The sequence below is a fragment of the Gossypium hirsutum genome, chromosome D02 (genome assembly GCF_007990345.1).
Source record: "Gossypium hirsutum isolate 1008001.06 chromosome D02, Gossypium_hirsutum_v2.1, whole genome shotgun sequence".
Classification (NCBI taxonomy): Eukaryota; Viridiplantae; Streptophyta; class Magnoliopsida; order Malvales; family Malvaceae; genus Gossypium; species Gossypium hirsutum.
In genome coordinates, this window is record NC_053438.1 from 8,421,895 (window position 1) to 8,493,983 (window position 72,089).

The following is a 72,089-nucleotide window of genomic DNA, read 5'->3' on the forward strand; positions in this document are numbered from 1 at the left end:
CATGTACATGTATGCTCATACAAGCATGTAAACGGGAAGTTGTTCCAAGCCATATAACGGGAAGCTCATGTGAGTTGTATAACGGGAAGCTCTTGCCAGCTGAGTATCGGGAAGCTCATACGAGTTGTATAACAGGAAGCTTAAGAGAGCCATTAATCGGGAAGCTCATGAGAGCCAATTATCGGGAAGCTCATGCGAGCCAAATATCGAGATGCTCATAAGAGCTAAATAACGGGAAGCTCGTGAGAGCTGTGGTGTGTCCGCAACACATGCATGACCATTACCAATCGGGAACCCTTAATGACAATGTCATTTGTATCCATCGAATTTCTTAGGTTCAAACAAGACTTAATACTTGTCAGATACATTCAGATATGTGATCAATACTTATACATGATAATTATAAATTTCACAAACATAACATTCAATTTAAACATATAAACATACAATTTAGTTACACAAACTTACCTATTGCAGAAATACCAAAATTTATGGGCGTTTTGGTAATTTTCTATTTTCCTCGATTTTCTACCCGATCTTGATCTAAATTAATAATTTCATTCAATATATATTAAGTTAGATGATAAAACAAATCATTTCATGCAATTTGGTCATTTTTGACATTTTTACAAAATTTCCCTTAAAGTTTTACTTTTAGTCAATTTTGTCCCTGAACCCAAAATATGGAAATTAACCATTTTTAATACAAATCCAAGCTAGCAAAATATTCATGGAATTTAGTGAAACCCATTTTTTCTATAATTTCACAAAAAATCCTTGTATTTTTACTAATTTAACAATTTAATCATTAATCGAAAAATTCATCAAAATCACTTTACAAAATACTTTTAATTAACAACTAATATCTCAAATTCATCATTTAAAATAAAAAATCATATAGATTCATCAATGGAAACATCCAAAATCTTTAACAAAATCAAAAACAAAAGTAAGGTTTAATTGGACGTAATTGTAACAATCACAAAAACATAAAAATTATAAGAAATAGATAAGAATTGAACTCACATGAACTAAAAATTGAAAACCCAGCTTAAGGACTCTCCCAAGTCTATTTTGAACCGAAACTTGGAGAAGAAAATGTCTAGAAAGCTTTAAATTAAATTTGTTTCATTTTAATTTCCATTTAATTACAATTTTGCCATTGTTTCTTTTTATTTTATTATTTTCCTTTCTTATGCCGCCTCACCTTTAGATTTAGGTTTATTTATTTCTTAAGTCCTCCCTCATTTATTAATCAAACCATTTAATCATTTAATTTCTATAATTAGTAAGTTTTGCATCTTTTTCAATTTAGTCCTTTTTAATTAATTAACTATTGAAACGTTAAAATTTTTTAACGAAACTTTAATACCACCTTATTGACACTCCGTAAATATTTATAAAAATATTTATGACTCTGTTTATTAAAATGAGGTCCCGATACCTCATTTTCTAAAACCACTTGACTTAAGGTTTTATCACTTGAACTTAATAATTCATTATAAGACATAAATTACCAATTCAAAAATCTTTTTAAAACCATATTTGACTCGTAAATATTAAATAATAATATTTACGAGCTTACTCATCGAATTTGGTTTCCTCAAACCACTATTTTCAACACCACTAAAATACAAGCTGTTATAGAGTCATACGCTCCGATGCCCAAGACAATGCATCTTCCTAATTGGACTTGATAGACGATATATTAGTCTTTCAATTGGTTTGGTCAGTTCCGATTAGAATAAAGACATGTTTAGGTTCGTCTACTAATACAAGTTGTCTTTCCGTACTACGATCCGAGCAGATAATACTGCTCAGTATTAGTTAAACATTTAGACAACCAATAAGCAACATTTGCTTTTATTTGCTTTGTGTCCAAAAACCATGTAAGGACAATTATACAAATTATATTAATGTAACTAATTTATATTGATGAAAATACTACACTTAGGGCACTAAAAGTTATTAGTAAGGTGTATTGGTCCATATGGGATGGTCGTTCAGTGAATTTTTGGAACGATGTATTGGTTCCGCAAATCAATTCTCTAAAAACTTTTTATATTGGACGGGGACAACCAAATGAAACCCTTCGTATTTGGGATATGATCAATCATATGATTGGTTGAAGTGGAACTTGACAAAGCAAGGTGGTTTTGATAGAAAATATATTGATTGAGAGGCTCTTTTTTCTATTTTATGATGGCTTTTATGGAAGACCCGTAACAATTTTATCTTTGCTAGAACACATAGTTCTATACAAGAAGTTGTTGATACAGGAGTTTTATGGGCAAGGAGTTGTACAAGTTCAAATCCTGCTCAGATTATGGTCGCTTCTAAAGTTACGTCTACACATTGGTGTCCACTTGAGATAGGATGGGTCAAACTCAACACAGATGAGGTGAGTTCGATACGTGGTTCAAATGCTTCGATTGGGGGAGTCTTTAGAGATTCACCCGCGAGTGGGTTATATGGTTTCTCTATGAGAACTGATAAGAAATCAGTTTTCAAAATTGAGTCAAGAGCCATTTAAGAGGGACTTTCTATAGCAGGGGAGTCAGGTTTTAGGTAGCTGGATTTAGAATGTGATAACGCAATTTTGGTGGAGACTCTCCTAGCTGGAGGTACGGCTAGTAACAGATTGCAAGAATTAAGGCTAATTCATCAACTCCTATGTCGTAATTGGAAGGTGCAGATTCGTCATATCTCTCGGTCCCCAAATAAAGTTGTCGATCATATGGCAAAGATTGCAAATGACTATAGCAATAATGTGAAAATATTTGAGGATCCTCCGAGTTCGATTCTGGGGTTGCTGTTTGATGAACAAAATAATGATGTCGCTGTTATGCTTTAATATTTTCATTTTTCTGTAATCGCAATATGATGTTTCTTTCTACTAAAAAAACAAACCCAATTTCAACATATACAAAACTCAGATCAAAAGCATCAAGAGATTGAATTGACTAAAATTATGGTGAGGAAAGCTTTAACTTAAGCCCAAATTAATTATGCTCCAAACTACATTTTTTTAAATAATGTTATTTTACATTAATTACTAAAAATTATATTTTATGTTGAATATATTAAAATATTTTAATTATTATTTGAAAAAATTATTATAATATTTGAATTGATAAATTAATATATTTTTATTACATTTAATAATTCAAACAAGACATATTAGGTTATGTTAATTATTGCAATTAAAAACACAAAATCTAAAAAGCTAATTAAATATTAAACGCGAAAAATACATTTGAAATTAGAAGCTAATTTTATAGGGGGACAAGATGTTGAATAAGACTTAACTCGCATGGATTTGGGATAACTGAAAATACCATTATATGTGACGTTCTTCATGAAATTACGGTTTTCAAAATTGGATAGGTGAACAGGTTAGGCCACCAATTTGTCGGTCCAATCAATCCAAATGATTCTACTAAATAAATTATTAAAAAATTATAAAAAAATAAAAATATTACAAACGGTTCAATCGGTCTGTATCACGGACTGTAATACCCCCTACCCGTATTCGTCACCGAAATAGGGTATGAGGCATTACCAGATTTTACCGAATAAATTTTTTTTTGAATTCAATATAACCCCTTTACCAGTATCTAATCTTCCTTGCAATTTTAAACCGAGACCAATCCATCACAACCAATTCATTTCAACATATTTTCAAGACAGATTTAACATATTCATAAGATCACTTCATCACGTACCAAAACCAAAATTTGTTAGCCATACCAATGGCTAACTACACATTCATTTCACATTAACATTTACTTTACTAGCTTATACATGCCATTGATTTCCAAAATAAAGATTTTGAGGTTGATAGTGTGATGTGTCTCCGACCAAATCCGACCTCCGAGCTCTTAACACTACAAAACAGGGGAAAAAGAAACAGGGTAAGCACTTTGTGCTTAGTAAGCTCATGTAACAGGAATTATACTTACCTAATATTTTCAATACAATGCGATAAACATTCATACATCCATTCAACACATTATTCCCCTATCATGCACAAACTCAACATTCAAGTTAGTTCAATAATTTCTATGTATCAATAATATATACCATGATTGATGAGCTCATCAATTCCGTAATTTCCATTCCCTTGTTATTTTTCCATATTTATCCCGTTGAACTACTTGGAATTTCGATGGATTTTCAGTGGTACACCTAAGTGTACAAATCCAGGTCCGTCAATTCATATTCATGTGCGCACATTTCCATTTCAGAGAGCACACTCCCGCGAACCTCATCCTTACAGCGGGATTACCAGTCCAGGCTAAATCCCCTGTAATATAAACTCATAGAGTATTGTCGGGATTACCAGTCCAGGCTAAATCCCCTGCAACGACAATTACTCTAATGAGCTTGGATCTGAATTACCAGTCCAGGATAAATTCAGACCCTAATTCGGATTACCCGTCTGGGCTAAATCCATTTTCCACATATTCTTCGGGAGGGCTATATCAGAATAGGATCACCCGTCCGGGCTAGATCCTTTTTACCGTCAATTCATTTTCAGAGATCCATCGAATTTTCCTTCCATTCAACCGAGATTTATTTTCTCTTTTCATCAAATATATCAATGCTTCATCAATTTTCATACAATGAACATTCAAATCATATTCACATCAATAACAAACATTTCAAGCATTTAATAATATAATTCAAGTTACACGAACTTACCTCGACACTTGTTCATAAACAAAAATCTACTAATCCTGAACTTTTTCTTTTCCTCGATCTAGCTTCGTATTTGAACTTTCTAGATCTAAATAAATAAATTTAATCATTAATCTAATACATTTCATGTTCATATGTAACATTCTCTATAATTCCATTATTATTTATAGTGCATTCAAAGCCGTTTCACTGAGTCACAGTCACTAAATTGTTTATATCTTAAGCTACGGAAATCCAAATTAAGATCCGTTAATTTTCCTTGAAACTAGACTCACATATATTCTTACCATAAAATTTTCAGAATTTTTGGTTTACCAAACAAGTACAATTTATTCTTTAAAGTTTCCTCTGTTTCACTGTTTGACTGTTCCGACCCATCTTCACTAAAAAATAATTATCTCATTGTACAGAATTCGGATGATGTTTCCGTTTGTTTCTTTTGAAAATAGACGTATTAAATATTTTAACCATATAAATTATAACTCATAATAATTTTTGTACAATTTTTAATAATTTTATAAATTCAGAACAGGGGAACCCGAATTCATTCTGACCTTGTCTCATGATTTACAATTCCATTGATTAAACCGTTTCTTTTATGAGAAACTAGACTCAATAAACTTTAATTTAATATTTTATTCATCCTCTAATTCAATCTCTAAAATTTTTGGTGATTTTTCAAAGTTAGACTACTGCTGCTGTCCAAAACTGTTTTAGTGTATGATGTTAATTACCATTTTTCCCTAAACTTTCAGTAAATGATAATTTCATCCCTGCTCAATTAACCTCTCAATTGAGCTGATTTTTCTCAATTAACACTTTATCCCATCACTTTAAACTACTTTATAAGCTTTGGAAATCAGAATTTTAGTACTAGACTTTAATTCCAAACTTTTTCACAATTAGGTCCTACAAATCAATTTCTATTGAAATTACCTAATAAAATCATCTCATAAACATATTAAAGCTTCAATTTCACCCTATTTCATCATAAAATTCCAGCACATATTTATAGAAACTTTCAAATTCATTCATAAAATCAAAAAATAATGAATTTAGTAATAGGACCTAGTTGTAAAAGTCTTAGAAACACAAAAATTTCAAGAAAAAGATAAGAATTAACTCACTTGGTGCAAAAATTATGAAAAACCAGCTTGAAGAAACCCTTAGGACGTTTTTGGCTGATGAGAATGCAGAAAATATGAAGAGAATTCTAGATATTCCACTTTAGTCCTAACTTTTAAAGCAAATTTTGCAATATTCCAATTTTACCCTTAATTCTTCAATTCTCCTAATTTTTCTCAGCTTATGCAGCCCAAAATATCTTCTTTTGGGGTTATCTTCAATTTATGCCCCTCCTCATTTAACAATTGAGCTATTTAATCCTTCTAGTAACTTTTACACCTTTTTCAATTTAGTCTTTTTCACTTAGTTGACTATCCAAACATTAAAATTTTCTAACGAAATTTTAATACCATATTACTAACACTTAATAAATATTTATAAAAATATTTTTGACTCGGTTTTACGAGATCGAGGTCTCGATACCTTATTTTTACTCAATTTCTTCAATAATTTCTTTTTCTAACTAACCACTAAATCGGTAAAATTTTTCTATAGATATTTTTATACGATTTTCCTATCATATTAATATTCATGCAAAAATATTAAAATAAATTTATCTTTAAATCGGATTTGTGGTTACGAAACCACTATTTCGATAGCCTTGAATTTGGGCCATTACACGGACAACTTGTCTAAAGCCTTTCTTCAAATCAATACCCTAATTGATTCCTGATTCAACTAATCAATACAGTCTGTTTAGATAACTATGGAATCAAATTCCCTAAATAAGGCTAAAATATCATGAAAATAAAAAAAAAAGAGAAAAAAGAAAAGCATCAAACGGATTGACAGATATGAGCCACAATTGTAAATGGTGCATTGACAGGTGATACCATAGAGATGTACAAAAATTGTAATAAAAAAAAAGAAAGAAAATAAAAAACCTATACATTTCAAGTGGTTAATGAGATTGATTATATGCGAGATTCACTAACATTAAGATTTCTATGAAGAAATATCTATTTATATTCAAACATCTAGTGTTCCCGCCGAGCCATTTGTTAGTGTTGTTTAAACTTTGGATTGGCATAGAAGATAACTTGGTGGAAGGAAGATGCATATCCATGTTTCTATGGGGCACTGCAAACTAACCATTTCATTAATTCCTTCAAAACTGCAAAATAAGTGAATCCTTGGTGGAAGATGAAGGCGCATTCGTCTGAAAGCTCATTCAATGCTCGAAAATGGATGCTTCAACTTCGTCCCTTAGCTTAAACCTTTTTTATCGGCAAAAAGTCTGTTGGCATTGATTCCCAAGTTAGTTGTTGCTGTTGCCAAAAGTTGATCGCATACGCACCACCTATTGAGGACACCAGCTGCTAGCCACTTCTTTAGGGATCATTTCAGTGGCAGTGCCATCAGTAACTGGAGAATATGGTTTAGTAGCCTTCTTCAGTAGCTCCTGAATCAAGAAAAGAGTCTTAAATCTTTACACTGACAATCCCAGGTCATGCTGTACTTAAATGCAAACCATCATCTATGCTTACATGTGAACAAACCAACGATGAACATATATGATCCAGAAACTAACCTTTGAAAGGTTTCTTCCATATGTGATCATTGCTCGTTCAACTGAAGAGTAAACTTCAAGGGTCTGATGAGTACCTCGGTTGCATTTTATGACACGAACTTGCTCTTTTGTTTCTGTTGGTTTAGCCTTTAGATGGAGTACTAGCCGCGAAGGTGGAGCTTTATGTAGGTCTTTCTTTCCCCGAGTCAACTCCATTGTTTTCAGATCATCCCACGGAACATCCCACAATACTGAACATGGATCCCTCATAGGATTGAATTTCCTCTGAGTGATAAGAGAAGTTTGCTGAAGAAGGAAAAAAAAAATGCAATGTTTGACCTTCATGTTCAGAAAAAACACAAAAAATGAAAAAAAAGAGAAAAGAAAAGGGAATGGTCAGCCATAAAATATTTCCACTTTCCAGCAAAGTTGATTGACCTACTTGCAATAATATTATTCTCCGATGGGTAACCATGATAATTTTTCCCTTTGGTAGCATGAAATGATCTTCATATGCATCTGATAGTGCAAACTTTCCACGTACTTTGAATATATCAACAAAGAAAGAACCTGACTGCGCCAATTGCAATATGACCTTCAAGATGAAAAGAAAGCCAGTAGGCTAAAGAGTTGTGCTCAAACCACAAGCAGGTGATCACCAAATCAAATTTCAAAAAGAAATAAAATAAAACAGACAAGTTGAAAACAGCAAGAGCAAATGGATGACCAAAATTATAATGAAAAAGGGTCTCTTCCAGTTGTCCTACTAATGTATTTAAAGCCAACTACACCAGAGTAGTGAGAAGAGGGAATAAAAAATAGAAGTACCTGTCCTCGTGCTTTGTACTCATCATACGGCCGAAGCAAACTATCACCAGTAACTGCACGAGGCAGCCTCCTCCGGAGGATCTGTTCATCTGAAGCTATAGCTGATGCTATCTTCAATCTCATAGCATTTGCTCCTTCAGTAGTTTTTGACAAAAGATCCAGAACCCCACTCACAGGCTGTGCGGCTGCTCCTATTATGCCTTTTCCAACACCCTGAACAAAGCCCTCGACACCAGAGCTTTTTGCGCCTTCAAGAGGCTTTGTTAATATGCCTGTAACTCCTCTGAACAAGCCTTTTGCTAGTGCTCCACCCCCTTCTCTAATAACATCACCTAAGTCCTCTACACTCTTGCTCCCCTGCCAGAAAAAGATCAAATTGGAAAGAAAATGTGAAAGTTCCGAGATGGTTAACTGCATAGCATCGAGTAAGAATTACCAAAGCAGAGGCCTATTGGATGTCTATTGGCTTTACTATATAGTATCCTAGTAACAACAGAATGAGCAGGAGAAAAAGCAAAATAAATGGTTGACACTCAATTAACTGCACTATCATATTGTTGAGGTAGGGAGAAAAAAGAAAAGAGACGTTAGAAACTGAAAAGAAAAATTCTGAATTCAGTCTAGTGTGTTTGATGAGAAAAATACGTAGATATATTTATTAGAGATGAAAAAGAACCCAATGGGCTCTGACCCTACTCGATCAGTTAGAGTCAGATTTTTTTTAAAAAAATTGGGTTCGGGGCGGGTAGGGTCGGGTGAAATTATAAAAATAGTTTGTCGGGTTTGAGTTTGAAGTAAAATCCGTTTCGCTCCATCACAGAATCTTTACTAAAATGCCCTTAATATATATACATATATTAAATTTTTTCTTTCAATAAATAAATATATAAATTAAAATAAATAAATTAATATTTAAGTCTAAATTCAAAAATATAATTCTTATTTGCTTCAAAATAAAAGTTAAAATAATTAAAAATAATAATCTTATTTGCTTCAAAATAAAAATAAAAAATTAGATTGAATTCAAATTTAATTGGGACAAAGCTAGGTCTTCCATTAAATTTTGAGATTAGATCGAATTTATTTTTTTAAGATTAGAGGTCGGAGCGGGGTCAAAAAATTAGTCAAACTTCGGGTCAGGGTGGGCAAAAATCTACCCACCCCGCCTCGATTTCATCCCTAATATTACTAGTACATATCCTAGGCTAATTATGGAAATAAGTAAATACGTAATCAATAAAATATCTACAAAAATTCTGCTCCTAATCTCTCCTAAAATCTGCCCTATATCCAAGCCCTTATTACAAGGAATAAAGCAGTGAATAAATCCCTAAATTAAATCCCTGCATTCAAGGGATTTGTAGTTATAGTTTTCCCGCAATTGCCTTCAAGTTTGTGAATAAATACTCTCCATTCCTAGCTTGAATACAATAGTTTGGAAAATTGAGCTACTAAAGCCTTTGGTAAGTTTTATATATCAATTTACTCTCCAACTTCTCTTCGATGAAGTGTTTGTTAATTTAAATGTGCTTTGTTTGGTCATGTTCTATTGGGTTGTGAGCTATACTGATTGCAGGTTTGCTGTCCCAATAATTTCATAGGACCATCCCACTTAATTTTCAAATATTTTAAGAATGATCTTCAACCAAAGTAGTTCGCACATACCTTGAGCCATTGCTCAAAATTCAGCCTTTTTACTTGACTGAGCTACTACACTTTATTTTTTACTTTTTCATGTCACTAGACTCCCATCAAAGAAGGTGCAAAATCTTGCGATTGATCTTCTATCAACAATTGATCTAGCATAATCAACATCAATGTATTTGTTACAAATTGATTAATTATGCAGCAGCTCGAACACATGATGAATCGCGAAGTGACAAGCTGTGAGATGAACTGTGAAATGACAGTGGCGAAGTGCGAGATGTCTTTGGAAGTGGCGAGATGTAGCTGAAGCCTTGGTGCATGCAGGTTTCATCAAGTTGCATGGCAGACTAGTTTAGTTCATTTGGAACTTAGTTTTGTTATGTTTACAGCTTAGTTAGTTGATGCATTAAGATAGCTTAGTGGGGTTAGTTGAGTATTTGGTGATGTATTCGACTTTAAATGTTTTGTTTTCTTGTTGAATGATAGAGCTAATAGATACAAGCTCCTTCGCTGCACGTTTTTGCTTCTTGTTCTCTGTTTTTCTTTGACAATATCACCAACAATTGGAATCAAAAGTCTCTCATCTTTGAGGGTTACTGTTTTTGTTTGTATTTTCTTGTCAAGAAAGAAAGAACCAACTTTGTTTCTTTGTTGTAGCTGCTAACATGTCTTTAGGGAGTTTTTCACCACCACCACCTCTTGTCTTTGTTGGAGAGAACTATCATATTTGGGTAGTCAAGATGAAGACTTACCTCCTGGCCTTTGACTTGTGGGAGGTAATAGATGTTGATAGGGAGCCACCACCTTTGAAAGCAAATCCAACTATTGCTCAAATGAGGCAATATAGTGAGGAGTGTGCCAAGAAGCATAAAGCAATGTCATGCCTTCAAAATGGTGTATCAGATGTGATCTTTACCAGAATCATGGCCTGTGAAAATCCCAAACAAGCTTGGAATAAGCTGAAGGAGGAGTTCCAAGGCTCAGAAAAGACAAGGCAGCTATAGCTCAACTTGAGAAGGGATTTCGAGAACTTGAAAATGAAGGAGACTGAAACTGTCAAGCAATATTCAGATAGAATTATGACTGTTGTGAACAGCATAAGGTTGCTTGGAGATCAATGTAGTGACAACAGGATTGTGGAGAAGGTTATAACCACTCTCCCTGAGAGATATGAGTCTAAGATTTCCTCTTTGGAAGACTCAAGAGATCTATCAACAATTTCTTTATCTAAGTTGATAAATGCTCTCTATGCTCAAAAGCAAAGAACAACAAGTAGACAAGAGGAGCATTTTGAAGGAGCTTTCCAATCTAGAAGTAAGGAAGGCTCGAGCTCCTCAAGCAAAAAGGGAAAGAAGAGTTGGAGTGAAAGTAAAGAAAAGCAAATGAGAGACAGTGGAAAGGAGAAGTATCCATCTTGTTCTCATTGCAAGAACACTCACTTGAAGAAATATTAATGGTTCTAGCTAGACATCCAATGTAGAGCCTACAAATAGCTTGGTCACATGGAGAGGGTGTGCAAAAACAAAAGGCAATTACAAAAGCATAATGCTCAAGCTTAGGCAGCTGATGGAAACCAAGCTCAGGAGAAGTTGATGTTCATTGCCTCATGTTTTGCAACTAATAGCAACATTAGAAAGCATTGGCTCTTTAAAAGTAGCTGTACTAATCATATAACCTCATATGCAAGCTTTTTCAAGAAGATTGACAAAAGTTTCAACTCCAGAATTAGAGTTGGAAGTGGCTAGTACATTTAGATAGAAGGGAAATAAGATGTTTTAATCAACACTCCATCAAGTACAAAGATTGTTTTAGATGTTCTTTTTGTACCTGAAATTGATTAAAATATGCCAAGTGTTGGTCAATTGCTTGATAGAGGTTATTCAAATGTGTTTAAAGTTAAAGAATGTTTGATTCTTGATCCATGTGGGTGTGAACTTGTATCAGTTGCTATGTTTGATAGAAGTTTTGTTGTGGACTGGAAATTTGCAACTTTTAAAGCATATGCAAACTTAGTAGATGAAACTAAGTTATAAAGTAGGAGAATAGGGCATGTTAATTATAGGTCTCTAAGTCAATTGTCCAGGAATGATTTAGTTGAAAACCTATCAAAATGGTTAAGTATGAGGATGTTTGTAAAGTGTGTCAACTTGGAAAGCAAGCAAGACTTCCATTTCCAGTTAGCAAAGCTTGGAGAGTAATTGATAAACTGCATTTGGTCCATATTGATGTACGTGGACCTATGAAGACATCTTCATTAAGTGGCAACATGTACTTTGTTTTGTTTATTGATGATTGCACAAGCTTTTGTTGGGTATATTTCTTGAAGTTGAAGTCAGAAGTAGCAGAAGTCTTTTGGAAGTTCAAAGTAGCTGTTGAAAATCAAGCTAGCTGCAAATTGAAGATACTCAGATCAGACAATGAAATTGAGTATACATCAAACAGGTTCAAGAGTTTGAGAAACAATATTAGTGTTTGCAGCATGGAGGCTGAGGAGTGTTACAAGTTGGCCAATCATGTAGCAGCTCGAACACATGATGAACAGCGAAGTGGCAAGCTGCGAGATACTATAGCATTCAATGAGCTACTTTTAGATGAAAAGTCTTTAGATTATTCATAAACTAACTAATAACAATCACTTCATATGCTATACTCAATTGTGTCTAAGACAAATGAGTCTTCCAACTAGTCATTGAAACAAATAGTACAAGACTTTATTAAAATTTTTAAAATTTGATTTCTTTTTATTAGGATATCGTGTTTTGATTTATTTTGAATTCTTGTTAATTGAGTATTGTTCTATAAATACTCCAATTTCAATAAATGAAAGTATGTTTCATTCTACCTTATTCACAGTTTCTTTATGGTATCAGAGCTTTCAAAGCTCAAACCAACAAAATTTGATTTTTTCCTTTTCTCTTCGACCTTATTTTTCTTCCTTACTATTGCCTCACATAAAAATGATCGATACTACAATTATTAATGTCGATAACACAACTACTACAAATACCATTATCCAATTCAATCATGCTTCTCATCTACTAATAATATAGTCTATTGTAGCATCTTCTTTTCTTTCACAAGTTGAAGATTAAGATTTATGGGAATAATTGCTAGTTTGCATATTATCCTGTAACATGCTTCTGTTGAGAGATAAAAATTCTTTTCTTAGAATGAGTGACCTCAATCCTAAGAAAATACTTGGAATGTCTTGGTCACAGGATATAATGGTTGCTTTATGCATTTTCTAATTCCCTTCCTACGGGCAATCGGAAGATCTTGGTCATTATGAGATTCAATTTTACCTTTAAATGGACAGTTAGAAATTGTTACCTCATTCAAAGGATTTGAGTTGGACTCTTAGACTTGCATAGGTTCATAAACAACATCTTCCTCCTTGTGAATACATTACCAAATCTTACATTTTAGGCACAGGTTCAAGAATGAGTTCAAGTATAGCAACAGGAGCAAACATGGGTTTAAAGGGACCTTTAGGCACGGGGTTCGAACAAGATGAATAAGAAGCTGCAAAATTGGACGTGCGAATAGATGACAAGTTAAGCAAAAAGTAACACAGACCAATTTTCTTTGATGAAGGGCGGTAACACTTACTCCTTTTGAGTTGAGGGATATCCCACAAAAATATATTTTAGAGCCATTGAATTTAATTTCAATTGTTTTGATTATGAATATAGAAAAATGACAAATAATCGAAAATTTGAAGGGCAAGGATGTTTGTAGTGTTAAAATTTGGAAACTAAAAAATGTTGAGTGGCTGTAAGAATTCTCTACTGAAGTAATAAAATGGCTTCCTTTGTTTTATGGATAAAAACTTCAATTTATAGAAGTAAAGATAGACAATTACATCTAAAACAAAAATAAGATAAAACAATGATAAACAATAATAAAACTTTATTTGAATATTTCAAATATTGAAATTACGTTATTACCCAAAAAGAAGCTTTGAAATAAAAAGGCTCTAATATTTTTGAAGGCTATTTTTCTTCTTTGCTACCCCATTTTCTTGTGGGGGTATTCAAACAAGAAGACCCATGTATTGTTACTTTTGAAAATATGGGGTAATAAATAATTTGATTGAAAGAGTCTCTAGCATCACCAAACCTAAACATTTTGATATCAACCCCAAATTGATTTTTGACCATGGGAGCGCTATATTAACCTTAAACTTAGTTTTAAGTAAAAAAAAATCAAAGTAACATCGGTGCAATCATCAATGGAAGAAAAAAACAGCCATCTTATCCTTGAAACATTAGAAATGGTAGATGGACTAAAAATGTCTTTCTGATCAAGATGGAAAGGAATAAAATTTCTCTAATAACTAGAAAATATGTTTGCTTGCGTTTAGCAAGTTCACACACACCTCACAATGAAAATTTAGAAAGAAAAACAGAGGTGATCATTGCTTCACAAAATACACAGTATTAAGGCCGAAAACAAAGGATAAAAAAGAAAATCCTAAAACTCTAATACCATGTTGCAAACTAAAAATGACTGTAAGTAAGTGCCAAAAATTGAAAAGAGATTTTGAATTATGTGTGATATTTTAATGAGAAAAGTATGTACATATTTATAGTAAACACCCTAGGCTAAATAGGGAAATAACTCAAGAAATAAAATATCTCCAAAAAATCTACTGCTAACCTCTCCCAAAATCTGCCCTAAATCCAAACCCTAATGATAACAAGGAATAAACCAGTGAATTAAATCCCTGCATTCAAGGGATTTGTTAGTTCCATCAATGTTAGACATGATTCAAGGGTGAGGCAAATAAATCAAAAAAGGAACTTACAGATGGCATTCTGGGGCAAAAACGGGTTTTATAATCAATCTTTAACATACACTTTCATTTTCAATCGATCATTAAACCATCTAAGATACAGAATGTTAGTAAAGCCAACTTTACAAGAGGGTAAAAATACTACATTCAAAATTCACAAATTTATTCTCAACCAACAGCCATCACTCAGGGTTTAGGGTTATTATACACACCATTCAGGCACCAGTAAATAAGGCACATCATAGATTTCTGTAGTTATTTTTGCAATAACTAGTGCACCATGGACAAATCAGAGAAACTTTGCAATAAGAGTATGTTTAGTAATCCGAATTTTGGTTTGTGACATACCTGTCTCTGTCGGCTTTGAATGAATTTCTTATCCATTGATAAAGCAGCCACTCCTTTACTCATATGTCCAAGAGCACTACTTGCGTTGCTCAATATATCAAGACCAGAGAGCAACCGAAGTGGTTGACCAAGAAGATCATTTTTGATGTTTGAAATAGCATTATTAATCATCATACTCTGCCTCATGCACAAATTCTCATGAAATCTTTGATTTAGCTTGACCTGTTATTCAACACTTGTATTAGATGTGCATAATAAATGACAATAAGGTCACAAAAGTTGGTTTAGCAAAACTTTGGTATATACATAGCTCAGAGAGTTGCTTGAGGTACTGCATCCATAGAATAGTACTTAATTAACAGAAAATATATAAGTTCATAGAATGTTTTCAGTCTTATGCTGCCAAACTGTTGTAATTCCCAAACAAAATGAATCTATCAACAAATTTACTGCAATTTTCAGATCTGTATTCGGAGGCCGTGAATCTTAGCAGATATTTATGCTACAAAGTTATATAATCTCTCTGCATCTTCTTCTGGCTTACATTTGCTAATATAAGTGGCTTTTCAGATCCAGGTAGATAATTGAAGATCATAATACAGGAAGAACTATAAACAAGGAAACAAAAGGGATTAAACATAACACTTACAGTCATATTCTCTGTGTTCCCTAACGCAGTCATTAAGGATGACCAAAAGCCAAGGACTCCCCTAGGGCGTTGGCTAGGCGACATAGCCATTGATACTTTCAGTCGAACTTCTGAGATGTTGAGAATCCTGTATTTCATGTTACATACAAATCATATGGCTCAAGCAATCAAATTCAGAGCAAAGCTTTGAATATGAAAATAGGAAAGGTTTTCACTTACCCGATATGAATGATAGGATCAAATGACACAGCTGTTGTGTTACTATCAGATAACCTACTGAGATTGACCTGCTGCATCATCTCATGAATGCGCCATATAATAGGTTCATGAATGTTTATTAGAAATGCAGAATTATCAGGCCCCTGGTAATAAGCCAGTCAAAATAAATATGACTATATAAACAACTAAGTCGAAAAAATAAAACTCTGCTCAAGCCTTTAAGAGTTAACATGCTCACATGGAAACCTATATATGGATAGACAGATAGATCCAGTGATCCCTTTGTCTGTAGAGTCACAGAAATTTTCAAAATATAATCAGTTTCCTGCCCAATTTTCTGTGGCCTGAATAAAACTGGTGTTGGGGTTAATGGCAACTGGTTATCCATTTGAATTCCTCTCATTCTTAATTTGAACCTTAAATAAAAACAAGACATAATCAGTAAACAATCACAAACAGTTAGACAAAGAGGAAAGAATTCTGATAACGTGAAACTACTATACTAAACATCTATTCTGTCTGCATAAGAAGTTGACAGTTTATCATGTTCTCTGCAAAATAGCATACCCCAAAGCATAGTTGTGCTAAATCTATGGCCTTCAATTCATAAAGTCAGAGCCCTCCTTGAGGCTAGAAGGGGAAAAAAGTGTACGACCCCCTATTATTTCATGTAATCAAGCAAGTTTAGAGCATCTTAGTGCTTAACTTGCACATGAAATGAATTTATGGATAATAAAAACACATGTAATAGTGTGACTTATACATGATGGTAATTGTGTTATGTGATCCTATGAAGAATGGGTATTGAAAATCCACAATGAATTAGTAGACAGTTTACCACTTGAAACGTAACTGGCAACAAAAGCAGACCACCTGAAACCAGTAATATGTAATGATTTCATGATTCAAGAATAAAACCAAGTTTAGTTTTTTTACTGTAAGGCATGCTATGAATGGTTCAAATAAAAAAGAACTTGTGGACATTTTTTTTGGTAGAAATGGGACAATTCTTCTTAGTACAAGCTAATTTGCATTGTGATCATATAAATCTTGCTTTATTGCAGCAAGATAAAGTTTATTAGAAACAGAGTATACCTGCTAAGCCCAGAGCCCAAGCCACTTGAATATGCCAAATGAACATTTTGCAATGACAAGTGTAATATCTCCTCTGGTGTATGGTCAATAATAGACACTCCAAGCTCAGCAAACTCGACAATAAAATGAAACTCACATTCTGAGGTGGACTGTGGTTGCTGTTGATGAGACTCACTTCTGGAGAGCTCTGATAACGTGGATGGAATCGTTTGGCTAATGATTACAGGAGGCTCATTTTCAGGCATCCAGTCACTGATCTTAACAACATTTACTCTTTCTTCTTTCAGGATGGTAATCCGTAAAGCTTGGGCAGGTCCTGCCACATCAATCGGCAGATGATCGAAAATCTCATCTATATTGTACTTGCCTGACCTTGATGGGTCAGCTCCATCTGCAAGGATTTCCAACAAATGCCGTCGACCAAGATCTTCCCATAAGAAAGAAACAGCTGTATTGGGAAGAAGGAGGTGCCATGAACCACTGGTACCATCCACTTGCTGGAAGAGAATTGGTAAGAAAATGGAACGATTTTCAATCCTGTTCCCGGAAGATAATAATATTATAATGAAAGAGAAGATGAAAGAAATGCAGTAAGGAATTCAAGAAAGGGGATACATGCATGTAGAATTGGAAAACCAACCAGAGACGAAGTATCTGTCCGCTACACCTAAAATCTAACCTGGTCCAACCCCATTTGACTTCTAAAGTCAGTGACTTAGCCTGACCGACCTCAGACAGAAGCAACACAATGGATTTGAATACTCCAAAACTTAAATTGAGCATAGCTTTTATTGTTTTCTCATTTTGAACCACAACTTAATTAAGAAATAGTACATACTATAATACAAATTATTTAAGGGAATGACCAAAACGTGACTTTATGTGAACCAAAATTGAGCAAGTTGAAATCCTATGCGACCCAGAAGCAATATGACTGATACCATAACCCATCCCCAAATGACTCAATCCAAACTGACCTAACTAGACCCCCAGCCACTCTTATATGCCTGGGAAACAGGAAAATGCATATGGTAAAGGGAAAAAGAGTGTTTAACGAAGTTTTAGAAGTACATGCACTGGTGTAATGTGTAACCTGTAAGGACTTGATGAGGAATTTGGACGGAAGATAACTTCATAGCGTGAGCTTTTTGTGCCACTCCTAACTTCAATCTTTAAAAATAAGTGATCACTTCCAGTGTCATTTTTCAAAGAAATGCGCATCACACCTTCAGTAGAAACACTAAAAGGTTTACTCCACCCGTATCCATCTACCTGCAACTGAAATAAAAAGAAGTTCAATTGGCAATTAGTCAAAGCAAATATAAGAATGCATGCAGGAAAATATATTGAATCACTGCTATAACCGATGTACACTCACCTTCAACAACTCAGCTTTTGAAGAACTCTGCCACCCAAAGAGCTTTGGGGGATCAGTGGGATGGATCCATTCCACTGTCTCAGAATAACACTGCTGAAGACAAAAACTTAAACCAACCCTATTGACAAACAACATGTATGGCTGAAGATGAATGACCTGAACATCAAATATTGCAAGTAGTTACTAAATGACTAAAAAAATCTATACAAAAATTGTCAATAAACTATTTTATATGTTGGACTGCTTCAAAATATAATTTCCCTTATTCAGTCTAAACATCTAAGTTGAAGCTTTTTAAGCATGTGACAGGACACAGAGCTTCTTTGTCTTGAACCATTAAAATATCCTTTCCATTCTGATTCAATACTAGTTGCTATCAGGCTGAATACTGAAGGATTGTAAATGCTATAGGTTACTCACATAATCTACAATCACAATGGTGGGACAGATTTGTGGGGTCAGAAAATACCAACACAGGAACATAGCAGTATTTCTCTAAAGAAGATCCCACCTTATCGAATAGATTTCTCAAACTAGAAAGCCATACGCACGTAAGCAATAATGTTCATTGATCTGGTCTACAAGAAATTTCATAAGAAAAAGTTCACGATCTTCAACCTACTGCTACATAATCAATTTGCCCGAGTATCTAGCAGCAAAGTTTTGGCTTTTGTTTACAGGAAGAGGCTATATTAGAACACTGATAACAATAAGAAGGAAACATTAGAAGGCAGGATTATCAAAGGGCTAGTGATTAAACTTCATGCAACTATAGCAAGCAAACTAGAAGTGGATCGGCAGCTTGTTTTACAGAAATAAGCAGAAAGAAGTAACATATAAGACCAATAAATGGTTATTGTATCATGGCTGCAATGATCTGAATGCCAACTGACAATTTTATCCTACACAATAAGAGGGGAAAAAGAAAATATTGCACAGGCTATAAGAATCGCAACTAAGGTTTGCATCTGAACAAGGACCAAAATTTACAAGGATGGATAGAGATAACTTCCAAAAGTTCAAACCAAAGAGGAAAGCAGTGAACAGAGATAAAAAGAATAAAACTACTAAAGTTTTATTATGAGAGAATGGAACAAAAGAACGACAATAACATATAAAGCATCAAGAATCTCAAAATTTCCACCTTTGTTCTGTCTGTGGTCATATTAACTAGAGCTGAAAGCTTATAGTAGTACCCATCTGAACTGAATGCCTTTACATCAAAACGTTCCTGGAATAGTTACAGTTCTGTTAGCATCACAAATGGTTGCAACACCTCCAAAATTTATCAGAACCAGAACCGCCCCTTATTTCCACCTAGCCCACAGATCAAACAAGATACATAAGCATGTAGACATCTAGACCACTAACATATTACCTTCTTTTCAAGCTCAAGAAGAGAAATCCCAGGACTGTAGATTTCAGAATCTCGGAGAGCCACAGCAATGCCAATACGTGGGGACACATATGTATCCTTTTGCGATGTAAACAGTGTAACACCACTACGACCGGCACAGTCTTGTGGGGAAAGCATACTAGCTATTGGACTGGTGTCCTCAATAGCTTCAAGTACTTGAATGTTTCTCCTTGGACCTGAATGTCTCCTTTCAGCCAAGTACGAAGGGGTCCTCAAAACTGTTCTTGTAGATTTAACTGCTTTAGATGAACGTGAATCCATATCTGCATTATCTGAACCTTCAATTTCTACCACTTGATAAGCTAGAGGCAGAGCTGAATCATTAATGATCCAATATGGAACAAAAATCCTTATCGTCTTTGGTGCAGCACCTGTTCCTCCCATATCACGTTCAACACTCACACGCAATCTCCTGCAAAAGCACATGAAAGGACTATTGATAACATTAAAGGATGTACTTTTTTAATAAGAAAAAACTAGAATGCAATAACCTTAAAAGTATTCAAACGGTTAGTAACTAATTAACATTTTACCGGGCAACTGTACCCATGTTCTTTATTTTTAGAAAATAAATTCCATCAAAGTTGATCATACGAAGGAACCTACATAATTAAGAATCATATACATATTCTTTTCACTTATCTTGTGAATCCATTATTGGTAAAAGATATAGAGAATTATGGCATCAAATTTGACACCATTCACTTAGGTTTTTGTACACTTGGAACTGACCATTATAAAGGAGAAACAAACATGAGAGGAAAATGTATCCTTTAGTTCCATTTTTTATCTTAAGAAGTGGCCAACTTTACATGTCAGTGAAGAATGAAGGAGATTATCCAGCAAAAATCAAACAAGGGTTCCTACATACTTAGGATCACAAAGCACATTTAAACCTATTATGTAAAGTATAAGCTAATTTAGGAGGGGAAAATATATAAAAGTACAAAGCATCAAACTCATTTACGCATGCAGAACCTATGTATCAGTCTGGATCTAGGATTTTTATTTTTTTTAGGATCTAGAGAGAATTAAAAGCTGAAGTAAATATCAAAAGAGTAAATATAATTAAACAGTAGCATACTTTCTAACCCCCTCCCCCCTCTCTTAAAACAGGCAGTGTTTTAAATCTATATTGCCAAAGAATAAGCATTTGTTGGGCGGGAAAAAAATATGGCAACCGAGAATGAAACTTCTGAAGGAAGACAAGTCAGTTTATGTTAAAACTTGTTCATTTCATTTGTACTTGAATCCAAGGGAAAAGGACCCAGACATTGCATAGTAAACAGCATACGAAATATATGGTAATTCTGCAGTATCCTCCCATGCTTACAAATCACAAGAATGTAGAAACTAAAATTATTAGAGGTGACCATCCGTGAACAAGAAAATAGGAGCCACAACCTTTTACTTTGCTGGTGGATCATCCAGAAAGATGAAATGTGAGCACCGGAAGAAAGATCCAGAATAAGAACCGGGTCCTGCAAATAATAATGTGTTCAGCACAAAGATTTAATACATGATGGCATGCAGATGAGGACAAAAAAAAAAATGCATTGTCAGATTAAAGTTAAACCCATTACCTTTTCCAAAACCCAATCACTCTGCACAAGAAATGAAAGATATATAGGTCTTTGGATGTCCACTGAATATATATGAGCACTCATACGTGAAGATATGATTCCATGCTCTCGCTCAATATAATTTCGGTCTTTTGTTTTTTCCCATATTGTGAATTCAGCTGGACAAGACAGTCGATTTTCCAACTTCAAAGGAGAATTAACAGAGATTCTCCAATCGTAGACAGGATGATTAAACTCAGTATGAAGGGCTGATGCATCTGCACCTACACTAAGCCAAATTTGTCTGCTTTCAACAGTAGCGCTACAACAAAGAAGTATATCCTTTTTTTCAAGTTGATTTAACAGAAGAGCAAAATTGGGCTTTTTGCTTCCTTGTGGTGAAGTACTTTTAATATAACATTGATCTACAAAAGGCTGGTCCTTCCCACTTGCAAAATTAGAAGCCACAGCAACAACAACGGTATGACCCCAAGCATATGGGGGGTGAGGATAATCAACACTAGGACGAATGCGTAAACACTGATCAGATGCTTTAGAAGTACTTCCCCATGATAAAACAGTAGAATATCCAGGGTTTATGGTAGTGAAGTCCTTCTTTACGCAACATTTTTCTTTCTCAGCAATTAGTTGTCTTGTTCGGATCCAACGCCTTCGACGCACAACATCATGACCAGATTTAATATGCGACTTCGAAGAAGTTGGGGGCCATTGATTTGGATAGTCAGCAGCATAAGCCCAGCCATCTTCATCAACAAATTGGGATTTATCGATAGTCCATGTTGATATCCATTCCCACCCGTTAGGCAGGGAAGGTTCAAAAAATTCCTTCCAAATATAGGTGAAGTAAGAACATACATAATACCAAGAATGCCAAATACATATATATATATATATATATAGATATAGATATAGATAGATAGATAGATAGATAGATAGATAGATAGATAGATGGTCATGCAACAAAAGATATCCAAAAAAGATGGAAACCTTCATATGCAAAATCACTAACCTTTGATGAACACGAGAAGTCTCTGGTGCTCCAGCATGCTGGATCACTACCTTGAAAACCAGGCCACTTATTGCCCCAACCAGATATCGGATGATACAGCTGATTTTCAAAGATCTCTTCTACCACTATGTTAGGAGTGCTTGATCCTGAATCCTGAATCATTGACACGTGACATACTGAAATATCCAAATTAACATCAGAATCATTTACAACAGTTGCAAGACCCCTGAAAATGGCATGCTTCTTTCCGTTTCTCATAACAACTTCCATTGCAATGAATTCACTTTGGAATGATTTGGGGACTACTGACAACGGAAGCAGTGAACGAACGCTCTCCCATGAACCCTCTGATCCAAGCCTAACCCAGAAACCTATGTCCTTATCAGAAGCATCCCTGCTTTCAGCATCTTTTTGAAAAATTGCAGTTGTATTCCTCTCAAAATAAGATGTGGAAACAAAGATTTTAACATGACCATACGTATCTTCAACATTATTGGATTGAACCTGTAAAGAAATGACAGATAAAAAATTCTATTTAAACAAAGAAAGGCCAAGTTATTGGGCCAAAGATGCAGAAAAGAGTAAATCACCTTTCTCCTCAATGAATATGATTCAATATTCTGAGTATCATTCCGTGGAGGCAGCATCCTTGATGAAGATAGCTTTTTTAAAATATTGGCACGATGACCAATAGGAAAAGAAAGTGCACCAACAACTTCACCTGCTTTTTATTAAGTTACAAAATAAAGAGACTAAAGCACACATATAATTGTTCAAGTTTGAGTTAAGAGGATGACTTGAGCAGAATAAGTGAAAATTTGCTGTATATAAAAGAATTTTAAACAATAAAGAAAAAACTTCTAGCAGAATATTAGTCACTTAGAAGATATCACAAGATAAAACTAAATAAAAAAATACCAGATAGAACAAATCATGATAGAAATTTCAATGGCCATATATCTAGAGTACTTATTACCACACAGTAAATGAAATTGAATGCAAGGAACGTTAACTCCTTAAAGTAAAAGAGGAACAGATTTAGCGTAACAAGCAACAAAAACTAGAAAAACTTCAATATCTAGTTTTTATGTGAATTTCTAGTTTAACTCAAGTTGATGCACCAAAAAAAAACGTACCTTTACCAGCTTTTGCAGAAAGGTTTGTTACCTCCACCTCCAATTTAGCAACCCCCTGTGACAGAAAATGCAGAAATTCCTTAACACTTTGGGAAACAAAAACTATTGCTTTCCATATCAACATCACAGCTTTCACTTCATTGTGCTTGTCAGAAAGTGGCATTTTACTATGATAGAATTTTTTACTTCTCTTGATTAGCTTACTTACCTTACTTTCAGAGCAATATGAATATGTCAGCTATTTGTACTGAAGATCCACAAACTAAGTCGTGCCTACTTTAAACAGCAAAGAAGCACAAACAAAAAGAAAAGGAACAAAATTGGTAAACACACAACAGACCTTACGAGGAACTTCAAAAATGAAAAGTTCATTCCACTTTGCAATGCCTTTCTTTGGGTACACCTTGTCTGAAACTAAGGGCTTCACACATTTTGTCCTTGCACTCTGCGGTAAAAGTTTTTGCTGATCTGTTGCTTGACTATCAATGACAAGGCGCAAAGCACAAAAGAAGTTATGGCTATTACCATCATCCACTATAGGTAAATCCTGCAAATTATTAATGAGTCATATTTTTGTTCAGAAGCAATTAAATAACAAATTAAAATATACTGTAAGAAAAAAATGGAATATGTGTTGCAAAAACTTCAATCATTTGAGAACCTTGGCAAAAAGAATCTGTGCAGCAACATAATAGCGTGCTTGCCTAGATTCCTCTGCAACATTTAGCCTGTCTGAAAACCTTGCAGGTGGAACCCAGACTGAAGCAAAGCCACCATGATGAAGTTGGTCAACCACCTCTGAATTCTGTTCAATCCTTTTAATGTACAGATCACTCCCAAGTTGGTTCTCTACCACCACAGTTTGTAAATCTTCTTCATCCAGGGCAGAAAAGGCCAGATCTTGATTTCCAGAATGAGCACCAGACTCCTACAAAAGAACATCTAGTTAGATATTTTAAGGTACATACTCAGTATCGTAATCAACTAAACATCTTCAAAAATGAAAAATCGTGGTACAGTTTCCAACTTACCTCAACCAGCTTTGTCGCTTTCTGGTCAAGCTCTAACTGTCGTCTCCATGAAAGAATGGTCTCTATTAAAGTATCAAGATTCATTGCACTGACATTTATGTTCACAATGTTGGTAGCAGCAATGTGCATCCTCTTCCCAATTATTGATGATGAATTCACATTGATATCATACGTTTCAAACCTTGAGGAGAAAAAGATTAATAAAGAAGATCAAATTTATTACTAGCTGGTATACTTCCTTGCCACTCTCTCTCATACAAGGCAAATAATAGTAACTAGAATGAGGAAGAAACTAACTTGAATATGCCATCAAATGGCTCCACCAAGGGCTCCCATGCTTCCAAGTGTTTATTAAAGGTTGAAGCAGCAATAGATGAAATGAATACTGCATTCATAGCCTCCAAACGACCATGGGTCACCAACTTGATATTGGCGATAGTCACATCAAATAGCGGTGTCATCTGAAGGTTACAAGTATATCATAAAGGGAAGGCAATATCATGTCAAAAGATCCAGAGTGTAATGTTTTCTTTTTCAGAAAACATACCATTCCATGTAAGCTGTCTAAAACTGTTAGAGAGAAGAATCTTAGTTTAATCTCAGCAGTTACATTTTCACGTGTCTTATGCTTCACAGAATCACTAATAGTGTAAGCCAACCGCATTGATGGCATTTTTATATCAGAACGTGCAAGAAAAGTAGAAGCCTACAAGGAGAAAAAGTAAGGCATTCAAAAAAGCTATAATCTGTTTTTCTTCCCACTAAAAGTTCAGAGAATGAAGAGTTAAAAGTTAAGGAAGTTTATATCAAATCTGAGCAGGCATAAAAAGCACGCTCTCTTTAATAAACTTATTTGTTTCACATTTAAAAAAAATGAAATTATCTTAGAAAACCCACAAGTTAAATGACATTTATGGACTATTAAGTGAGCATTATCTTAACCTGATTTTCAACTTTCCAAATGCTCCAGCAGTGGCTTGCTTTTGAGCTCAAATTTCTGGAAATGGGCACTTCAATGATGTTGGTTGGGCTAACAAGATCCATCCTTGGGCAGCAAAAGAAATCCATGCATGGGGCTTCATCAGTTCTAGAAACTATACACCCTAAAGAAGCATAACCAGGGGGAGCTATTGGGTACCAGAAGAAAACTTCATCAAAGCCTTTCCCCGTAATATGGGCAACTTTAGTAAATTGCACAGGCTTCGCAGAGATTTCGGGATCCTCAGACTTTAAAATTATGCCCAAAGCAGGTGGCTCTAATCTGGGAAGGGGAAAAAACATGCCAAATGTTGACAAAAACTCAAAGAGATCAAAAGAATACCTATAATGGTAACAGAGTTTGACAAAGAAACATTCCAAGATAAAAAGGTCTAACCCTTCTGTTATGCAATCACCTAGTATTGCATGACCAGGACATGGAATAGGCCGCCAAATTGACACTGGTCTGCGGAGGCCACCACCCTTGTCCCACCATATTCTCTCAAAGTGAGGGGTTGACATGTAACAACTAGAAGCTTTTGAAATTGACCTGAGAATGTCCCACCCAGATGAACTATCTCCCTGGTTGCTTGTTTGTTGACTAGAATGATTATTATCCACAGTATCAGGAATATATTCCTGAAGAGATGCATAGGACCAAACTGAACTCCAGAGTAGAAGATGACTCAGGTCAGAACTATTTCCTTTGGAAGGGTATGCAATCGAAGAATGAGCATAAAATGATCCAAGAACATTGTCCAAACGCCAAATACTAAATCCAGAAGTAAAATGCTGATTTGGTAGTTCATTCAGCAAACATTCTGAATAAGTTGTAGATGTTACAAGGTCAGAGCGCAGACAATAAACAACATGGTTTGGCGGTGGATGATTTCCTACATTTGCTACACAGCCCATTGAAATATACCCTGGAGGTGAAATTGGCATCCAAAGGGAGCAATCACTGTCAACACCAGAATGGCCATCAACCCCTTCCAATCCTAGGACATGAGAGAGGAAGCCAATATGTTTAAAACCCACTGGCTTCCGCACACGCCCATATGTATTACTTACTGCTAATACTGCCTGTGAAGGAGGAATTGGGCTGGAGAACAATAGAAGGAATTACATATTAATATTCAAAGATAAAAATATTGATAAGAATGTAAATTTTCCCGTCACAAAAAATAATTACATGAAGAAGAATAAGTACTCACTTAATGTCCCTATTAAAATAATACTGGAACTATCGAGCAATTTTCATCTTAAATTATCAAAAAGAAGAATAAGTACTCACTTCAAAGGAACCTTCCTAGCTCAGTTCCTGGTCATAGACTCTCTTGGCCAGCAACCATATCCTCAAAAATGACCGAAAATGAAAGACCCAAAGACAGAAGCTCAGCCTAGAAACATACTAAGACACAACCCTTTAAACATTTAATTCATTCTCAGAATACCTGTATACATCAATCCTATGAAGATAGGCATCAAGAGCACAGACCAGGACTCAATATAAATTATAGTTTAATAGATAATTAACCAAAATTACCAACCTAAAGCGAATTATAGTATGAAAGAATACAGAAACAAAGAAGCCTGAACTTCAAAGTCTTTAACCATAACTGGAACGTGGAAAATCATGTTTTACCTAGATGTAACACAATCTCCCAGTATAACATAGTTTGATGGAGCTTGTGGCCTCCAAATGGTGAGATTATTGTGAGACCCATTCTCTATGGACATGGAAAAAAAAAAAAAAGAATTAACAAAAATAGTGACATAAAGCATCACACTCCAAATAATTTAAAGAAAACCTTTAGGTGACACCCAAATCCTGTCGAAATTGATGCAGGGAGCCAGGGGAATTGCATTTCCAAATTGTAATGCTGCAGCAGCTTGATACTGAAGGTTAAGTAGAAGAGAAATTGCACCTAATGAAAGATGAATACAAATATCAGTTGAAATCAGAGAAATGTTGGTTTTCTCTTTAACGGAAGTATATCCCCCTGAAATATCCAGTGGATCCAGAATGATAAGACCAGAACCAGTCTCAACTGTCAGATCCTTCACCACGGCACGAATCCAGGTATCATTTTCCTTATATGCATACCTGTTCAAAAGATAAACAATACACATTTAAATTATTCTCATCAACAGCTTGATTTTCATTAAAATAGCAATAATCAGATCTAATGCTATTCTTACATGAAATTTAAATCCATTTTTGCGCGCAAAAGTTTTTCACCATAAGATGAATCATCTAGATAGGACTTAGTACCATCAAAGAATGTGAACTCCAGAGAAACAACCTAACCACATGTAAGTAAATTTAATCAGGTACAGCAAAATGAGGAAAACAAAGTGCAAGAAAGTTAAAGATGGATCCTAGGCAGCAAAGTAATATAACCATGTCAAAGAAAAACATCCAATTCAACTGTAAATGCATGATTCTATCAGGACAAACCAGGGATAAACACTTGTGAACCTTATCTCAGAACGGCTTGATAAGACTAATGCATGCACAGTGCAAGAGTTACTACAAACCAACGAATCAACACTTGTGAAACCGTATTTGAGAACTGTTTGATAATACCCATGCATGCACAGTGCAACAATTTCCATTCTGAGACATCTAGCAACAGCAAGGACAGTAAAGTAAGGTCTCCAAACAAAGCTAAATGTTAAGGCTAGGTACACCAAGAGTATGTGAAAATGGGTACTTTCACAAACACAGACAAATAGACATATGGTCAACTAAGCTCCATACTCCATATGAAAAAAAAGAAAGGAGTTTTCTATAAGCCATGAATCTGGTAAATCAATTTATACACAATTCTAAAGAAGTTCATTTACAGGCTATCTACCGTGTATTACAATACTTGGAAGGCAATCCTGGTCAAGGAATCTAGTTCAAGAGGAGCACAGAGTGTTGAAATACGTGTTGAAGTCCCATATAATTTGGGATATTTTTTAACTTATTTAGGTAGATAAATTTTATAATAGTTAATAGAGATTTTTTAGGAATATTTTTTTTATCTTTTAGTAGTTTACTAGAATAAGAAAATTATTTTCCCAGTTATGTTGTGAGTCTTTTTATTATTATTTAAATTCAATTCTTTATTTAATAAAATGAAAACATTTTTATTGAAAATTCTCTTGAAAACTTTCATGATATTAGAGTTAGGTTAAATCTCTAGTAACACCATGTTTAAAATAACCTTCATTGGAAATAAGAGATCCAATAACCAAACGAAGATAGAAAGCTTTGTCGTCGGAGAGTGCAATGACTCAAAGGACAGTGGCGTCTCATCTCTCTTTTCAGCTGACATCTCACAAGTTGAATGACAAAAATTAGCTTGAATGGTCGCAGCCCATAAAGCTAGCAATTGATGGGCGCGGCAAGCTAGCTCATTTAATTGGAGAAATCAAGCAACCACAAGTGGGTGATTCAAGGATGGGCACGTGGAGGTCAAAAAATTCTATGATAATTGTGTAGCTTATTAATTCCAAGGAAGCATCAATAGATAAACCTTTTCTTTTTCTCCCGATTGTTAAAGATGTTTGTGACGCTATGAAAGACACCTATTCAGATTTAGAAAACACTTCATAGATCTTTGAGCTAAAAATAAAACTCTGGAAGGCTAGGCAATAGAAAAAGGAGTTTACTTTTATTATAACGAGATGATGTCTTTTTGGCAAGAACTAGATCAATATTATAATGACAAATGGGAGTGTCCTGGAGATGGTGTAAAAGCTAAGAAAAAAGAAGAGAATGAGCGAGCTTATTATTTCTGGCTGGTTTAAATAGAGAATTTGATGAATTGAGATCTCGGATTCTGGGAAAAAAAACCGTTTCCAACACTCTGTGAGATTTTTTCTGAGGTTAGAAGAGAGGAGACTAGGAGAAAAGTAACATTAAGGTCAAGATTTGAAGCTAACGATGATAATTCTACTCTTGTGACTGTTAAAAATGATAATGATAGTGAAAAAAGAAAGAAACTTTGATGCGACCACCATAAAAAAATATTGGCACACTCAAGAAACATGTTGGAAGCTCCATGGAAAACCGACAAATAAGAGAAAGAGAGTGGCAATGGTCGTGCTTCACAATCTGGGGATAACAAAGCTTTCCAAACGACTAATGAAAATCATGAGCAACAAAGTTCTCTAGAAGAGTCTCCACTTACTAAGGAACAACTAGAGCATCTACACAAGTTTTTTCAATCACCACAGTATTGGATGAATTCTTCTATTCCTAACTCATCCAATAGTCCTTCTTGCTCCTTTGCCCAATTAGGCACTAATTCTTCTATTTTTTCAATGTGAAGCCTTGTAAAACAAACACATGGATCGTTGATTCTGGAGCTAGTGATCACATGACTAGTAGTCATTTTCTTTTCTTAACTTGCACACCTTGTGCAGGAACCTGATCTACCGTAATTTGATACATCAAATTAAGCTCTCTAATACACTTGAGGAGCTTATTTTCAAGCAATTTAAATGTCTTTTATATGTTTTTATGATTTTTAGTTTTGTTGTTAATAAATTATTTTTATTAGTTTTAAGCCATTTTTAGACCCAAATTGGCCAATCATGCTATGGAGAACCTAAAAAGTTGATTAAGTGGTGTAAGGAGTCAATGGTGGTCCAAACGTGAAGAAAATATCACTCAGAAGGAGGATATCACGATATCGAAGCATAGAAGTCGTGATACCTCTAACAGTGCTGAAATGAAAAGAATCAAGACCAACTACAGTGATATCGCGATACAGTGTAATGGTATCGCGATACCGAGACATCCCAGAACCACTCATTTCAAGATTGTTGTGGGTATCGCGATATCGACAATTTTATGTCCAACAAGCTTAAGTCTATTTTCACTTAAGGGCAAAATGATTATTGTTAGGTTAAATGTTAGTAGGCTATAAATACAACTTTATAAGCCTTTCATTTTAGATTTTGTTGGCTGATAGTTTCCTTTAGTTTTCAATAGCTTTAGGGGTAGGTTTTCTCTTTTCTTTTTAGGTTAGATTTTAATTTTGTTGTTTATTTTCTTCCTTATTGTTAAAGATTTTGCAAACAATGATGGACAAATTCTTGGGCTTCAATGGAAATTCTCAATTAAATAAGCATTTTCTTAAACTCTTTGCTTTTGTTTTATACTTACAATATGTTTGATAAAATGCTTATTTGAATTGAGAGTTTGAATATTTGCTAAATTTGTTGGATATTGATTGTTTTATTTTTTGTTAGCTTAAGTTGATGTCTATTCTTGATTGATTCGTTATTCTATTATATCAAAATGCTTAATTCACTAGAATTGACGCCTCTAGCGGAAAACCTAAATAGATGAGACCGAAAGGAGAGTTTATCCTTAGATAGTTCGATATAATCGTGCCGAGTAGTGAGATCGAGAGGTAATTTATATGCCTAAGTGAGATAAAGAGGTAATCTTAGGTGGTATGTTTTAGTCTAGGATGAGACCGAGAGGAGATTCCTAACTAAGAGTGACAACCAATATAATCAGTATAAATTCATTAGTTTAATTATCACTCAACTAATTAATCGACCATCGTTTAATCATTTACATTATCTAAAACATTAGGAAGAAAATTTAGCTTAATTAGTTTAATTTTAGTTAATAAACAATTTTAATTAGATTTGCACTAATAATTTCTGACTTGATTAGATTAATAATTATTTAACTTGTAATTAACTTGATAAACACATTTATCCACTTGACAATCCTTTGGGTTCGATCTTTAAGATACTCGAGTGTCCCATTAATACTACAAATATTAAAGCTGACATTGTGCGCTTCCAGTTAAAACTGTACTTTAAAATTGTTTGTTTTACATGCACAGGCGATCAGCGGTCAGAAACCTTGTGACTTGGCGAAGCAAAAACAAAGTGTTGTAGCAAGAAGTAGTGCAGAGACTGAGTTTAAATCAATGACTCAAGGAATTTGTGAAATGATATGGTTAAATAAAATTATGAAAGAGCTGAGGAAACCAATAACTTCACCAATGAAGTTGTACTGTAATAGCAAAGCTTCCATTAACATTTCTCACAACTCAATCCAACGTGACAGAACTAAACATGTTGAGATTAATAAATATTTTATCAAGGAGAAGATTCAAAAAGGCCAAGTGTGCATGTCGTTTGTTTCTTCAAAACAACAGATTGCTGACATACTCACCAAAAGGCTCTCTAAAACAAGCTTTGATTTTCTTGTAAACAAGTTGGGCATGATTGATATACATGCACCAACTTGAGGAAGGGTGTTGACATACGTGTTGAAGCCCTATATATTTTGGGATATTTTTTAAGTTATTTTGGTAGATAAATATTAGAATAATTAATTGAGATTTTGTAAGAATGGTTTTCGTATTTTTAGTAGTTTATTAGAATAAGAGAATTATTTTCCCAATTATGTTGTGAGTCTTTTTTCTATTTAAAATCAGTTCTTTACTTAATAAAATGATAACGGTTTTATTGAAAACTCTCTTGAAAACTTCACAGAGCTAGTGCTAAAAGGATACACATATGTTGATTATGCCATTTCGATGGTTGACAGAAGGTCCACCTCAGGTTACTGCACTTTTCTTGGCGGTAATCTTGTGAGTTGCAGGAGTAAAGAACAAAATGTGGTGGCAAGGTCTAGTGCTGAAGCAGAATTCTTGGAAATGGCACAAGGAACCTATAAATTGTTGTGGTTAAAGATTATCTTAAAAGACTTGAAGATTAAGTGGTAAGGACCACTGAGGTTTTACTGTTATATTAAGTCTGCAATAGGCATCACAAACAACCCATTGCAACATGACAGAACAAAAAACATTGAACTAGACAAACACTTCATAAAGGAGAAACTAGATAGTGCAACTTGAGGATGTTCTCACAAAAGGACTCAACAGTTCAACAATTCAAGCAAACAACTATAAGTTTTTTTTAAAGGTATCGGGTTTAAAGGAATATTTAATGTAGGGAACAACTATTAATGGAATTATACCTACCTGTGCTTCAAAAGTGAAACTCGGTGCAACATTTGGGCCATCTTGTAAACATGAAGTCTTTGGAGTGTTTGTTAACTCCATATTCTCTTCAAGCTTCTCATCATCATTGGAACTTAAATTATCCATCAACGATATGTCAACATCATCTTCTGGTGACACTGAGTAGCTGCTATCATTGCTCAGGAATGTATACTTTCTCAAAAGAGAACCATTCTGATGAATGAAGAAATTTAGAAAAAGAATAAAAAGTGAAAAAGATAGCATATACAATCAAAAAATTTTAAAGAAAAATTAGATTTTCAATCATGAATGCCAAGTTTCTGATCAACACAAACATCAAAGATAAACTTTGCTCTTTAAAGAAAGTAGCTGAAAGATTTGACATAGTTAAATACAAAGTGAAGCAGCAGCAATACCTCAATTTTTACATTGACAAATCGCAACCTCTTACCACACCCAATGATCACAATAGGACAAAATTGTGCAGGGTGTGACTTCTTTGCTTCATTCTCGTCACTTAAGACAATAGTCTTTCCACAACCATCGTACGTATACTCATCAATGCCATGGGTATCAGCAACCAACTGTCTACTCCGTGACAAGTGCACAACATCTTCATTCTGTTTATAAATACTACTAGAAAGTATGATGCTATTGTTTTTACTAATTGGATCATTCTTGGGGTTCATTGTTTCTTCCCTTCCAGTTATTGCCCCCAAAGATGGCACAAAAAACTCACCTAAAGCAAGAAGAAAGTCCGGTACAACAAGCACTCGAGGTTGCTGAAATCGAAGCACATATGTTTGGGATGACAGTCGCCATCTACAATCTGTCAAGAACATTGTAGAAATTGGTACATCCAAGTCAATACCAGCTTCAGAGTTCACTCTGCTAGAGCTGCTCTTGTTTAAGAAGCAAGGAAAGTTTCCAGTGGAAGCTTGTTTCGGCACGTCAGCAGATGATCCAAGCATGAGCCGCATTTCAGGCTTCGTATTGGCACGGATATCAAGAACCGAAAAAGTTGGAATAGTCACATAGAGATCTGTTTCTGACAATGAAGTCATCCGGTATGATACCCAGAGACCTTCTAGCTAAAAAAGCAAGAAAGAGTAAGAGTAAGTCAAGGCATACAACATTTAAAACAGTAATAATTAGTAAATATCAATACTCACAGCTATTTGAGCTAAAGGTGATTCCTCATGTATGCCGTTACACAACTCCAAAAGTGCATAATTGACTTCAACTGCTAGAATGGTTACACTACGAGATAGAAGCATCTGACTATTCAAGTTGACCTTATCAACCAATAGCCTCATTGTATCTTTAGAACCAGATTTGCTACCACGGAAACTTGGAGGGAGGCTAGGGGCTTCATTCAAATTCATAGTTATGCAATCCCGAATAACATCATATTCTTTATTAGACATTACACCATGCAAAAAATCAATCTGCAAACAACATCAAAAGGACTTAACTGAAGAATTATAAATAACTGCTAAAAAGGAAGGTGCTCTAATAAAGGGGAGCAGCCACTAAAACACACTAAAAAAAAGAAAAAGAAGAAAAGATTTAGTATAGAACACAAAAAGCATTTCAAGTTCAAAGATCACCTTAACTTCCAAAGAAAATGTTGGGACTTTTTTAAAAACATCCCTCAAACTTCGTCGAACATAAACATCAAGTCCTCTGCTTTCACGAATTAATGGTTTGCCAATACAACCATCAATTCCCACAAACATGTTTACTCCAAGAAACTGCAAATTTAAGACGGTTATAATCATAGCTCAATAGTTAAATATGTGGTACTATATAATTATAAGCTATGTACCTCAGCATGAAGAATATCAAGACGAACAGCTGAAGGATCTTTTTCAGGAAATCCATGCCAACTTATTTTATTTCTGACCTTTAGAAGACCCACATCAAGTTGAACGAACCTGTCATATGGAAATACATTAGTAATGTTCACACTAAATAATAATACAAAAATCCTGGAGAGTTCAGTTTCTACTAAAAGGGACCAAAACAGTTAAGTGTTCTGTTCTACTTTGCAAGTCTAAGATAATGGAGAATTAAACATACTCATTGCTCGTTGAATTCCTAGGAACTATAATTATTGGAGTGTCAAATGTAAGATCCAGCTTCAAAGCAGCAGCCCCATCGATTTCAGATTTCTGAATTAACCACTCAAAATCGCCAACTTTATCAACAAGTTTTATTACTTCTTCTGTATGTGGGGTAGCAAGCTCCATGAAGTAAACTGTTATCTGCCAAACCAAGTTTCTTGAAATTTATAGACCAAATATGAAACATTGTGATAAAAACAAGATAAAGTAGAATAGTGTATGAATAAATGAGCACCTAAATTTTGACTATTTGTGAAAGTGAACTTCAATTCTTAAATGTTAAGGTTTAACCATAATAGGATGATGCTAATGCTAAAACTGCACAGTTTAAACTGTATCCCATCATACCTCTTGAACAAACCTATAAAGAAAAACAATTCGAACAGCAGAAAGTCGCCCACACAAGCGGTAATTGTACCCTTCATAATCATCATCTCCACCACTGAAAGAATTAAATTTAAACTGGAAGAAGGAAAATGTGAAGTAAGCAAGCATGCATGAATACAATAAAAAGTAACCTAAATGACTCAAATGCTAATAAACATATATCAATGAGCAAAAAAATGTACCTTTATAAGGGATTCAACTCCTGGATTTCGTATATCACATAGCCAACCTAACCAATTATCTGTTCCAAGTGTCATATCCCGGAGTCTCATATTTCCCAATGTGCCTTCAATTGAGAGGGATGCTGGACGGACCTTAAGATCTAACAGGAAACTTTCTTGCACAAATATTGCCAGTTGAGATCCATCCTCCTTGTTAAGAAACACAGTGACACTATCAATATCCATGTTCAAATAAAATACGACACGAGCTTTATCGTATCCCAGCAACCCTTCAACACAACCACTTTCTTCAGCCTTTCCTTTGTCCATCTTATCCTTTGAAGTTCCATTTGCATCAGTAACACTTGTTTTATTACCGACAGAACCTAGGTCGAAGCCAAAACCAATCAAAGCAACAAGTGTGGGTCTGTTACAAAAAAATTCCAGCTTGGACATGCGAATACTCATCTGAAATAAACAAATTAGCCGCTAAATTAACATAAATTCAATCAATCAAACTGAACTGGATGTCAATGATGCTCATTCTATATACCTTTGAGTCTATACCATCATAAACGGGTGATCCAGAACCCTTCTTTGAGAAGGTAACAGATACAAAATCCAAATCGTCACCACCTTGAGCATCATAAAATATCTCTCCAGAAAGTCCCTTTCCTTGTGCCAGATCTTGTTCATCAATTAGAACTTCATCAGACTCGAATCTGTAGGCATCCACCATATCCATATGATGTGAAAGAGAATCAGAGTTAGTTGAAGATACAAATTCGGACAGAGCATCTTTAAAAGTATCATCATCATCTTGGTGCACCCCGGACATCTCATCTCCATTCAGATCACAAGTTTGATTAGATTCAAGTGAACTGTCATATTTCAGCACAGAGCAGGCTAAATAATGTGGATTGCCAGACAGACGACCTTGAAGCTCATCCTTAATTTTCAGTGAATGCAACTTTGTCTTAAGCACAAGCTCACTTGCTGAACTAATCATTTTAACCTGTTAAAAGATATTGCTGAATAGGTAATAGCAACATATAGACCAATTTGTAATGTACATGCACAAATATTCTATTTATTCGAGAACATTGAAATATAATTTGTAGAGCAGAAAAAGTACATCAGCATATTTATTGGAGAATGTTGAAAGAAATAACAAGCTACCTGGCTATTTGCCGCGGCCAAGATCTATTTTTAGGGCATACAGGAAATTAATGGTATTCAATTTACTTAAAACATCTAGTTAAGGTTATAGTGATTTCTGACCTGATTAACCTTGTATAGAAATCATATGAAAGTACCTTTTTTCTGATCCCATGAGTGGAATATGACAATGCATATAAGCACCTTATTAAGGACAATCTTCAACCATTAAGGGGGAAAATAACACTGATATCTAAGTGGGACTGAACCTGCAACCTCAACTTAAACAACTCTATCACAAGGTCTTTCACCTCTAAGACGATGGGATAAGACAGAATTTGCATATATTTTTTTTTGGCTTAAATAATATGTGTGACTGATTTATGAAGAAAACTTGTTTTACAAGATACATATCTCTATTCCAGAAGGCCAAAGGAACGGCCAAAAGAGCATATTCCTATTAGAAATTAGTGGAAAAAGGATAGATTAGAGCCCTTTTCAAGTCCTAAAATAAAGGAACAAATTCAAAAAGTTTAAGTTGGACTTGAGTTAAAATGTTTCAGCTCTAGTTTCTAATAACAATTCCACACTGGATTACTTTTACTGCCATAAAATAGCACCAAATAGCAAAAGAAAGTCATAAACCTTTCCGCCACTAGCAAGAAGCTCAATAATCAGTTGCTCTTCTAGTTTCTCAGCAACACCCTCGCCTGTCTGCAATATGATTGCTCATTCAGTAGATATAATAACAGTATTACAAAAAGACATTGGCTAATACCTAGAACTTAGTTCTGGTGAGAAGTCACCAATTAACCATCAGAGCATTTAAGAAATTGTACAACCACTAACCTCCCCATATATGCATAGCTTTGTCTCCACAACTGCCCCATTAATAACTAGATCAGCAGCTTTTGAATTTCTTGTTTGAGGATCATCAGATTCACTTATGCCATCAGTTGTTTCTCCAAGTATATCAACCAATGGAGGATCCTACAAGAATAAAAAGTCCAAGAAATAAGCACCTATAAGAAAAAAGAAAGCAAAGAACTAAAAGGAAAACTAATATCATCATACAGAAGCTTGGTATGTGGCTTGTATAAGTCCTCTCAACCAAGTCACCTTCTCTTCCTCCCCTTGGAATTCAATAACCCAGGTACCTGAAGACTCCAAAGCCTGGAAAAGATATTCATATTTTTCATAATGAAAGCGAACCAAAAATTAAGTCTATAAAGACATAAGATCCTAAAGCATAGGCATAATAGAATACTTTAACCCAGGTACCTAGTTTTATCAGTCAAAGCAATACACTTTCATACAGGTGTTTAATTAAAATATTTCAAGAATTATAATAAACCAGGTACTTTGAGACAACCAAGTACAAATGAGAGATTTTTCCGGTTCAGTTTAATAAAACATCTAGTGAAAAACCATTTCTTTGCTCACAAGTTCAGTTGCTCACTTTCTGAGTGTCCATCCCTCTTGGACTCACAGCAATACAAAATGGAGACCCACCAATATTTGTTGATGGAACCTCATGCACCTGTCTTCCAGCCATGCTGTAGGATTCCAAAATTAAAATTTAGATTAAAAGTTGCTAAAAATGCCATAATGCTATCAAATAAAATGGGAAAACCAATTGACTTTAAAAAAGAGTGAGAAATAATAACCAACTAGCCAAGGAACAAATGCAAAAACAAGGAAAGCTACAAACCTCAAGTACCGCAGATGATTCTGGGATTTTTCAGAATCCAAAACATAAACATAGTACCCAGACAGCACAATAAAACAGGGCTGCCATGAAGCAACAGAGTTTCCAATACCCTGAACCATCAAAGTCAATAATAGACAAAATCAGGTGCAAATAGAAGGCAAGTAGGAACCATATAACTAGGTTTTACAATGGAGTTAATGGCCAACCCGCCAAACTAGGATTTTAGCATCAGTAGCGAGATCTGAAACACTCCGGGGAGCCACTCCAACTTGGAAATCGACAACACCAGGCTGAACACAGGGATCCATAGCAAAGGACAATATGTTCAACAGTTCCATAAGTCTGCAGTATCTTGCAGGTGAAAAGTGAATGCCAAGATTTGGGACTTGCACAGACACACGTGTTGATGGGAAACTAGTGTGGGGAATCTTAATCTGCAATATGATACACAAGCATAACTTAAATAAGGTCTCATTTTAGAACTTCAATATGAAGCTTATCTAGTGATAGGTGTTGGTGTTACTTGATGCAAAAAAAAAAAAAAAAGCGCACACACATACTTGATCCACAATTACTGCCATTCCACACCTATCAATAAGAGAATAGAAATTGTCAACCTTCTCCAACCTAGGAGACATCACCATTGATTGAACACTAGAATTTTCTTTCATCAAACTGCAGTCCTGGCAATCAGAACCACAATCTCTGAAAAAGGCAGCAATATCCCTTCCTGATATGTAGAAATGAGAATAGATATCCTGCCTCTGTTCATCAGACTGACTCTCCTGCCATGATGGTTAAATATGTAAGCAAAGAAAAGTAATTAATGGAAATTTGAGAGAAAATTAGCTAATACACATACCATGGTATGCAAAGTAAAATGACCAAAATCCAACAGAAAATGGCTGTCACATTTGAAAGAGCTACGTGCCCTTAGAGGAATCCTAACTTTTGGAGCATCAAGATCAATGTCCAGAGCAAATCTGAGAAACCAAGCAGAAAAGTAAATAATCTTTAGAAAGTGTCATGGGTTTTCTCTGTACTTAAAACACGGCAAAAGAAGCAAGAAAGAATGAACATTAAAATCCAGTGTTGCAATAGTTACCCAAAGTTATTTAGCAAGGTAACAATCAATACTAACATGTATGAATTTTATGCTCCACATAACATCGACTAAAAATCAAGAAAACACTATTTTGCAAACTAATAAAGTATACATTGCTCTGAAACATAAATTCGATAACTTACTCTTCACAACAATAATTGACAAAAATTACGAAAAAGTGTTCCTACGTCTTCATGTTTGAAAGTGTTATAGATTCTTAGGCTTAATTCTAGGATTTTATTTTATTTTCTTCCCTTATTTAGGCTATATAGACTTGTATATAAATATGCTAACTCCAGAGATGAATACAAGTAATCTTTCATCAGTCTACTCTTGTATATGTTCTCTTATTTGCTTCCGTTAACATGGTATCAAAGCTAGCCCACTCGATATTTTGAACTCGTGTTTCATCAGCTAAAATGCGATACATTTGGGATTCTTTTTGAAGGTCTTGATAGTGGGTATGCACCGCTGGCACACGGAGGAGCGCGGGGTCTCCTTGGTGGTTTTGAAAATTTCGGTGACGAGAAAAGTCACGTGTGAAGCACACGCGCCAACACAAAGGTTGCGCTCCAATGTCATGCGCCGGCACATGTGGCACCGCTGGTCACTAGATTTTGGATCCGACACCGACTTTTGGTTCAGACCCAATCCTAGTGGTCAAAAGTCTGATTGAGGATGATTTCAGGGATGTTTTGGGTTTTGTACTGTTTTGGCACTATATGGGTACTGTTCACAATTGGGAACTATTCGGGTATTGTTTTGGCACTGTTTCAATACTATTTAGGTACTGTTTTGGAACTGTTTCAGTACTGTTTTGGGCTCTTCTTCTCATTTTTTTTTGTGCTGAAATTAGTTAAGGAGATTGATTAATAGTTTGTAATCTTCTTTTTGTTAGATTTGTTGCTTCTTGTCATATCATGAGTCACTTTGCTTCCTTTGTAGATTTAGGTAAATCAAATACATATTTTATTTTTTCTTTATCCAAATGAATTATTAATTCAGGAGCTATAGATCATATGATAGGTAATTCTAACATTTTCTCTAACTTTCAATCACATGATTTACCTTCTCCTATTATTATTACTAATAGATCCACCTATAAAGTTGTTGATTTTGGAAGTATTAATCTAAGTCCATCTATCATCTTATCGTCGGTATTAAATTTACCTAACCTTGTCTTTAATTTAATCTTTTGTCACTAAGTTTGATCTAAAATCCTTAAAATGCGTATTTTTAGAATATTTTTGCCTTCAAAAGGGTATGGGTGTTACAATTCAGACCTCAACAAATACTTGATGTCTATTGATGTTGCATTCTAAAAACAAATAACATTCTTTTCAGAAGAGACGCCTTCAAATCTTTCGAAATAGGAGGAGGAAAATGATTGTTAATTTACACTATTACTAATCAACAAAGAAATTCTAATTCTCCAGCTCCTACTTTGACAAGGCCACCGATCACTTAAGTTTATTCCAAACGAAAAAAGACTCATGATATCTTATACCAATGCCTTCATCATCAGATCCAACCCTATACCAGTGTCTTCATCGTCTAATCCAACTCCAAGTGACTTTGACCTTCTCATTCCTCGTAAAAGTAAACATCAATGTGTCCATCCTATTTCTAATTTTGTTTCATATAACCATTTTTCTACTTTTTGCTTTTTAATTGCATTCTTAGATTTCATTTCTATTCCTAAGATAGTTTGAGAGGTTGAGTTATCCTGGTTGGCATGATGCGATGTTTGAGAAACTCCATGCATTAAACAAAAATGGTACTCGGAACCTAGTGGATTTACCTGTTGATAAACAACTATTGGTTGCAAATAGGTATTTACTTTTAAGGTTAATCCAGATGGCTCAGTGGCTAGACATAAAGCTAGATTAGTTGCAAAAGGATATGCTCAAACTTATGGAGTGGATTAGTCAAATATTTTCTCTCCTATGGCAAAATTCACCCCTATTCGTCTATTCATCCCACTAACCCCTTCTCATTATTAGCCTTTACACCAAATAGATATCAAGAAAGCATGGAGATCTCTAAGAAGAAATCTATATGGAGCAATTACCTGAGTTTATTACTCAGGGGAAGTATGGAAAGGTCTGTCATCTAAAGAAATTCCTTTATGGATTAAAACAAAGCTCTCATGCCTGGTTTGGAAAATTCAGCGAGGTAGTTCAGTAGTTTTGATTGAAGAAAAGTGATTGCGATCATAAGGTGTTTTATAAACGATATGAGGCTAAAGTTATTCTTATTTTAGCATATGTTGATGATATATTATTACAGGAGATGATATAGGGATCTCTTCTCTAAAGTCTTTTTTGCATACCAGGTTCCACACGATAGACTTGGGGTCAATTGAAGAATTTTTTGGGGATAGGAATGACAAGAAGCAAGAAGGAAATTTGTCTCAGAGAAAGTATGTTCTTGATCTACTAGCAAAGAATGAAAAGTTGGTAGCTAAACTTTGTAATACTTCAATGGTTCCCAATGTGCATCTTACAAAAGATAATCCTAGGAGGTATAGGAGGATAGTTGGAAAATTAAACTACTGTACCCGTTTGGATATCGCTTTTGTTGTGAGTATTGTTAGCTAGTTTATGTTTGCACCCATAGTCAAACATTGGATAGCCCTAGAGCAGATTATAAGTTCCGAAGTTACTGGAAAGGAGCTCCTGGATGCGGCATATTATACAACAATCAAGGGCATACCAGCATCGAGTGTTTTGCAAATGTTGATTGGGTCAGATCTAATATGGATAGAAGGTCCATTACTGGTATTGTGTTTTTGTTGGAGGAAACTTAGGGTTAGTTTAACAATACTCCTAAGAAACACTTTTGGGACAAAAAGTGCTTTTGATAGAAGATCAAATTTTTTACTTCTGCGTTTGGCCAATTTTTGGCATTTGAAAAACACTTTTTCTCTCAAAAGCATTTTTTGTCCTGAAAGTGCTTCTTAGAAACATTGCTAAACTAGGCTTTAGTATCATGGAGCAAAAAACAAAATGTATCTTGATCTAGTGCAAAATTGGAATACAAGGCTATGGCACAGTCCAAGTGTGAAATTATGTGAATACGACATCTATTAATTGAAATTGGGTTGGAGTACTTGTCACCAGTAAAGTTCTTGTGTGATAATCAAACAGCTCTTCATATTGTCTCAAATCTAGTTTATCATGAAAGAACTAAATACATCAATGTTGATTGTCACTTTATTCGAGAGAATTTTGGACAATTCAAACTCCATGGGTTATGTGAAGATAGGAGAACTTGCTGATTTGTTCACAGACACTAAATGGCAATCGAGTTGACTATCTAATTAACAAGCTAGGCATGATCAAATATCTATGTTCCAACTTGAGGGGGAGTGTTACAGATTCTTAGACTTAATTCTAGGATTTTATTTTATTTTCTTTCCTTATATATAGACTTGTAGATGAAAATGCCAACTCTGGAGATGAAATACAAGTCACTTTTCATCAGTCTACTCGTGTATATGTTCTCTTCTTTGCTTCCGTTAACAGAAAGAAAAATATACCAAAATTTAATCCAAACTCATCACAGAGGAAAAACAGCAAAGGTATGCAAAAAAAAAAAAAAAAGGACAGCAACAGTTTAGCTTCCTTTTCATTAGCAGGGCTAGTTTACTATCCTTTTCTCTTTTGAACCTAAACTTACATATTCTTTTTTTTGTGTGTGTGTCAAGCTGTGAACTTACAGCGACGAGGACATCTTTCCACTTTAAATACCAAAAACTTTTCAGTAGATACCATGCAACATTGCAAAACCTTGCATCAGAGTTGATCTTCCCCTCAATCATATGAAATTTACATAACTTCATCTAAACTATGTAATGGACTACAATTTCTATAATAAGGCCAAGCTATCAATAACTTAGCTAATTTCATCTCATTGTCTCAATTTATGCCAATCAACAACTGACAGATGCCAACATTTATAGTCTTTCATCTATTACTCATCCACAGTTATGCATTCTTAATAAAAACCATTTCATAGACATGTTTCTTGAATTCAAGCCCTTTGCATCAGATTGCATTTGTTGCCTTATGCCCATTGTATGTCATCAAATTGACATGTCAAATGAGACACAAAACATAAACATAATATATCTTAATAAAAATGCACAAATATTAAAATGATCAAACGTATGGAGATGAATAACACAAATAAAAGTAGAAAGAAACATTTAACCTGCTTTGCTCCTCAAGCACTGTTTGAAACTGTTCATGTGCTCGACGAGTCACTTTTTCGATTTTTGTCTGCAATTGGTTTTAAATAAATATTAGCATAAAGGATCATAGAGGATATACTCATTCTATTAATGTCATTACCTGCAATTTAGTAGCAGTTTCCAATGTAACAGTTGGACTAACTGCATTACTCCTCTTCACAAACTCAAGAAAGCGATCAAAACTTTCCTTCAAAACCTTTAAAGCCATAATAATTTATCAAACCCTATCTACTTACAGATGATAAAACTAAGTAAACGAGGATAGAGCAAGTAAACAAAGGCCCACTTACCAAATGCATTTACAATTATAGTGTAGATAATGCATTATCTCAAAAAGCATCAATAAACATCAAAGGGGGCAAACATAAAATGAAACAAATTTAGCCACCCCAAGCTCATATCTTAAACTAAAAGGAAACAATCTCAATTTTAAAGTGTTGAGAATATTTGATTATTTGATAGCATTGAATAGCAAATCTTTAGATATTACAGCAGATTTTTATAGATAGTAATTAGAGATTTTCTTTTCTTAATTGATTTGATGCTTTATGTATATATAGTTGTAAATATTTCTAAGAAATACATACTTTTGAAAGAGTGTTTCCTCAATACATTAGAGTATTTATTTCTAATTTCATCATGGTATCAGTTCTTTTATCCGGTTTTTGGGATTTTTTTTCTGATTTTAAAATTTGTTCCAAAAACCCTAGAAACAAAAAAAATTATACTTTCCACCCTAGCCTTATTTTTTTCTCTCACCGCCCCTACCATTGGAGTCAAAATCCACTTGCCGGAAAAACCCCAGACTCCGGTACCCAGAAAACCTGCATGTAGGCCTCACGCACCATTGCAAGCTTCTTCAGCTTCATTTCACGTGCCGTGCGTGGACTTCACCTGCTACCGCCGTATTTTTTCTAATGCCATCTCTATGCTCTCTACTCCCTTCTGATCAATTTTTTGGCTAAATTTTTTTGGGATCTCTTTTGTATTCTTTTTTGGTGTTTTCTTTCCCCGGATTTTTCAAGCAAATTTTTTTTTGGTATTAGTTGTTTTTCCAGTCTTATGTCTAAGGACGAGAAGCTCGTGATTCGAACCGATAATCCCTCGTTGTAAATTAGTCTTGTGAAGCTTGATGGACATAATTACCTTACTTGGTCAAGGTCTTGCTTGTTGTTTATCAAGGCTCGTGGCTTGCAAGGATACATCACCGATACAACATTGAAACCTAAACTCATTGATTCAACATTTAGTCAGTTGGATTCAACGAACTCTCTTGTTATGACATGGCTTATCAACTCTATGCAACCCAATCTTTTCAAAATTTATTTTCTACTTGATACTACGAAAAAAAATTGGAATACTACTGCTCTCACCTACTCTCGTGTTAGGAATGATGTGCAAATTTTTTAGATTCGTAATAAGGTTCATGGTACAAAACAGGGGGAGCTAACGATTTTTCAACATTTTGCTGAATTAAATGGGTTGTGGTAATTATCAAGATTTTCAGGCATCTTGTACCAATGATGCTGAAAAATTTTAGAATATGGTGGAAAAGGAGCACGTTTTTTATTTCTTGGCTGGGATGAATACTGAGTATTATCAGATTCAGGTCCAAGTTCTTGGCAAAACTTCATTCCCTTCTCTTCATGAGGCATACTCCTATGTACAACAGGAAGAGAGTCGTCGTGTTGTTATGCTCTATAATCCACCTCTTGAGAAAGTTGGTCTTATTGCTAACCACGATGGTTCATCGAGTGGTAAGTCTGACAATGATCACTTGACGTGTGACTACTGTGGTAAGCCTCGACACATTAAAGATTCGTGCTGAAAGTTGCATGGTCGCCCCACTCGAGGTTTTGGTGGAAAACTACGGGGTAATTCTCAGCCTCAAGCACATTTGTCAAACTCCGTGACTACAGTGGACAAGTCCACTTCTGTTGGGAGTTTTACCTTGGATGAGATTCAACATCTCTGACGCCTGTTGTCTTAATTAGACTCTACCTCAATTGTCAAGTTTAATCATGCAAAATCAGGTACTATTTTAAATGCCCCATCTACTTCGGAATCTTAGATTATTGATTCTGGTGTGAATAGACATATGACAGGGTCAAACAAAAGCTTATTCAACTATACTACTTATCCATCTAAAGATAATGTACAATTCGATGGCTCCCTTACCTCCGTCTCTAGAACAGGTTTTATTGTTTGTACTCTCAATCTCATTTTATCCTCTGTCCTCCATGTTTCTAAATTCTCGGTTAACCTCTTGTTTATTAGTACTATCACTAAAGTCTTAAATTGTAAACTTGAATTCTTTCCCGATCACTGTGTCTTTCAGGACCTCCAAACAGGGAAGACGATTGGTAGTGGTAGATTGTGTGATGACTTATATCTTCTAAAACAACTGTCCACTATGTCCCAAGCCTTATTTGGAGAAAATAAAGATGTCAACCAGGAGATAATTCAGTGGCATAGGCAGTTAGGACATCCATCATTTATTGTTCTTACCAAGATGTTTCCTACTTTGTTTTCGAGAACTCAGTTAGACTCTTTAGTTTATGATGCCTATGAGTTTGCTAAGCATACAAGAAATAATTATCATTTATGTAATAATAGTACTGTTCCTTTTGAGATTATTCATTCGGATGTTTGGGGCCTTACTCGCCTTACTTCGTTATTTGGTAATTGTTGGTTTGTTACATTTATTGATTGTTGCATTCAAATGACATGGGTTTTTTATTATTAAAGTCCAAAAGTGATGTTTTCTCGTGTTTCTGTTCTTTCCATAAATTGATTGCTACTCAGTTTGATGCTAAGGTTAAGATTTTGCAAATTGATAATAGAACCGAGTATAACTTAAATGATTATTTAGAATCATATGGGATTTTGTATCAGACCAATTGTCCAGGTACAAGTGCTCAGAATAGTGTTGTTGAAAGAAAAAGTCAACATCTTTTGGAGGTTGCTAGATCACTTATGTTCACTATGAACCTCCCAAAGCCTTATTGGGGGATGCGATTTTGGTTGTTGCTTATCTTATAAATTGAATGCCTCTTCGGGTCCTTGATTTTTAAAGTCCCATTGAAACCTTACAGGGCAAGATGGATTACCTAGTTTCACCGAAAGTCTTTGGTTGTGTTTGCTTCGTTCATTTTTTACATGGGAGCAAACTGGATACTCGAGCAAGCAAATGTGTTTTCATTAGATGCTCTCCCACACAGAAAGGTTACAAATGTTATCATCTGCCATCTAGAAAGTATTATGTAAGTATGGATATAATATTTCGTAAGGATGAACCCTACCTTTATTCATCACAACCATCTCTTCAAGAGGGTTTTGAAAATGAAGAGATGACACCCTGTTCTGTTACCCTTTTGAGGGATAATTTAATTTCAGCAAAGACTTGATCGCTCTATATTTTGCCTCATCACCTGATCGAGCAACCACACTTTGATTCTTGCTTCTCCAAGTGATTAAGTTTCCTCCCACAAGTGTGCAATATCCAGACGTAGACTTTCTGTCATCCAGAGATCCAACCCAATCTGCATTTGTAAAGGCTTATATCTGCATATGCTATGTCAGGTTCAGTGTGTGAGAGATAAATTAGTCTACCAACTAGTCTTTGATATCTCTCTTTATCCACTGACTCCTCTATTCTAACTTGCAACTTATGATTGCTTTCCATTGGTGATTTTATAGGCTTGCATCCCATCATACTCGTCTCAGTCAAGAGATCTAGGATATATTTTCTCTAAGAGGAAGATTCCTTTCTTTGATCTGGCAACTTCAATTACCAGAAAATATTGTAACTTTCCTAGATTTTGATTTCAAATTCTTAAGTCAAACACTGTTTCAGTGAGCCATTTCTTTCTTATCGTCTCCTATCATCACTATGTCATCAACATATACAATAAGGAAAGTGATCTTACCCTTGTGATCTTTCATAAAATAAAAGGTATGATCAGTATTGCTCTGTTGATAACCAAAAGTGACTATAACTTTGCGGAATTTGTCAAACCATGCTCTAGGAGATTGTTTTAGTCCATACAAGACTTTCTTCAATCTACATACTTTCACATGCGTTTTTTTATTATCAAATCCAAGAGAAAATTATATATACACTTCCTCTTCCAAGTCTTCATGTATGGATGCATTCTTCACATCAAATTGTTGTAAGTTCTAGTCAAGGTTGGTTGCACAAGAAAATAGAAGTCTGATTGTGTTCATTTTGGCAACAGGGGAAAACGTCTCTTAATAATCCACTCTATAAGTTTGAGTGAAGCCTTTAGCAACCAATTTAGTTTTGAATCTTTCAATCGAACCATCAGACTTGTGTTTCACAAAAAACACCCATTTGCAGCCCACCAAGTTCTTGTCTATTGGAGTAACTAGCTCCCAAATCTCATTCTTTGCCAGTGTTTTCATTTCTTCAACCATGGTTTTTTCCACTTGGGATCTTCAAATGCTTCATGTCAATCTTATGGAATAGACACAGAGGACAAAGACAAGGCAAATGCTCAATGGGGAAGGGACAATGAGGCATAAGAGATAAAGTTAGACATAGGGTGTCTCGTACAGGATCTAACACCTTTTCTTTGGGCATTAGGCTTATTTAAATCATTTGAAAGATAGAAAAGTAAGGGTAACTCACCAAAAAAGAAAGATTCTTGGCACATAGTCGGTTGCATGATGGCGTCTTTTATTCTAATCCTTCTCTAATACTTCATTAAATCTGGTTTGTCAAAACGCTTAACAATCTCCTTTTGAATAGGAGTCTCTCCCTGAACAATAGCTCCCTCTTGAACAATGGTGTTGTCTGGCATAAGTTTTTCAATAGTTACTTAGTTAGGTATCACTTATTCTCTCTCATTGGTCTCCCCCTGAAAAGGTGATTGAGTTGTACCATAATAGGGCTCAGTTTCTCTGAATGTAACAATCATACTAACGAAAGTTCATCGTGAAGGATGATGAAAACACTTGTATCCTATCTGTGTTGGAGAATATCCAATGAACACACATTTAAGGATGATGAACACACATTGAGTTGTACCATAAAGGAGTATTACTTCTATTATTTCTTAAAGGATAAGAATTTTTAGTGTGTTTAGCAAACTCACAAGCTTCATAAAACAATGAATCAAACCAAGTCTTTGAAAATAAATTATGATATAACTTTTCCATAACAAAAAATGATGGGTGTTCTAACCGCCTATGTCACTGTATTATTTCTTGATTGATAACCTTATTGCCTCAAAAAAAAAAAAGCTTGAACAAAGCCACTACTACCCTCCAACATATATAAGTCATCATGCAATCTACCACGGCCAATCTTCCTCCCTATTTGAAGAACCTGGAATACACAATGATCAAAGAAAAATTCAATTTTGTAGTTTAATGTATTTGTGATGGCACTAACAAATAAAAGGTTAACTAGAAAAATGAGGAACATGTAGTACAGAGGATAGTTTAATATTGGGTGTATAGTTGACAGAACATTATTCAGTTAGAAGAGTAAAAGACCCATCGGCTATCTTAACACTATCTTTTGTTTGACTTGGGGAGTAGTTTAAAAAACTTTGAGGAACTTGTCATGTGTCTATTCGCGCCAGAATCAATAATCCATGAATTAGTATTATTGTGAGCATTAAAGGCAATACATGACTTAACAAAATTGGATGTTGGGTTCAAGGAAGAGTCAAGTCCGGACAAGAGAGAGATGTCGAATTTCATCCAAAGAAAATATTTCAGTGGATGCAGTTTCTGTAGATGACTCTGTAGCCTCAGACAAGTTTGCTCAACCCTAATTTGACTTATTTTGTTTTCCTCCATGGCCTCTGGTGCGTCAACCATGTAATTTCCAGCACTTTTCCCTAGTATGTCATGGCTTCCCTCAATAATCACATTGCAGATTATCTTTATCAATGTTATCATCTTTGTTTGGTTCTTGAGAAGCACTAGTGATCAACCCAGCCTTCTCAGTTGATGTTGTATAAAGCATAATACTCTTCTACTTTCTTTTTGCTGGAATTGGAGTATGTTTCCTTAAGAGAAGGAAAATGAATTTTCCGAGAACTTGAACCCAAATTTGATTATACTTAGTGTTTAACTAGACCAAAAAGTTGTAAACCCTCTCCTTTTCCACAAGCTTCTGAAACTTTATTGCATCTCCAGTACAGTTGTCTTGGTAATAATCTAGCTCCTGCCATAAACTGAGTTCAGAAAAATACTAAGAAATTGACATCTCACATTGCTTAGTGTTGTGAACTTTATTGCGGATTTCAAAAATCTGAGTATCATTCCCAACTTGTGAGTAGGTGAGAGCAGCTGCTTGCCATATTTTTTCTGCAGAGTTAAGTAACAAGTATGTTCTGGAAATCTAAGGCGGTATAGAGTTGATAAGCCAAGACATAACAAAAGAGTTATCAGAGTCCCACTGGTAGTAAGTAGAATCATTGACATCGGGTTTTTTCAAATCACCAGTAATATACCCCTGTAGTCCTTTAGCTTTGATAAACAATAAGCACGATCGTGACCATGCGAGATAATTGTGCCCAGCAAGTTTTACTAGATTGACTTGTAACGAAGGGTTATCATAAATAACTTTTTTTGTGCCGGCCATTTTTTTCTCTTAAAAGGAAAAAACACCACTAGAGTCAATAATAGCAAGGGATATCGGCGAAACACCAACAAAACCATCAGTGGTGGTTGAGAATCAAAGTCGACGGAGGTGGGCTGCACTCACCGGCATGTGGGCAAGGATGCCGAAGGTATGGGTGGCGCATGAGGGCCATGCACAAGGAGTCTGGGCATAGGATTTTGAGATTTTTCCGGAGATTGGACGCGACTTTGTTGAAGGGAGCAGTGAAAAAAAATTGGCCGAAAGAAGAAGAGTACAAAATTGGATTTTCTAGGGTTTGAGAATTTCGGAAAAAAAAAAAAGCTCCTAAATCTAGATTCTCAAGCTCTTGATATCATGCTGAAAATAAGAATTCTTTTTCCTTGTCCATTAACTTAAGTATTTACATGAATATATATACACAACTATGTTGAACTACTCAAGGAAATATAATCTTCACAATAAATAAAATCACAAAACTTTATCCTTAAAAAATCAGATCAACGTTGATTAACAAGTCTATCAATAGTCAATGGTCAACAGAGCCTAGAGGAATTGTTAGTTAAGTTATAAGTTTCCCCAATTTGATAGAGATTTGAAATGTTTATATAGAAGTCTATAGAATCGTTATTTTTTAGGATTGAATTAATTCTAGTGACATCAATATACACTATCTATTGTTAGAGACACTAAACTCAAGTCAAGAAGTGTAGTGCAAGTAAATGTATCCATTTCTACGTTGATGTAAACCTTGGAATCCCCTTTCCCTTCAAGGATCAAAGAAATTACCGTGACATGGCAGGGGGAAATTGTAGCTGACAACCTCCAATCAACATTCTCTCCCACCGGTGAGTGTACAAAATTAGCAGTCAATGCATTCACCTTTTGCTCACTGCAAACACTCTGCAAAAAAGGACAAACATCAGATAATATAGATATATAAATATATGTATATCCAATCTAGTAACACATACCGATTTGAATTTGTTAAATAAACAAACATAACTTTTTGAAGAGAAAAAAAGATGCACATTACAATATGAATTAAAAAAAAAAAACTAGTTGAAACATGCTAGCTACCAGAAATAAAAACAAAAAACAGGTTGATATGATTATAAGATACTCTCAGGTATTCATCTTAGTTGGATATCTTTAGTTATCATTAACTAAGGAATTGTGAGAAAGAAACAGCTCAAAAACGAGGTACTCGATTAAACCTGAGCAAGTGAACCTTCAGGGGCAGAGACACCATAGAATCTTAAAGTTACATCGCAATGGGTGTTCCGATGTTTAAATTTTGTTGACACATGGAGCTGTTCAAATCGACCACAAACAATCTCCGTCTGGTTTATATTGATGATCCTCGCAGCAGCTCGACTAATAGATACAGTTACAAAAAACCGGATCATGTTCTGCATGTCCTTCCCTGAATGTGACATCAAGTCCTCATTTGGCTGGTAAGTGAGTAATTTATTGATTGCTCGCCATTCTTCTTTACTCAACCTTTCCTCCGTTAACTGTGATCCATCAAAAGCATCCCCGTCAGATGCATCTTCAGATTGTGTTCTCCTGAGATTAAGTTGAATAGAATTTGCAAAATGAAGTTAATGTTAAGGGGAATTTTGGGGGTAAAAATCATAGAACTCAGTGACAAAGCAATCCTTTTACATTTCTACCTACCATCCCAATGTAAACCAACTTTTCTTATGAAGCCTTCTCTGTTCGGCTGCTTCCTTAGACTTTACAGATTCAAGCTTCGCATGTGCAAGTAACCTGATTGACCCAAGTAGAAATGGAAATGTTGAACATTAGATAAAGATAAAAATTGTTATAACATGTACATTAATATCCTTGATCACTTTTAATAACAGATTCACATATACAAAACCTGGAGCAACCTATTCAACAACTGAATAAAATTTTAATATATAAAAGGAACAAACATAGATCATGGTAATCCAATAATGTCTAATCCTGATGAGTATTTGAACATAAAGACGGATTATGACAAAGGGCCAGACCAAGAGAAAACATTCATAATAGTGTATCTCTCTCTTTTATGGCAAATTCTGTCACTTGACGGGCCATATCTGTCCCATATCTGAATTTATTTATTTTAACATCTTTCTTTGCATATCTGAAGGCATCTAACACATGTCCACCCACGTCAAATACATGTCCATATAACATTAGGACAATGTAATGGTACAGAATGGGTGGAGCTATGGCCATGCTTCATAGTGAAAAACAAGACTGCTGGTTCACCGATGACTAATTTCAAAAAATTACTCAGACAAAAATCTTCCCACTTTCAAAGAGATATTGATGCATAAGTAAAACTACATGGCAATAACATTTGTGTAACAAGCACAACTTCAGTTGGAGCTTTTACTATGTTTTCTCATAGATAGTGGTCGTGACCACTTACACCATACACCAAATAGAAATAGACGATAAAGGACCTTGAAAACTAATTTACCTAAAAAAGCACTGACAACTTAGTGCAATAATTGCCTAAGCCATCATGATCATGATGGCTCACAGCAAGCTACTCTATCTATTTGCCACTAAAGCCTAAATGACTTTTTTGTAGAAATTACTTGAACAATATCTAAACTAAACAAAGAACATGGTTTTTCCAGAACTAGTTGAATATTGGGATGTCCAGCATGCATATATTTGTCCCAGCAAATCAATGACCAAGTTTGACTTCATTTCAGAGAAGGGGAGCGGAGAGTTAAGGCAAAGCTAAATCTTGTTACCTCCATAGAAGAATTACTTTTGAATCGAGAGCTTTCTCAACCTCCCTAATTTCTATGTTGACAACACGTGATGACTGCTGTAGCATACTGGCATACAAGTGAATGTAACGTCGACGAAGCTGGCACATATGCCGAATTTGATCCCACGAGAACCGATAGCTGAAATTGTTATGCAGTTTAAGGGGGGGCAACATTTAATCACAAAGCAGACAGCAAAGAGATGTAAGTGACTTTGAAATTTGTTTAATTTAAGTGTTCAGATTAGAAAACAAGAGGTACTCTTATGAGTAATTATCAAATTAAAATATGTACAAAAAGAGCAATGTATGTACCACATTTTCCTTTGATGCAATGCCGCCATAGCAGCATACCGCCACCACAAAACATAAGACTCCTTCGAAACTGGCACCACAGGTCTTAAATGGGAAATTTCAACATATGCCCTATATCTTGAAAAGACTTCTAAAAGTTTTATCCAATCATGATATTGTGCCTGTTAAAGGGCGAAACAGATCAATTTCAAGACTTGAATAGAAGAAGCATTTCGCTTTCTCTTTCTCTTTCTCTTTCTCTTTCTCATTCCGATTATTTCTTAGTAGGCAATGTAAAGAAGACTGAATTTAAATCTGTCTTATTTCATAGGAAAATTAAAATGGAGAAATTAAAAATATACATGGAAAAGAAAAAGTATAGGAACCTCCGTGATAGTTAAGGCGACATCACTTAAGACAAGAGAAGCCTTCTCAAAAGGAATATCTGGGTTTTTTCTTTCTTGATTTCCAAGTCGATGATACTTAAGTACTCCATTGATTGGTGACACCAAGTAATTGCGATTCATAGCCCACATAGACACCACTTCATTGTCAGCAGCAGGTTCGTTTATACCATCTTCAAATACCTGGATAAACAAAATTTTATAAAGAATAAGGGTCATTTAAAATTTAGTTTAATGTTTCAGTTAACCTTACCACACTACTACAATAAAAATTATGGAACTAAGAAAGTAAATGAGATAATGATTCCACATATGAGCCAAACCTCAATCCATTCTTTGGGACTAAGATCTTCCCATTTCTTATCTATCTTCCAGGGCAAGTTATCTGAATCATGATACATAGCAAGCCTCTCCAATTGCAAAGACTAAACACAAACTTCAAAAGCATTAGCACAATAATTTTTTCTTGTCATTCATAAACAAAGGCAACAATAGCAATCATGACAAACAATTTGCAAATACTAAACCTGAAAGGAAAAGTAGGAGAAATCTAACATTCAAGAGGAGAATGGGCCCACCATATTTTTTTCATTTAAATTGGACAAGCATTTGTTAAAATTGTTCTTCATTCTTCAGTTTTGGCATGAATATAAACTTGTTTAGATTATGCCAGCCACTTTCACATCCTAGTTTGACACTTTGTCCTCTTCAGATATGGAATTATAACCAAATTATAGATCATGCTTCTGAATTGAGTAGCAAGAATTCAATGCAAAGATAATCTTTGTCTAACCCATAATCTACTAATGAAATTCAGTTGCAATGATGGATAATAACAGTCTATACAATTCAAGAAGCCTCATACCAGCATTGATGGAAGCTATACACTATGCCATTGAGTAATCATAAAATTACATTTAACCTCACAAATTCAAGGAGCCCATTTCATGGATTAGTTATTCATATATTCATTCCAAGCCCTCAGAATCTAAAGTAAAGCACTAAGCAAACATACAACAAATAGTTGAAACATCAGAACAGGAACTTTTTACCATTATGACCTAAAAGAAGATTCCCATTTATCAAACTGGAATTTTGTTTATTCAAAGTTCAAACACAAGATTCATCTTTTCTTGAGAAATTCCCTCGGTAAATTATTAGCTTTAAAACAAGGAAAAACAATGCTAACAAACAGAATAATTACACATCACCATTCCTCAAGACTGTGAAGTGTCCTGATGCAACAGTCTATTTTGATTCAATACCCTCTATTTCAAGAAACAACCATAGCTTATAACTATTAATGTGTTTCTGAAATTACTAATACTAGACTCAACTGTTTTAAAGGACGGTAGCATGAGTTTGTATTGCATGGGAAAAAAGAGCGGACCTTACGCAACTTATCTAGAGCACCACTGGTATCAAAGGTCTCATTTCCTTGCTCATCCATAGTAACAGCAGCAAGCTTAGCCAGGGTAACACCGAAAGAAAATGGATGACCAGGATTACTACAAGATTATAGTCCATTAATATCAAAGCAAACTGGTCAGTAAAGGACGACAAAGAAAAATATGTAACTAATCCAGAGATTGGAAGGTAAACCTATTTTAGTGTACAAAGCTTAAGAAAAATCACAAATCCGAAACCAGTTATAGAAAACATTAAAAATAGCACACGACCACCACCTGAAGCAATCCTCATATCTGATATGTACATTGCTGATAGTTATCTTCAGATTTCCAATAATTGTAGCAATTAGAGAACCAAGCCACGAATTTCCAGGAGGTGGCTGCACATAAACTCAAACAAGAGGGGGGAAGAAAAGAGCTAGCAATGAGTCACTATAATTTATAAAAAGAACCATATTTTCTTACATGAGCTTTAATGCACGAACCACAAAGAATTATTGACTTAATAGAACTAGCACAAAATGCGTAAAGATATACAAGTAAAACAGTTAACGTATGAAGAGCCATTCATCGACATTTTACGAGGAGGAATATAAAAGTGTATTAGCATAAGTGAAATAGATAGTAGCCTGATAAAAAATTGAATAGAGGTACCTTATTTAATCATAAAAACAAAAGAAAGCAGTATTCTTAGAAAGTAAAATGTGCCTAGCATCCAAAGACATACACTTTCCAGCTTTGACCCAGATATCGCTTCAAGAGTTGCTGCTTCTGCCTCCTGTAGGCAATAAAAAATTTTAAAATAATTATGTCCAAATGCATGACTATAGAACAAAATTTCAAAGTTCCAGAATTGTTCAACTCTTTTTTATTTCTAAAATTCAAAATTTTAAAAATGTTCTATATTAAATCTTATTTTTAAAACAAAAGGAATAACAATTGTTCAACTCAACAATACAGAAAAGTTCATAATGGAACATACAATATTCTCAAACCTATTGCCTGCAAAGTTGATATTAAGAAATATTATATGCACTATATATCTGAGCTCCAATAAGAGATCTTTATACAACAATGTAGAATTGTAGATATTAAACAAGGGAAAACATTCGCAAAGGACTCTGCCTAAGAACAGAAAAATAACCACTAGTCCTCTCCAAAAAGGTCACTACCATTAATTAATAAGTATGAGAAAATCTAGAATAGATGTGAAGAGGGTCAGAAACGGAGGAGAAGAAGAAGAAGCCTCTAATATCCAAGTGTCAACAAAATATTAAAAACCTTAGGCATTAGAACATCAGTAGATTAAGGATTCTTGTTAATAGTCACGAGCTTGACATGGGAAAAATGTTACTTCCTTATTGGTAAACTTTGGAACAAGATTATACTTGTATGAAACACAATGATATCAAGTACACGATGCTATAAGCAATAAAGGTGTTTGAACAAGATTATACTTGAAACACAATGATATAGTAAAATGTCATAAGCAATATAAGTGAGTTTTTATTTAAAAAAGAAATTACCTCAATTTGCTGAATTTTAGCTACAAAAAGTTTTTCCCTGTCCTCCTCCTGTACAATTGAAATAAGATTTCAAATCAAAATAAGAAAAAGATACGGCTTTGGTAATAGGAAACTTGGGAAGAAATTCACTCCACCAAATAAAATATCATCTTACTTTAAGATTCCGGCCATCAGGAGTTGGGTGAGCAAGAACAAATACACGATCAATGAGAACAATTACAGGTTCATTACCCAAGCTTTTCCATGGAACCTACAATATAAAATTTCAAGAACAATAATAAAACAAAAATAACTAGAAGTTAGAACATAAAAGTTATGTGCCAAAACATATTTAGAAACTACAATTTAAGGAACAAAAAAAGCGGGATTTATTTCCATGGAAAAAGTTAAAGAAGATAAACCTAACAGAAAATAAAGCAAACACTAACGATGAAAATAGCTACCTTCAGAGTTATAGTGCCCACAAAACCAGCTTTGACAGCAACAGGAAGATTTAAAGAGTTCAGGGCCTCTGCCTTCAATTTTAAATCTTTGAGGACAACGTCACCTGTAAGAAGGAAGAAATTTTCTAAAACAAAGCCATCATGTTTCACTTGCCAAATTCCTTCCATAAGAAACCATAATCATAGCTCAAACAGATGGAGAAAACGATAAGAAAAGTAAGCAAGAACAAACGGTATTTGTGAAGAAACCTTGCCAAACACTGATCCTTAATGTCTCTGATGAGAGATCATTAACATACTCTCCCAAGTATCTTCGAAGCAAATGCAGAACCTACAAATAAAGAACAATATGCACAAATTCAGAAACACTGAAAAAAGCTACAAACACATTATACTATAACAAAGTGCTGAATGTTGAAAAGCACAACTATAAGTAATAACATGAAAAAATAAAAATGTAAGCCCACAGGTGCGAATGTTACAACCAAAACTCATGAATACGGGTAACAAATGGAAATCAAACAGCAACATATCAATGAAAAACTTGTAAAAGCTTATGCCTGATTTATTGCTTCGTCACTCTTCTCTTATCATCTACACGGCTCTTATGTACTATATGATGATCACCTCGCAACTCATTTCCTAATCTACTTTACAATGGTTGCAAATTATTTAATTAAAAAGCGACCTTAGATTAGGTTCCTCCAATCTCAATTGTTAAAATATAATTATGAAAGTATAACAATTTAATTGTAAAAATAAAAGGTAAAATCAAAATTTTATAAGCTTTCAAGTTCCAATGACATTCTCGAGCTATTTATATTCAGTAAGGTACAAGCACTCACGTTAAAAATGAAAAAAAAAATGAAAAAGGAAATAAGCCTACCTGAGCTTCAAACATGACGATGAATCTCAATGCGGTTCGTCTCCAGCTCAAAACAGGAAGCGAACCTGATTATGGTGTTAGAGTTGTGCAAATTGAGAGTGATCGATGTCCAATGAGAGGCATCTCAGACAATTGATTTTGAAATCGGATGTAATCAGGGTTTTCGTTAAGAGGCGAAACCATTGGTTGATCGATTACACTATACACCAAGAGAAGCGGACGGTTTGTTGTAAGGAAGGAAGGGAAAATAAACGGAAAAAAAAAATTGAGAATAAAACTAGGAGCGTAAAATATAACTGCTCTGTTCTGCCGCCATTAACATTACATTACATGTCCCGGTCTTTTGCAAATTAAATGGCCTGCTTTAAATTGTATTTTCTTTTTTTATCAACTCTCAAAACCGTAGCTTTTGCATATATATATATATATTGGTGAACTCAACGTCAATTCTGTATTAAAATTTAAACATTTAATAAATAATATTTTTGTCTTTTCAAATCCTTATATAAAATTTATAATAAAAAAACACAATTTAAATTCAAAATAAATATATAAAAATAATGTATTTTCAACTTAAAACATCAAACACATCTTATTTGTATGTAGTTTTTTACATGTATTAAATTTCGTGAAGTTGGTTTTTTGGGTGATGAGTGGAACGCTTCCTACAGTGGATTTTGCGGCAGGTGCCAATAACTTGGGTTCGACCAGTGGTATCGGAAGGGCTACGAATAAAGTTCGCACTAGACCGGAAGTACAATTAGATTTTGATGACCTGACTATGGATAATAATGGCTAAATGATTCTGTCAGAGATTCTGAAGGCGTAGTACAAATCAACCCTCTTAGGAGCTTCATCAGAGATGAATAACGATGGTTTTCTGGAAGAGGAGTTTACACTTTTGGATGGCGACGTTGTTACTGAAGTGATTGAAGGTGTTCCGTCAATTACGTTCTCTAACAGAGTGTAGGAGTTTATCCAACAACGAATGGCCAATACAGTTATTGTGAAATTACTGAGGGGAAGGATTTGTTTTAATGTTTAGTTGAATCAAATCAATTTACTGTGGAATCCTCAGTGTCAGATCCAACTTATGGATCTCGAGAATGATTTTTATTTGGTTCATTTTCAGGATGAATCTGACTAGAATAAGGTATTAGTAAGAGGGCCGTAGGTAATTTTTGGCAGATACCTGACTGTTCGCCCATGGTCACCGAAGTTTTCAACAAGTTAAAATGGTATTAAGTCGCAGGTTGTTTGGATTAGGTTACTTCGACTGCCTGAAAGTTATTATTCGGATTGCCTCTTAAGGGTGATTGGTCAGACAGTTGGTCCGGTGGTGAAGCTGGATGTTCATACGGACTGTGCTCGCAAGGGACGATTTGCGCGGCTGTCAATCTGTGTTGATTTGAGGAAGCCGTTGGTACTGAAGGTTTGAATTAATGGTATTCTCCAGCGTGTTGAATACAAAGCTTTACCAAATATCTGTTTCTAATATGGTATGTATGGACAAGCAGTGGACGTTTGTCTCGGGATTGCGACGGCTCCACCGTTGGAGGAGTCAGGTTGCGCTTGACCGGTCATGGAGAAGTCAGGTCTTGAAAAGAATGTAGAGAATGAACCCTATGGTTCGTGGATAGTGGTGGAGAGACGGAGAGCGCATAGTTGAGCTTTCGGTGAAGGAAGAAACGGCGGTCTTGAGGGTCTTGCTAATGGATCTCTGTAACAGCCCATTTTTAGTGAAATCGGAACAGTGGTTTCGAGACCATAAATCTGAATCTGAAAAAAATTATTTTAATATTAATGTATGGTCTATCACATGATAGGAATATCGTATAAAAATTTTGTTAAGAAAATTTTACCGATTACATGTTTAATTGATGAAATGACCAAATTGCATAAAATGCAAAAGTTGAATTCTAGTAGCTAAAAGGATCAAATAGCTATGGAATTCAAAATTTGAGGTCCTTATATGGCAAATAGACCATTAAGAAGAGTTAGTAGATAAGTATGATGATTCATCCATGGAAAGTAAAATAAAGAAAAGGATGAAATTGGAAAGAAAAAAAATAAAAAGATGATAAATAATAAAATAACATAAAATATCATCATATTATCATCTTTCCTAAAAACTAAGATATGGAAACCCTAGTTTGAAGCTTCAAGAAAGACAATCTTATTTGGCTCAATTAGATCTGGATAAATCAAATACGAAGTCAGATCGTGAAAAAGAAAAAGTGTCGGATTAGTAGATTTTCGTTCACGAATACTTCTCAAGGTAAGTTCGTGTAACTAAATTGTGTATATTTATATGTTTGAATTTGAATGATGTATATATGAATTGTATAATTGCTATGTATATGAAATTGATCACATATCCCACATTGATCGATAAATGTTAAATCTCGTTTGAATAAATGAAATTTCGATGGATATAAGGTTCCTAAATTTGTTGTGGTCTTGCATATGTTGGGGACACACATAGCTCGAAAAAGTGTCCCGTTATTAGCCCTCTCGAGCTTCCCGTTACATCGTTCTTGTGAGCTTTACGTTAATAGCTCTTCAGAGCATCCCGATCGGTTGTCATCCTGCATGTGTTGTGGACACATTGCAACTCTTATGAGCGTCCCCATATATGGCTCTTCAGAGCTTTTCGATTAAAGGTTCTTTGTAAGCTTCCTAATTAATGGCTCTCTAGAGCTTCCCGATATTGGCTCGCTTAAACTTCCCGATATATGGCTATCCAAAACTTCCCAACTAATGGCTCTTCTAAGCTACTTGTTATTGGCTCGTATGAGCTTCCCGTTACACAGCCCGGATACGCTTCCTGTTACATGGCTCGAGAGAGAGCTTCCCATTTATGTGCTCGTATGAGCATTCCCGAATATGAATTGACGGATTACAGTTTTGTACACTTCGAGTGTACTACCTGTCTAACCATCGATATTTCAAATAAATTCAACGGGAAAAATTCTCATATGAAACAATATGAGTACAAGATAAATTATTACCCGTATATGCCTAAAATACATGAGAATGATATTACATGATATGATGAAATATGGGATAGAAGATACATGTGTATGAGATTTGTTTAATGATTATGTACATTCATGATTATGAATCATTACAAGAATTTCATGACTAACATGATTGATGATGATATGTGTTTAGGTTGTTTGGCCAATATGGTTGGACATTTTATGAGCTTACCTTAAATTGAATTGAATGGTAAGTTAACTTCCTGTTATACGAACTTACTAAGTTTTAAATCTTACTCTACTTTATTTTCCCTGTTTTATAGTAATTCAAAAGCTCGTTGGGTTGGAAGCTTGGCGGAGATACATCACACTATCCATCGGCTCATTCGGTATAATTAGTAAATTAATTTTAGTTATAATAGCATGTATATGTTAACTTGGCCAAATGTTGGCAAATAAATGTTTTAGTTGTAACTAGCCATTGGAATAGCTTGTGATGGACATGTTTTGATGTATATATATGTATGGCCTTATTATGCTTGGTATATGTTTGAAATGGTTACGAATAGATTCTGATATGATTGATAAATTATATGAAATGTTTGTTATACATTCTGTAAATTTTGGTAATGCTCTGTAACCTGTTCTGGCGATGGATAAGGGTTAAGGGTGTTACATTTATTGGTATTAGAGCTACAGTTTAGCCGATTCTCAGGCTAACGCACCGTACACGAGTCTAGCTATACATGCCATTATAGCTATACATGCCATTATCCAACCGAGTTGAATCTGAAGAAGCTGAGAGTAATGCTCAAGCTTCAGTTCAAAGAGTAGCATCAAGTAGTAGAATGTCAGTATCTAACGGCCGAGGAGGAGAGGCTAAAAAATCCTTCTTCCAAATGATGAACGAATGGTTTACAAAATTTGTAAGAACAAATCAAGCTGTACAACAACCTCCACCCCCTACTGTCTCTAAACCGGTTCCCGATATGCCATAAGGTACAGAACTTGTTAGAATTGGTAAGCCTCATGTAGATAAAATTCGTAAATATAAGGCAGAAGAATTCAGAGCCACAGCTAAAGATGATCCTAAAAGGGCCGAATTCTGGTTGGAAAATACTATTAGAGCTCTGGATAAATTATCATGTACACCGGTTGAATGTCTGAAATATGTTGTATCCTTGTTAAAAGCCTCAGCTTACCAGTGGTGGAATACCTTAATTTCTGTTGTGCCAAAAGAACAGGTTACTTGGGAATTTTTCTAAACTGAATTCAGAAAGAAATATATCAGCCAGATGTTTCTTAATCAGAAATGGAAGGAATTTTTAGAGCTTAAACAGGGTCGCATGACTGTGTCTGAGTATGAACGGGAATTTGTTCGGTTAAGCAAATATGTCAGAGAATGTATTCCAACTGAAACCGTAATGTGTAAGCGGGTTGAAGAATGTCTAAATGAATATATAAAATTGTTAGTTGAGATTATTGAATTAAAAGAATGTAGCACTGGTTGATCGAGCTTATAAAGCCGAAAAGCTTAGTAAAGAAAAGAAACAAGCTGAGATGGAAGCCAGAACTTCAGGTAAAAGATTTACGGGGAAGTCACAACAGTCGGTTTCAAAGAAATTAAAGCAATACCATAACCATTCTACTACCTCTACGGAATACTCTGGAAGAGACAGAGGTGCACGATATTCCAGTCTAAGATCTCAGGCTACATCTATAGCAAGTGTAGGTAGTGTTAGAAACACCAAACCCAGGTGCAAACACTGTAATAAATTTCATTTTGGAGAGTGCCGTATGAAAAGCGGAGCTTACTTTAGATGTGGTTCTTTCGACCACTATCTAAGAGACAGCCCGAAAAAGCCTGAAAAAGATACAGTCTAGACTTCAAGATTGAGCAATACAGCTACGAGGGGTAGACCACCTCGAAATCTAGGTAACGTGAGTGGTAGTCGGGGTATTTGTGCTCGTGAGGATGCTTCTGCACCCGATGTGATTACTAGTACTTTTCTCTTCTTGATACTAATATATTGCTTTAATTAATCCTGGTTCAACCCATTCATATATTTGCACGAATCTAGTGAATAATAAAAATTTACCTGTCGAGTCCACTAAATTTGTGGTTAAAGTATTGAACCCTCTAGGCCAGTATGTGATGGTGGACAAAATTTGCAAGAATTTTCCGTTAATGATACAAGGTTTCTGTTTTTTGGCCAATTTGATGGTATTTCCATTTGATGAATTTGATGTGATTCTGGGTATGGACTAGCTAACTCAGCATAATGCTATGGTAAATTGTAAACAAAAGCATATTGTATTGAAATGTTAGAATGGTGAAATGCTTGGTATTAAATCAGATAATTTAGATAGGTTGTGTAATGTGATATCAGCCATATCAACATAGAAATATGTCAAAAAAGGTATGATGCTTACTTTGCATATGTGTTGGATAGTAAAGTGTCTGAATCAAAGATCAAATCAGTGCCAATTGTCTGTGAGTATTCAGATGTGTTTCCAGAGGAGTTACCTGGATTACCACCTGTTAGAGAAGTTGAATTTTCTATAAATCTTGTACCGAGGACTACACCGATATCTATACCACCTTATAGAATGGCTCATACCGAATTAAAGGATTTAAAAACACAGTTACAAGAATTGACTGACAGAGGTTTTGCTTGACCTAGTTTTTCACCCTGGGGTGCACCAGTTTTGTTTGTTAAGAAAAATGACAGATCCTTGAGATTGAGTATTGATTACCGACAGCTCAACAAAGTCACCATAAAAAATAAGTATCCACTGCCCCGTATTGATGATTTGTTTGATCAGTTGAAAGACACCACAGTATTTTCAAAGATTGATCTACGTTCTGATTATTATCAGTTACGAGTGGAAAACTCGGATGTGCCAAAAACAACATTCAGAACCAGGTATGGGCATTATAAATTCCTTGTGATGCCATTTGGCTTAACAAATGCACCTGTGGTATTTATGGATTTAATGAATATAATTTTCAAATTGTATCTGGATAGATTTGTTGTTGTATTCATTGATGATATTTTGGTACATTCCCAATATGAAAATGAAGATGCTGATCATTTGAAAATTGTTCTACAAAATCTACATGAAAAACAACTGTATGTTAAATTTAGCAAGTGTGAATTTTTGGCTTTGAAAAGTTTATTTCCTAGGACATATAGTGTCGGCTGAAGGTATTAGAGTTGATCCGAGTAAAATTTCAGTTATTTTTAATTGGAAGCCACCGAAAAAAGTGTTTGAAGTCAAAAGTTTTCTGAGATTAGCTGGTTATTATCGGTGACTTGTAAAAGGGTTTTCTATGATAGCTTCATCGATGAATCAATTATTACAGAAAGATTTGAAATTTGAATGGTCTGATAAATGCCAACAAAGCTTTGATCGGTTGAAAGCCTTGTTGACTGAAGCACTAGTTCTGATTCAGCCTGAATCGGGTAAGGAATTTGTGAGTTATAGTGATGCATCATTAAATGGCTTAGGATGTGTTTTGATGAAATAAGGTAAAATAATAGCCTATGCTTCTAGACAGCTAAAATCACATGAAAAGAATTACCCAATACATGATTTAGAATTGGCAACTATTGTTTTTGCATTAAAAATTTAGTGACACTATCTGTTTGGTGAAAAATGTCATGTATTCACTAATCATAAAAGTTTAAAGTACTTGATGTCACATAAAGATTTGAATCTGAGAAAACACAAGTGGCTTGAATTATTGAAAGATTATGATCTAGTTATTGGTTATCATTCGATAAAAGCAAATATGGTTGTCAATGCTCTGAGTAGGAAGTCTTTGTTTGCTTTACGAGCAATAAATACTCGATTGTTATTATTTAATGATGGTTCAATATTAGCTGAGCTAAAAGCTAAACCGATGTTTTTACAGCAGATCTGTGAAGCTTAGAAAAGTAATAATGAGTTACAAGCTAAACGGGCAGTGTGAATTGACTTCTAATTCAGAATTTCAAATAGGACCCGACGATTGTCTATTATTCAGAGACAGAGTATGTGCACTGAAGAATTGTGAACTTGTACAAAAAATTTTGCACGAAGCTCCTAATGGTATTATATTTTTTCATCCGGGGAGTAATAAAATGTACAATGATTTGAAAAAGATGTACTGGTGGCTGGGATTGAAGCGTGATATATCAGAATTTGTATCTAGATGTTTAATATATCATCAAGTTAAAGTTGAACATCAGATGCCTTCAAGATTATTACAGTCAAGCACGATACCGGAATAGAAGTGGGAAAAAGTTACTATAGATTTTGTATCGGGATTACCCCTATCTTCGAAAAAGAAAGATGTCATTTGAGTAATCGTTGACCGTTTGATGAAGTCTGCACACTTTATTCTAGCATGTAGGGATTTCTCCTTGGACAAATTAGTAGAGTTATATGTTTCTGAGATTATCAGGCTACATGGAGTGCCAATCTCTATTATTTCTAATAGAGATCCATGGTTCACGTCCCGATTCTAGAATAAGTTGCAAGAGACTTTGGGTACGCAATTACATTTCAGTACTGCATTTCATCCTCAAACTGATGGCCAGTCCGAACGTGTGATTTAGATTCTTGAATATATGCTTCGGTGCTGTGTTTTAGAATTCAAAGGCAATTGGAAAAAATACCTGCCTTTAGTCGAATTCGCATATAATAGCAGCTATTAGTCAAGCATAAAGATTGCACCGTATGAAGCTCTGTATGCTTGAAAATGTAGAATTCTATTGTATTAGACTGAGCTCAGTGAGAAAAAGATACATAGAGTTGATCTGATTCGAGAAATCGAAGAAAAAGTGAAAGTGATCCAAGATAGCTTAAAAGCAGATTCTGATCGTTAGAAATCCAATGCAGATCTTAAACAAAAAAAATAGAATTTCAAGTTTTCAAGTTGGTGACGAGGTATTTTTGAAAGTTTTGCCTTGGAAGAAAGTTCTTCGATTTGTCCGTAAAAGAAAATTGAGTCCACGATTCATCGGGCCATATGAAATCATTGAAAGAATTGGACCTGTTGCATACTGATTGGCACTACCACCATCACTAGAAAAGGTTCATAATGTATTTCATGTCTCTATGTTACGACAGTACTGATCATACCCTTCACATGTTATTTCTCCGACAGATGTTGAAATCTAGCTTGATATGACAGACAGTGAGGAACCGATAGGAATCTTGCACGAGAGGCAAAAGAATTGAAAAATAAAAATGTAGCTTTAGTAAAAGTTCTCTGGCAACGACACGGAATAAAAGAAGCTACCTGGAAACCGAAGGAAACTATGAGAAAGCAATATCCGAACCTCCTTACCTGGTAAGATTTTCGAAGACGAAAATTCTTAAGGAGGAGAGTTGTAACAGCCCGTTTTGAGTGAAATCGGAACAGTGGTTTCGGGACCACAAATCTGAGTCTAAAAGAAAATTTATTTTAATATTAATGTATGGTCTATCGTATGACAAGAACATCGTATAAAAATTTTGGTAAGAAATTTTTACGGATTACATGTTTAATTAATGAAAGGACCAAATTGCATAAAATGAAAAATTTGAATTCTAGTTGCTAAAAGGATCAAATAGCTGTGGAATTCCAAATTTGAGGTAATTATATGTAATAGACCATTAAGAGGAGTTAGTAGATAAGTATGATGATTCGTCCATCGAAAATAAAATAAAGAAAAGGATGAAATTAAAAAGAAAAGATGAAAAGATGATAAATAATAAAATAACATAAAATATCATCATATTATCATCTTTCCTAAAAACTAAGACATGGAAACCCTAATTTGAAGCTTAAAGAAAGACAATCTTATTTAGGTTAATTAGATCCGGATAGATCAAATACGAAGTCAGATAGTAGAAAAGAAAAAGTGTTGGATTAGTAGATTTTCGTACACGAATACTTGTCGAGGTAAGTTTGTGTAAGAAAATTGTGTATATTTATATGTTTGAATTTGAATGTTGTATATGTGAATTGTATAATTGCTATGTATATGAAATTGATCACATATCCCACATTGATAGACAAATGTTAAAATCTAGTTTGAAAAAATGAAATTTCGGTGGATACAGGGTTCCTGAATTGGTTGTGGTCTTGCATATGTTACGGACACTCCATAACTCGAAAGAACGTCCTATTATTAGCCCTCTCGAGCTTCCTGTTACATAATTCTTGCGAGCTTTCCGTTAATAGCCCTTCGGAGCATCCCGATCAGTTGTGATTCCTGCATGTGTTGTGGATACACCGCAGCTCTTATGAGCGTCCTAATATATGGCACTTCGGAGCTTCCCAATTAAAGGCTCTTTGTGAGCTTCTTAATTAGTGACTCTCCAGAGCTTTCCGATATTGGCTCGCTTGAACTTCCCGATATATGACTATCCGAAGCTTTCCTACTAATGGCTCTTTGGTGCTACCTGTTATTGGCTCGAATGAGCTTCTGAATATGACTCTTATGAGCTTTTCTTTATACACTCGGGATAAGTTTCCCGTTCCATGGCTCACATGAGCTTCCTGTTATATGGTTCGAGAGAGAGCTTCCCATTTATGTGCTCGTATGAGCATTCCCAAATATGAATTGACGGATTACAGTTTTGTACACTTCGAGTGTACTACCTGTCTAACCATCGATATTTCAAATAAATTCAACGGGCAAATTAATTTTGGTTATAATGGCATGTATAGGTTAACTTGGCCAAATGCTGGCAAATAAATGTTTTAGTTGTAACTAGCCATTGGAATGGCTTGTGATGGACATGTTTTGATGTATATATATGTATGACCTTATTATGCTTGGTATGTGTTTGAAATGGTTACGAATAGATTTTAATATGATTGATAAATTATATGAAATGTCTGTTATACGTTTTGTAAATTTTGGTAATGCTCTATAACCCTGTTTCGGTGAAGGAGAGATTTTCGTAGTGTGGGGGATTAGTGAATGAGAGATTTTCGTAGTGTTTAATGGCGAGGTTAATGGGAGTGATGAGGTAGTGACTAAGGAAAAGTCTGACGGGGATGGGTATATGGGGTTAGAGTTTCCAGAAAAATATGTTATTGAGACAAAAAGGGAAGCAGGCTAAGCTAAGGGCTAAGGGGAAAAAAATGGCGATGGGGAGTGGGCTAAAGTCGGCCTTGAAGGTTTTGAAGCCCAATAATAGGAATTTGTATATTGGGCATGGTACTTTTGATGATGGATCGAGATTGGCCCTAGTGGGTACCATTGACAGAGGGAAAGCTATAGTGATGGAAAAAGTAGAAATTTCTGTGAATTTAAATAAGGAGAAACATGCAGCGATTCGTATTTTGGATAAAGAAAAAATTAGAGTTAATACTGACAAAGAGAATGGTATTTTTATGTTTGGTAAAATGAGCTCTCGCGCAGCGCAACAGCTACGTGCTAACACTGCTTACTATAAACAGCATGGGAAACCACCTGATGAGACTCTTGAGATCTAGGAGCAACAATTGGTTGATCTCCAATTACCAATGGAAGGGTTGGTTTGTAATCTCGAAAGAAATCCAGACAAAAATGTTATGGTGTCAAATTCTCAAGTTGTTGAAGAAGGTATGATTGTGGATGACACTAATGATGTTGAGTTAATTTGTCAGAGTCTATCGTAGGCTTTTTGGGTTTGGCTTGTAAATTTCCTTATTTTTTAACATTAAAATAAATTTGTTAGAATTGCCAAGGAACGGGACATCCTCGTTTTTACAGTTTTGTTAAAGAATACAGAAAGAAGTTTTTGCCAGATTTATTTTGTCTGCTTGAAATCCAGGTTAGTAGAGTTAAGGCTGATGGTATTATTACTAAAATTGGATACCCAGATTCTTTTAGGGTGGAAGCGAATGGTTTTGCTGGGGGAATTTGGTTGTGTTGGAATAATGATATAATGGTGGATATTTTGAATAGACATTCTCAGGTGGTGCATGTTAAAATCCATAGTACGATGAGCTTGGATCATTTTTTTTGTTCTATTGTCTATGCTAGTCCTCATGCTGCAAAGAGAATGGAGTTGTGGCAAGTTCTCAACTCTCTGGCTGTTTTGGTGGAGGGACATTGGATGCTTGCCAGTAATTTCAATTCTATTATTGATACAGGTGAAAGAAAATGTGGGGCTTCTATTTCGCATGTAGGTTGCAAATGGTTGAGAAAGTTTTTATTCGAAATGCTTTGCGAGATTTTGGTGCTAGTGGTGCCAAGTTTATATGGTGTAAGGGGGTTTTTCATAGAGACTTGACAGAGCTATCTGTAATTCGAAGTGGGATTCGTTTTTGCCAAAATGTTCAGTGAGGAACCTTCACCGACTAAAATTTAACCATAAACCGATATTGATTTCTCTTAAGCCGAGTATTAGTAAAGGTTTAAGGTATTTCCATTGTCTTGCTAGTTGGATGTCTCATGTGGATTTTGGCAACATTGTTAATAGTAGTTGGAATAATGAGTTAGCAGTTGGAGAAAATCTGGAACGCTTCTAGGAATCTGTTAAGGAATAGAACAAACAGGTTTATGGGAATAGCTTTGTACGCAAAAGAAAGTTAATTTCTGAGCTGGAAAGGGTTCAAAAGTCCTTAAGGTTCGCTCCTCTCAATCACTTCATAGACGGGAGTGCGAACTACGATAGAAAATTGAGAAAGTTTTAGCTCATGAGGAGTTGTTGTGGTTTCAAAAATTCAAAGCAAAATGGTTAAAAAATGGGGATAGGAATACATCTTATTTTTATAGTCGTACATTGGGAAGACGGAAGCGGAATAAAGTTGAGTGTCTTCTGATGGGTAATGAATAGTATTTTGAGGAGGATGTGTTGAAACAACATGTGGTGCAATTCTTTAAGGAACTTTATACCATGGACTATATGACTAGTGGTGTTTTCCCTTGTCGAGGTAAATTTCCTGTGATAAGACGAGGGCTCTTATTTCAATAGTTTCAGATGATGAGGTATGTAGAGCAGTGTTTAGTATGGCTCTTTTAAGAACCTTCGGTGTGGATGGGTTTCAGGCTAGTTTCTTTCAGACTTAATGGGAAATTGTGCAACCGTTAGTGTGTTCTTTTGTTAGAAACAGTTTAGGCAGGCTGCAGTTGGATCCGAAATTGAATAGAACATTACTAGTTCTTATCCCGAAGACACTAATCCAGATAGAATTAATCAATTTCGGCCAATAAGCTTGTGGTCAGTGTTCTATAAGATTCTTACGAAGACGATTGTTAACAGATTGTGACCTTTGATAGTGAAATTGATAAGCCAGAAACAATCAAGCTCTATTTCAGGCAGGGATATTGTCGATAGTATTATCGTGGCGCAAGAAGTGGTGCACTCTTTGAAGAACTTTCAAGGAAAAAAATATGGTATGATCATGAAGATAGACCTTGAAAAGGCTTATGATAGAATCAGCTGGGATTTCCTACGAGATATTTTGTTAAGGGCAGGAATTCCTGAGCAGTTAATTAGTGTCATATTGCATTGCGTTTCTTCTACTCACTTCAGGTTTTAGGGAATAGGACTCTTACTGGTGCTTTTCAACCGCACGTGGTATAAAATAGGGTGACCCTTTAGCGTCCTATTTTTTATCCTTTCTATGGAGAAGCTTAGGCACCTTATTAAGGAGAGGTGACCGTGAATGGGAGTTGGAAGCCTTTGTTCCTTTCAAGAAGAAGGCTTGCATTGTCTCATATTTTCTTTGTTGATGACCTTATGTTGTTCTGTGAAGCTAGTAGGGATCAAGCTGTTTTGGTGAGTAGTATACTGGAAACATTCTGTTACTTTTCTAGGTAGAAAGTTAACAAGTCCAAGTCGCAGGTATTTTTGTCCCTTAATACTTCTAGTTTAGTTATTGAGGTGATTTGTGAGAGTGTGGGATTCAGTTGAGTGGATGATCTTGGATGTTACCTTGGCATGCCATTGTTTCATCACATAGTTACTATGCATACTTTCGACTTTGTTGTAAGCAAGGTTAGGCAAAAACTGTCTGGATAGGATGCGAGGAAACTTTCGCTAGCAGGACGAATAACTTTGGTTCGGTCAGTTCTTCTTCCTATTCCTAACTACTTTATGTTTACTATTCGGGTGCATCTTTCTATATGCAATGAAATTGAGAGACTTGCTCGTAATTTCATTTAGGGAGCAACTAATAATACAAGGAAAATTACACTTCTTCCTTGGAAAGATTGTTATCAACCTTTGGATAGTGGTGGACTGGGTTTATGGAAGTTATGTGATCAGAACAAGATTTTCTTAATGAAGATTGGTTACCATCTGCTTGTGAATACTAAGTCTCTATAGGTTCAGGTGTTAAGGAAGAAATATAATGTACAATGGGCGTTTTCAAACTCTATCTCTTGACGCAACTGTTCATTCATATAAAAGTCATTATCACGGGTTTGGCCAAAAGTTGTGGGTAATATTTTTTGGTTTATTGGCAATGGTCGTATGACGAATTTTTGGAATGAGGTATGGGTTAGGTAGATGGGTCCCTTGCAAGATATTCTTGAAGGATTGGACCAACATGATAAAACATTGCGCGTTTGTGACTTAGTGATTGAGAATAGTCTTTAGGATTGTGATCGTCTTACTAATCTCGTTCCACACCCTATTATTCAACAGATCGCAGTGATCATATCCCCATCTGATGTTGTAAGACAAGATTGTTTAGCTTTGAAATTGATGGAAAATGATGGTTTCTCATCATTTGCGACTTATAAGAATCTCTTTAGTCAAGTTTCTAATGATGTTACTATTTGGAAGATGATTTGGAGAGTTCTGTCACCTCAAATGGTACGTGTTTTCTTATGACTTTTATGGCATGATAGATTATTGACAAATAATGAAAGAAGATGTAGGCATATGACAGAGGATGGTCTTTATCCTTTGTGTACTGATAGTTTGGAAACAGGGATTCATGTTTTTCAGGATTGCGCTTTTGCTAAGACTGTATGGTGAATAGTGGTTCCTCGGCAAGCCCATAATATTTTCTTTTCTTTGTCAATGAAGGAATGGTTAGTTTGGAACTTGCAGGATAAAGATAATCTTCACTGTGAAGAAATGGAATGGAAAACACTGTTTGTAATCTTATGTTGGCTACTTTGGAAGAGTAGAAATGAATGTGTGTTATTTAATAATCACAAGAATATCGGGGATATTGTGGATGCTGGCTACATGAGGGCTATGAGTTATTAGGACTTGGATGTGCAAATGAAATCATTGGGGACCATAAGGAGTCTTTCGAGTTGGACTCCTCCTGTAACGGGTTGGATAAAACTCAATTCAGATGAAGCTGTGTCAAATTTGGAACGAAGGGCTTCTATTGGGGGTGTTCTTAGAGATTCAAATGCAAATTGGTTATGGGGCTATGCGATGAGTTTCGATAACA

At 35.0% G+C, this 72,089-nt stretch overlaps 1 protein-coding gene and 1 long non-coding RNA gene across 7 annotated transcripts; one reads left to right on the plus strand and one right to left on the minus strand.

Moving 5' to 3' along the window:
* Positions 1-6,619: 6,619 nt before the first annotated feature.
* LOC107910550 (uncharacterized) lies at positions 6,620-58,072 on the minus strand. Of its 6 annotated transcripts, none has more exons than XM_016838421.2 (62): positions 57,720-58,060; positions 57,083-57,164; positions 56,834-56,937; positions 56,545-56,640; positions 56,391-56,438; positions 55,592-55,642; positions 55,141-55,244; positions 54,846-54,963; positions 53,779-53,880; positions 53,438-53,638; positions 53,073-53,233; positions 52,741-52,899; positions 51,659-51,751; positions 51,196-51,547; positions 50,768-50,881; positions 43,463-43,558; positions 43,323-43,390; positions 38,865-38,985; positions 38,563-38,787; positions 38,209-38,436; positions 38,003-38,112; positions 37,751-37,847; positions 37,366-37,464; positions 37,141-37,281; positions 36,937-37,005; positions 35,687-36,148; positions 35,155-35,601; positions 34,934-35,047; positions 34,542-34,726; positions 34,288-34,396; positions 34,070-34,213; positions 33,632-33,907; positions 32,876-33,550; positions 32,460-32,672; positions 27,652-27,755; positions 27,261-27,556; positions 27,095-27,179; positions 25,847-26,551; positions 25,414-25,732; positions 25,019-25,177; positions 24,769-24,932; positions 24,472-24,652; positions 24,102-24,368; positions 23,781-23,987; positions 23,441-23,495; positions 22,895-23,025; positions 22,305-22,808; positions 21,296-22,120; positions 21,117-21,193; positions 19,674-20,124; positions 19,440-19,526; positions 18,296-18,451; positions 18,011-18,195; positions 16,918-17,454; positions 16,061-16,238; positions 15,823-15,965; positions 15,604-15,730; positions 14,955-15,176; positions 8,165-8,521; positions 7,779-7,931; positions 7,358-7,642; positions 6,620-7,228 (listed from the first exon to the last, which is right to left on the minus strand). In XM_016838421.2, the coding sequence occupies exons 1-62, from the start codon at positions 57,732-57,734 to the stop codon at positions 7,127-7,129; spliced, it is 12,741 nt and encodes a 4,246-aa protein (XP_016693910.2). In that variant the 5' UTR covers positions 57,735-58,060; the 3' UTR covers positions 6,620-7,126. The 6 variants fall into 6 exon arrangements, with proteins under 6 accessions (XP_016693910.2, XP_040944164.1, XP_040944165.1 ...); XM_041088230.1 differs by having other exon boundaries at positions 19,674-20,145; XM_041088231.1 differs by having other exon boundaries at positions 23,441-23,501.
* LOC107910551 (uncharacterized) lies at positions 9,246-10,326 on the plus strand. The gene is made up of 2 exons (XR_001687673.2): positions 9,246-9,627; positions 10,014-10,326. It is a non-coding gene; the product is annotated as an uncharacterized lncRNA (long non-coding RNA).
* Positions 58,073-72,089: the final 14,017 nt, after the last annotated feature.

Bases quoted from the DNA above. Each gene is read 5' to 3' on its own strand.
- LOC107910550 (XM_016838414.2), bottom strand. The intron at 37,282-37,365 runs GTATGATGATAT...TTATTCTTGTAG, and splicing joins AAGCCACATACCAAGCTTCT to GATCCTCCATTGGTTGATAT. The intron at 8,522-14,954 runs GTATGTCACAAA...TTTTTCTGGCAG, and splicing joins TTCAAAGCCGACAGAGACAG to GGGAGCAAGAGTGTAGAGGA.